Below are 72,089 nucleotides of genomic sequence, written 5' to 3' on the forward strand. Positions count from 1 at the left end.
GGCTTGCTGATACGCCTCCAACGTATCTATAATTTTTGATTGTTCCGTGCTATTATATTACCTGTTTTGGATGTCTATGGGCTTTATTTTACACATTTATATCATTTTTGGGACTAACCTACTAAATGGAGGCCCAGCCTGTATTGCTATTTTTTTTGCCTATTTCAGTATTTCAAAGAAAAGGAATATCAAACGGAGTCCAAACGGAATGAAACCTTCGAGAGCGTGATTTTTGGAACGAACGTGATCCGGAGGACTTGGAGTGCAGGTCAAGAAGCAGCCGAGGCAGCCACGAGGGTGGGGGCGTGCCCACCCCTACAGGGCATGCCCCCTGTCTCATGGGCCCCTCGGGCGGCCATCGATGTACTTCTTCCTCCTATATAAGCCTACATACCCCAAAACCATCCAGGGAGCCACCGAAGAAATATTTCCACCACTGTAACCTTCTGTATCCGCGAGATCCCATCTTGGAGCCGTCGCCGGCGTTCTGCCAGAGGGGGAACCCACCACGGAGGGCTTCTACATCAACACCATAGCCCCTCCGATGAGTTGTGAGTAGTTTACCACAGACCTTCGGGTCCATAGTTATTAGCTAGATGGCTTCTTCTCTCTTTTTGGATCTCAATACAATGTTCTCCCCCTCTCTTGTGGAGATCTATTCGATGTAATCTCTTTTTGCGGTGTGTTTGTCGAGATCCGATGAATTGTGAGTTTATGATCAAGTTTATCTATGAATAATATTTGAATCTTCTTTGAATTCTTTTATGTATGATTGAGTTATCTTTGCAAGTCTCTTCGAATTATCGGTTTGGTTTGGCCTACTAGATTGATCTTTCTTGCCATGGGAGAAGTGCTTAGCTTTGGGTTCAATCTTGCGGTGTTCTTACCCAGTGACAAAAAGGGTTGCAAGACACGTATTGTATTGTTGCCATCGAGGATAAAAAGATGGGGTTTATATCATATTGCTTGAGTTTATCCCTCTACATCATGTCATCTTTCTTAATGTGTTACTCTATTCTTATGAACTTAATACTCTAGATGCATGCTGGATAGCGGTCGATGTGTGGAGTAATAGTAGTAGATGCAGGCAGGAGTCGGTCTACTTGTTACGGACGTGATGCCTATATACATGATCGTGCCTAGATAATCTCATAACTATTCGCTTTTCTATCAATTGCTCGACAGTAATTTGTTCACCCACCGTAATACTTATGCTATCTTGAGAGAAGCCTCTAGTGAAACCTATGGCCCTCGGGTCTATATTTTATCATATAAGCTTTCTATCTACTTTTATTTGCATCTTTATTTCTGCATCTATATTATAAAATACCAAAAATATATTTATCTTATCAAATTATCTCTATCAGATCTCACTTTTGCAAGTGGCCGTGAAGGGATTGACAACCTCTTTATCGCGTTGGTTGCGAGTTCTTTGTTTGTTTGTGTAGGTTCGTGGGACTTGTGAGGAGCCTCCTACTGGATTGATACCTTGGTTCTCAAATACGGAGGGAAATACTTACGCTACCGTGCTGCATCCCCTTTCCTCTTCAAGGAAAACCAACGCAAGCTCAAGACGTAGCAAGAAGGATTTCTGGCGCCATTAATGGGGAGGTCTTCTCTCAAGTCAAGACATACCAAGTACCCATCACAAACTCATCTCCCTCGCATTTACATTATTTGCAATTTATCTCCCGTTTTCCTCTCCCCCACTTCACCCTTGCCGTTTTATTTGCCCTCTCTTTCCCAATCTCCTCTCTTTTCTGCTTGCCTTCTTCTTCCCCTCTCTTTCGCTTGCCTTTTTCTGTTTGCTTGTGTGCTTGTTTGTCCTCATGGCTTTGCCTAAGAGTAACGACCTCCTTCTTAGGAGGTTCGAAGAAATTGAGTCGAATATTTGAAGCTTTATGAATTTGCAATTTGAGCATAATAATTTCTTTACAAAAGAGTTTAAAGAACAAAAAGATTTTTCGGGTCTTATGAATAAGGAGCTTGATGATATGAATAAAGAGTTTTATGGTGTGAACTCTCAAATAACCCGGCTTGAGAAGGCTATAGCCCAAATTTCTAATAAGCAAGCCACCTTAGTCAATAAGATGGCTGCCAAACCAGAAAATTTAGATGAAAATAATGATGAAGATCTTAAAGTTATTGATGTGTCCCCTATTAGATCTTTGTTTTGCAATATGAATCTTGATAATAATGGGACTGGAGATGAGTCAACTTTATTTAGAAGGCATCCCGAAAATTTGGAGTATTTAGATCTTGATGCTAAATTTGGTAAAAGTGGGATTGGAGAGGTCATGACTTTAAATAGTATTGAACCCACTATCTCGGATTACAAGGAATTTGATTATTATAATTGTTCTTTAGAAAGTTGTATTTCCTTGTTACAATCCGTTGTTAATTCTCCTCATGCTTATAGTCAAAATAAAGCTTTTACCAAACATATCGTTGATGCCTTGATGCAATCTTTTGATGAAAAACTTAATTTGGAAGTTTCTATACCTAGAAAACTTAATGATGAGTGGGAACCTACTATAAAGATTAAAATTAAAGAGTATGAGTGTTTTGCCTTGTGTGATTTGGGTGCTAGCGTTTCCACGATTCCGAAAACTTTATGTGATATTCTAGGTTTCCATGATCTTGATGATTGCTCTTTAAATTTGCACCTTGCGGATTCCACCATTAAAAAGCCAATGGGAAGAATCAATGATATTCTCATTGTTGCTAATAGAAATTTGGTGCTCGTTGATTTTATCGTTCTTGATATAGATTGCAATCTTTCTTGCCCTATTATTCTTGGTAGACCTTTCCTTAGAACGATTGGTGCGATTATTGATATGAAGGAAGGGAATATTAGATTCCAATTTCCATTAAAGAAAGGCATGGAGCACTTTCCAAGAAATAAAATCAAATTACCTTATGAATCTATCATGCGAGCTACCTATGAATCAAGTGCCAAAGATGGCACTACTTAGATCTATCTTCGCTTTTATGCCTAGCTAGGGGCGTTAAACGATAGCGCTAGTTGGGAGGCAACCCAATTGTCTTTTTGTTTCTTGTTTTTGTTTCTGTTTAGTAATAAATTTTGTTTCTACTTTCAGTTTTGATGTGTTTTCATGTTTTATTTAGTGTTTGTGCCAAATAGAACCTATAGGATAACCTATGATATGAGTTGATTTGATTCTGCTGAAAAACAAAAACTTTACGCTCGCGAGAAAAAAATCAATAAATCACAGAAACGAGCTTCTGCATTTATTATTTTTGCTGCTGTCCAATAAACAAATTTTCTAGTACGTCCTATTTTGGTAGGAGTTTTAGAGTTCCAGAAGTTTGCGTTAGTTACAGATTGCTACAGACTGTTCTGTTTTTGACAGATTATGTTTTTCGTGTGTTGTTTGTTTGTTTTGATGCATCTATGGCTAGTAAAATAGTTTATGAACCATAGAGAACTTGGAATACAGTAGGTTTAACACCAATATAAATAAAGAATGAGTTCATTACAGTACCTTATGTGGTGGTTTTGTTTTCTTTCACTAACAGGGCTTATGAGATTTCCTGTTGAGTTTTGTGTTGTGAAGTTTTCAAGTTTTGGGTAAAGATTTTATGGACTATGGAATAAAGGGTGGCAAAAGCCTAAGCTTGGGGATGCCCAAGGTGTCAGATTTCGGGTTCCAGCAGACCCTTAAGGTTCGAACTCTAGGGTGCACGCGAAGATCACTCCCCCTACCGGCTCACGTCTCGTCGCCTTGCAAAGGATCTAGGCTACACGAAGAATAACACAAGGGATGCAAGGTTTATACTAGTTCGGGCCACCATTGTGGTGTAATACCCTACTCTAGTTTGTGGTGTGGTGGATTGCCTCAGGGACTGGTGATGAACAATACAAAGGAAGAACGGCCTCGTGAGGGGAGGAGTCCTTGTGTTGGTGGTTCTGGCTAAGGTTCGATTGGTCGACCCTTCGATCCCCCTGCCTTGAGGGCGGCTAGTCCTATTTATAGAGCGAGGCCCTGGTCCTCTTCCCAAATATTGAGTGGGAAGGGCGCCAACAATTGGCCATTTTGAAGGGGAACATTTAGTACACTTATCCTGACTAAAGTTGGTCCTCGCCTGCCAAAGACTCTGACGATGACGCCTTCGTGGGCTCCACGATGACCTCCATCCTGCCGTTCTGCTGGTCTTGGTCTTGTTGCACCGAAATGGTTGCCTTTGCTTGATACCCTTGCCTGCGCTTGCCCCCTTTGCACCAAAGAGGAAACAAGGACTCTGCACAGGCCGGCGCCCGCCTGGCCTCGGTCGTCATGGCTTGCGTCATGGGCACCTCGTGAGGTACCCCGCCTTGATCTCTTCGCCTCCTCGCGAGCCAGCCTGACGAGGCTGCGCCTGAGGAAGCTTCATGTCGTCCGCCCCACGAGGCTTGGCCCCTCGCGAGGGTCTTAAGCATGTGTCGATGAAGATGGGCCGTACTGGGCCACCCCTTGAGCCACGCTGCAGGCCGCAGGTAGGCAAGTCTGGGTACCCTCGTTCCCAGAACACGACAGTAGCCCCCGGGCCCAAGGCGCGCCCGGACTTGGCTTAGCAGAGAAGCGAAGGGGCAAGTGCGAAGCGCCGCGGGCCCCAACAGCCTGCGGCCTTGGGCGATGTGTGGCGGTTGATTGGACGTGGGCGTCCCCGCTTCCCCATGACGCCTCGGCAACTGCACGACTCGACAAGAGAGCGGCACTGGGCCAGGCTTACCCTCTTTGCCTTCTCCAGTCATTGCCCAGATCCCCTTTCTTGCTCTCCTCCTTCTTGCTTCCGAAATCCTCCAGATCTGCTTCAACCCTGCACCTTAGCAAGCCATGGCGCCTCGTCAGACTCCGGTCGGGGCCTAGTACTCGCCCGCTCTGGATCCTCTGAACGTGTCGGAGAAGAACCTCGCCCTCACGCGCCTGATGATGGCGGCGCAGGGCAATGTGGGGGCGGCCGCGTTCAAGGTTGGCTCCGCCCTGCCTGAGGATAAGGGGAGAACCTTCTACCCGCTCTTCGTGAGCGCCATCGCTGCCAGTCTGGTGCCTCCCTTTTCCGAGTTTTTCCTTTCTGTTCTTCGCCAATACAACCTGCAAGCTCTGCATCTCCACCCCAACTCCGTTCTTCTTCTGGCGATTTTCGCCTATTATTGCGAGGCTCATGTCGGGGTAAAGCCCTCTGTGGCCTTGCTGCTCCACTACTTTTACCTCTGGGTTTCTCGTGGCTCCATCACCGCATGCGCGAGCTTTGTCGCATACTCCAGCTCCAATGCCATCTCGAAGCCCGAAAAGAGGATCGAAGGCTTCCGGAGCAAGTGGGTCATGGTGGATGCGGGGCGCATCCGCCCTCGGCTGGTGCTGCCTACGGGGCAGCCTAAGGCTGTCGACACTTGGTCCCGCGCGGAGCTCGTCGATCCTCACGTGAAGCTGTTGCTGGAGAGGATGGACGCGGACCTGTGGCCGGGCAACATGCCGACGCCGAAGCTGACCGGGGTGACGCTCCTGAGGGAGTTCCTGGAGCACCGGGTGGCTCCGCTTCGGGAATATTCGCTCCCGCTGTGGGAGCTTGGGGAAGCCGATGTCGCCCTCCGCCCGAGCTCCGCAGCCCTGGCCGACGAAGATCTGGCCACGGTCCTCCATGCCTTGGTTGGGGGAGACGTGGCGAGATTGGAGGGTGCTCATGTACCCCTGTTCCTTCAGGATGAATGGGAGCAGGTGGTGAATTCCATGCCCGCCTTCAACAGGGAGGGGCCTATGCCTGCGGAGGTTCCCGAAGATCTAGCGGCCCTGGCGACGGTGAACGTGTCTTCTGGCGACTCCGGCAGGGAGGAGGAAGAAGAGGGGGAAGAAGAGGAGTCCAACTCTGAGGCGACCGACGGAGAGTCGGGGAAGTCCCTCCCCCAGCGCAGGTCCCGCACCCTCCGCCTTATGCCGGACGACGACGAGGACGGTGACGAGCGAGGCGGGGAGAGCTCGTCCCCGGTCCCGAAGAAGGGCAGGATGGGGCTGGTTCCCCGCGGGTCTGCTCCGGCTCCAAGGCGGCCTGAAGCTAGCTTCAACTCCTCTGATGTGCCTCCTGCTTCTTAGTCTCCTGAGGCTGACCCCAGCATCTGGCTCTCGGGCTTCAAGTTCGGCCGGAGGCTGCTTGTGTCTGCGAATGATAACCGGTAAGTTCTTGACCTTCGTTTTGCTTCCTGCTTTTTTTGCTGAGGCTTGACGTCCATATTACTTGGCTAGGCCGGTGACTGCAGCGAAAGGGCTGAAGGGGGGCCCTAAGGCTTCGCCTAGGGCAATACTTCCACATGTGGGAGAAGGAGGCGGCAAGGCTCGAGCCTCCCCTGCCCGGTCATCCTCGCGAGGCCAGGTGGGGCGTGTTGGTGTGAGCTCAGCCCTCGTGGCCCAGGCGACTCCCGAGGCGTCCTTGCCTGATGCCACTACTGCAGCCGCCGGGGCTCAAAAGGTCCCGACGCATGGCACTGTGATCACGCTGCCGTCTTCTCCTCCTACTCCACCAACCGCTATTTCTCTGACTCCTTCTACTCTCTTGGATCACGCTGCTCCTGACCTGGACCGGTTGCGAGAAGATCTTCAGGGCGCCGACCCTCGCCTGGTGGCCGGGCGCCTGGAGCTGGCCTCTGGCTGGGTCCGCTTTGACGCTTCAGTTCGAGCGGCGCTGGTCCAGGCTACGACGGCCTGCGACGAGGAGAAGCAGGCCATCCTTCAAGCCAAGTCCGCTCGCGACGCCGCCTTGGGTGAGGTTGCGGATGTCCAGGGCCGCTGCAAGGCACTGGAGAGCAAGCTGCAAGGCCTGCGCGACCAGCTCGCGAAGGAGGTCCGTGACCGCTAGGAGAAGGGGGAGGAGATGAAGACTCGCGAGGCTGCCGCCAAGGACCAGGACGCCGAGCTTGATGAACGTCGCGGTCGACTGGATACACTGGAGCAGGCGTTGGAGGCGAAGAGGATCCAGCTGGACGGCATGGCGAGGGTCCTGGCTGAGGACCATGTGGCCTTCGCGCGGCTGGAGGAGAGGGATCGCGCCTTGCTGAAGACACTTTACGACGGCGGCCTGGAAAATCCGCTAGCTGGTGCGGAGGATGGCCCCGCCAAGTTGCTTCCCTTCCTGGTCCGCACACTTGAAGATGTCGCCATCGGCCTTGGCCCCACGGCTGAGGCCGAGGCGCGTGTCCTTTCTTCTGCAGCGCTAACGCATGTCTTCACCCACGTCTATCTTCGCGACCCCAACGTCGATCTTGACAGTCTGCTGGAGCCTGCAAGCGGCGAGCTTGCCGCTGTAGCTACTGAGGCGGTGAAGGGTCGAGCGGAAGCTCTGCTGGCGAAGTTCCGCGCCTTTAGCACCAAGCCAGGGCGAGATGTTGCCAACCCTGGGGCTCCGCGAGGTGAAGCCGCCCAGTGCAACTCCACCACCAGCGATGGCACCGCCGGAAAGTGACCTCTTCGCAGCTCCTGTCCTGTTTTAGTTCCTACAACATGCATCATGCCTCGTGAAGGCGCTTAAACTTGTGTTTGGCGTTGTGAAAACAACCTATGGACTGTAATATTTGCTTTTGAATTCCTTGAGATTTGCGCTTTTCCTTCCTACTTGCTTGTGTTCTACGTCGACAGAGCCCGGCCCCGCGCATACCTTAGCCGCCGTTAGCCCCGACCGAAAACCAGGACGGGACCAAGGAGTGAGGGGCTACGTGACCAGTTAGGCTCCTGAGTCGCGATGCTCAGGATTCCCCCTTGACGCGCAAACAACAACTAGAGAGGGAAGGTGTATGAGTGGATCTACCATTCTACATCGGCAGGGCCCGGCCCCGCGCATACCTCAACCGCCATTAGCCTTTCGGAACTAAGGGGTGAGGGGCTACATGACCAGTTAGGCTCCTGAGTCGCGATGCTCAGGAGTCCCCCTTGATGTTCAAACGGCCTCCGTACCTTGGCTCCGCTTGGGGAGGGGCACGCAACGAACCAGGCCCGAGGGGCCTGGCTGGGTGGTGTGCGCCCGGGCGTGGCCCGGGCGTAGCCCCCATGCCCAGCCCCCTCGCATGGCACCCCCGAGGGGAGGCATTACGATAGGGTCAGACACTAAGCTCTGGGCTCCCTGAGGTTGATGCGGCCGTGGGCCACCCTCAATTGTTTATCACCAGCGCGGAGCATAGCGCTTCTGTATGTGTACGGGCATAGCCACTCCTCGGCAGTGTCGTCAGCCAACATGGAGCATGGTGCTTCCACTGGTGCGTGGGAGGGGGCTCCCCTCCGGGAGGAGCCCCCGGAGCATGTACAACCCCGCCCTGACACGTGGCTGGCACGGTAGGGCTTGACGAGGTGTGTCTAGGCACCCGTGAGCCAGCGCGGGACTCACGGGGCCCTACCTCAAGGCGGGTTGCGCCTGGTTCTGGGCCTTTGTTTATAGTGTGTTCTTGCAAGTTTGGTTAGATGCCGACGCTCTACGTCCTCAGGTCCCGGCCCTTGAGCGAGCTCAGCCGTCGCTGGTATGCCAGGTCACGATGCCGTGGACAAGGCCAAGAGGTGAGGGCTGGAGAGCCAGTACGAGTCCATGAGTCACGATGCTCAGGTACCCCCCTTTTAACGTGCAAGCGGACGACATGAGGGAAGAAGGGCACCGTCACAGGCATCATGTAATAATCATGGAGGGTCAAATGCACGACCTGAATAAACGCAAGAGAGATACATGCCGCTGGGTCAGGCCCGAGCGGCTTGGGGATAATGCAGCCCGAGGGGCGCCCCCAACAAAGTAACTTAAAGACATGAGCAAAAGGGATACATGCCGCAGGGATGGACCCACGCAACCTGGGAATGATGCAGCCCTGGGGGTGCTCCCAGCTGAAAATGAAACTCGAAGGTTGTCACCTGATGATGTCAGAGATGAAGGAATGCTGAAGTAGCAGACAATGTGCGCTGCGGAAGCCGGCCCTCATGAGCTCCCAGGCCCAGGAGCCTCGGGAGGCTCCGAGGGCGCTGGCGGCTCTTCAAGGGCCAGCTCCATCTCTGCCAGGATTGTGGAATGCCTGACCTCCTGAGCCTCCAGAATGCTCCTCATGAGACGTTGACGACGCGGCAGCCGCGTTCGACAGGCCGAAAGGCATGCAAACATAGCTGTGGGGTGGACCCTCACAACGCCTCACGCGCGAAGGCCAAAGGCGCTCTTGAGATGCGGCTCGGTTGAGCCCTGGTACGTCGATGCAGACACGCAGCCCACCATCCTCACCTAGATGGGGAGCTACGGCGGGTAAGCGGCGGCTGCCACTCATGACTCTTGACTCCTGCAGCTCCTGAATGATCTCGTAGATGAACTCCCGAGGGTTTGGCCCTCCTTGCCTTGTTCCTTCCTGAGGGAAACATGCTTTGAAGCACGCCTCCAAGTGGTGCCCGAGCGCCTCCCTCGTGATCTTGGCAAAGTCAATGGCCCACCAGGAGAGAGCCCCTGAAGCCTTGCCCGAGGAGGGCGCCGGGCGCGCCTTCCTATGCGACATAAGGAGGCGCCCCTTGAACGGGCACGGATCCTGAGGGGCCTGCCTCCCGAGGGTTCAGACCAGGCGATATCTTCTTCTTCTTAGGGACTATCTCGGGAAGTCTTCCACTCCTGTGCTCTGGGTCTTCGATTGCCGCGGCTTGGAAAGCACGCTCAAGGGAGCACACTGCATCCCTCTCCTCGCAAGGCACTGTGATGACTCCACCGCTTCCTGGCATTTTGAGGACATTGTAGCCGTGATGAGTCACTGCCATGAATTTGGCCAGGGCTGGGTACCCGAGGATGGCATTGTATGGCAGGCGAATGTGGGCGACGTCGAAGTCAATGAGCTCGGTGCGGTAGTTGTCGCGCTGCCCAAAGGTGACAGGAAGGCGGACTTGCCCTATCGGAACGGTGGAACCATCAGTGACTCCTGAGAAGGGCTTGGTTGGCTGAAGCTGATTGTATGGCACTTGGAGATTGTTGAATGTCTCGACGGACAGGACATTGAGTCCTGCTCCGCCATCGATGAGGGTCCTGGTGACTTGCACATTGCTGATGATTGGGGAGCAAAGCATCGGGAGGACTCTGGCCATGGCTGCATACTTGAGCTGATCCGCTGAGCTGAACGTGATAGCGCACGCTGACCACCTGAGAGGGCACATGGCCTCAAGCTTGGGAAGGACTGCATTCACCTCGCGAGCAAACTGCTTGAAGATGCATTGAGAGGCTGGGGCCTGAGCGCCGCCCAAGATGCAAGCGATTGCACGCGGCTCTTGGAAGCACCCAGCCCCTTCGTCCTGATGATGGTCTTCATTCTTCCTTGGCTGAGGTGGCAAAGGAGGGAGGCCTGCGTTGCCCTGAGGGCGATCCTCACGAGGCTGATCTCTCCATCCTCCCTCGCGAGGCTGGTCCTGCCAGCGGTCCTCGCGAGGTCGGTCGCGCCACCCTCGGCGAGGGCCACGGTGTTCCCATCGTCCTCCACCTCTTCCTCCTCCTCGGCCATAGCCCCGGTCATTGCGCTCGAGGCGTCGGCCAGCACACACATCTTGCACGGCCCTGAGCTCTTGGCATTCGCTGGTGTTGTGGGTGTGGAGGTCATGGTACACACAGTACCGGCTGCCCTTGGATGACTCGGGCTGATCCCTGCCTCGCTTGGTGTCCGGCTATGCTGCAAGCACAGCAGCCTCCTTGCGCTTCACGTCCTTGACCTTGGGCTTCTCTCCTCTGGATCGGCGGCCGGAAGCTCGAGGAGGGAAAGGCGCCATTCCTCAGCCCTGGCGCACTTGGTCGCCAAGTTGAATAGCTCCAGGGATGTGCACAGGTCTTCATGGATTGCTAGCTCCTCTTTCATCTTGATGTCACGCACGCCGTCAGAGAAGGCTGAGATGATGGCCTCCTCAGTCACCCTGGGGATCTTGAGGCGAGCGTTGTTGAAGCACTGGATGTACTTTTGCAGGGTCTCTCCTGGCTACTGCTTGATGCGGCGCAGGTCGCTCATGGCTGGGGGCTGGTTGCGAGTGCCTTGGAAGTTGGCGATGAAGCGGGTGCGCATCTCGTCCCAGGAGGAAATCGTGCCAGGAGCCAGGTTTAGGAGCTAGGTGCGGGCACCGTCCTTGAGCGCCATGGGAAACCAGTTCACCATGACCTTCTCGTCCCCGTTGGCGGCTTCGATGCCCAGCTCGTAGAGCTGGAGAAACTCCGCGGGGTCCACCGTGCCGTCGTAGCGCGGGGGCAGATCCGGCTTGAACTTGCCCAGCCAAGCTACGCTGCGCAGCTCGGCGGTGAAGGCACGGCAGCCCGCAGTGGCCACAGGAGGCCTTTGGTGACGAAGAGCTTGATCTTGGAGGTCTCCGCGCATTGCCGCTAGGAGCAGCGCAGGGTCTTGGCGTGCTGGAGCAGGAGCGCGGTCATAACGTGCCGGTGCGGGGAGCACACGGGCAGCTTCTTAAGGATGAGGGATCTCTCAGCAGATCTTCTCTTGTTACGCGCTGGACGGAGCGGGTCCCGTCCTGGGGCCGCGCGCCTTGGGGCCAGGGTGCCTTCTTGAGGGGGAGGCGGCGGAGGTGCCTCCGGAGCTGCGTTGCTCGTGCAGGTCGGGGGCGGTGCAGCGAGAGGGATGGTGCAGGGGAGCCCCCAGCGGCGCTGACGAGCTCGGTGATGCGGGTGAGCCACTCGTCGTAGAGGTCGTCCACGGGATGGTAGTGCAGGAGCTCTCGCGCCAGGAGCAGCGCGGCGTGCGCGTCCGCAGGAGCGCGACGGACGTGGGACGACGAACCAGCTGGAGTCTGCGACGAGGTGGCGGTGCGGCCTTCTCGCCGCACCGAAGGATGCAGGGACGACGCCTGCTACTCGTTCCCCACCAGGCCGGTGGCGGCGTTGACAGCAGGCGACGGGGAACGACGGGGGCATCCGCCGACGGGCGCCGTCTGGGCGACGCGGGTGGCGAGAGCAGCCCGGCGCTCGGCGCGGGCTCGACGAGCGTCAGACATGGATGCGACGGACGGCGAAACACAAGACGGCAGAAGGCGGATTCCGGCGCACCCCTACCTGGCGCACCAAATGTCGGATTTTGGGTTCCGGCAGACCCTTAAGGTTCGAACTCTGGGGTGCGCACGGAGATCACTCCCCCTACCGGCTCACGTCTCGTCGCCTTGCAAAGGATTTAGGCTACACGAAGAATAACACAAGGGATGCAAGGTTTATACTAGTTCGGGCCACCATTGTGGTGTAATACCCTACTCTAGTTTGTGGTGTGGTGGATTGCCTCAGGGACTGATGATGAACAATACAAAGGAAGAACGGCATCACGAGGGGAGGAGTCCTTGTGTTGGTGGTTTTGGCTAAGGTTTGATTGGTCAACCCTTCGACCCCCCTGCCTTGAGGGCGGCTAGTCCTATTTATAGAGCGAGGCCCTGGTCCTCTTCCCAAATATTGAGCGGGAAGGGCACCAACAATTGGCCATTTTGAAGGGGAACATCTAGTACACTTATCCTGACTAAAGTTGGTCCTCGCCTGCCAAAGACTCTGACGATGATGCCTTCCTAGGCTCCACGATGACCTCCATCCTGCCGTTCTGCTGGTCTTGGTCTTGTTGCACCGAAATGGTTGCCTTTGCTTGATACCCTTGCCTGCGCTTGCCCCCTTTGCACCAAAGAGGAAACAAGGACTCTGCGCAGGCCGGCGCCCGCCTGGCGCCCGCTTGGCCTCGGTCGTCATGGCTTGCGTCATGGGCACCTCGTGAGGTACCCTGCCTTGATCTCTCCGCCTCCTCGTGAGCCAGCCTAACGAGGTTGTGCCTGAGGAAGCTTCCTGTCATCCGCCCCGCGAGGCTTGACCCCTCGCGAGGGTCTTGAGCATATGTCGATGAAGATGGGTCGTAATGGGCCACTCCTTGAGCCACGCTGCAGGCCGCAGGCAGGCAAGTCTGGGTACCCCCGTTCCCAGAACGCCGACACAAGGCACGCCAATATATTCAAGAATAGCCAAAAGCCTAAGCTTGGGGATGCCCCCGGAAGGCATCCCCTCTTTCGTCTTCGTTCATTGGTAACTTTACTTGGAGCTATATTTTTATTTGCTACATGATATGTGTTTTGCTTGGAGCGTCATGTATTATATTAGTCTTTACTTTTTAGTTTACCACAATCATCCTTGCTGTAACACACCTTTTGGGAGAAGCCTATTCGATTGAAATTTATTAGAATATGCTATGTGCTTCACTTATATCTTTTGAGCTAGATAATTTTTGCTCTAGTGCTTCACTTATATCTTTTAGAGCACGACGGTGGATTAATTTTGAAGAAATTGTTGATATCTCATGCTTCACTTGTATTATTTTGAGAGTCTTTTAGAACAGCATGGTATTTGCTATGGTTATAAATTGGTCCTAGAATGATGAGCATCCAAGTTGGGTATAATAAAAACTATCATAAGAAGTGAATTGGATGCTATGATCAACTTGATACTTGATAATTGTTTTGATATATGGAGGTAGTGATATTAAAGTCATGCTAATTGGGTGATTATGAATTTAAAGAATGCTTGTGTTGAAGTTAGCAAGTCCCGTAGCATGCACGTATGGTTAAAGTTGTGTAACAAATTTGAAGCATGAAGTGTACCTGGCTTGTGCATCCTTATGAGTGGCGGTCGGGGACGAGCGATGGTCTTTTCCTACCAATCTATCCCCCTAGGAGCATGCGCGTAGTGCTTGGTTTTTGATGACTTCTAATTTTTTGCAATAAGTATATGAGTTCTTATGACTAATGTTGAGTCCATGGATTATACGCACTTTTACCTTTCCATCATTGCTAGCCTCTTCGGTACCGTGCATTGCCCTTTCTCACCTTGAGAGTTGGTGCAAACTTTGTCGGTGCATCCAAACCCCGTGATATGATACGCTCTATCACACATAAATCTCCCTATATCTTCCTCAAAACAGCCACCATACCTACCTATTTATGGCATTTCCATATCCATTCTGAGATATATTGCCATGCAACTTTCCACCATTCCGTTCATCATCATCATGACATACATTACTTTTGTCATATTGCCATTGCATGATCATGTAGTTGACATCGTATTTGTGGCAAAGCCACCATGCATAATTTTTTATACATGTCACTCTTGATTCATTGCACCATCCCGGTACACCGCCTGAGGCATTCATATAGAATCATATCTTGTTCTAGTTTCGAGTTGTAATTCATGTGTTGTAATCAATAAAAGTGTGATCATCATCATTATTAGAGCATTGCCCAAAAAGACAAAAAGAAAGAACAAAAGAAAAAAAGGCCAAAGAAAAAAAGAAAAAGAAAAAAAAAGAAAAAAGAAAAAGAAAAAAAAAGAAAATAAGAAAATAAATAAAAAGGGGCAATGCTACTATTTCTTTTTCCACACTTGTGCTTCAAAGTAGCACCTTGTTCTTCATGTAATGAGTCTCATATATTGTGCTTCAAAGTAGCACCATGTTTTTCATGTAGAGAGTCTCATATGTTTGTCACTTTCATTTGCTAGTGGGAATTTTTCATTATAGAACTTGGCTTGTATATTCCTATGATGGGCTTCCTCAAATGCCCTAGGTCTTCATGAGCAAGCAAGTTGGATGCACACTCACCAGTTTTCTTTTGTTGAGCTTTCATTCATTTATAGCTCTAGTGCATCCGTTGCATGGCAATCCCTACTCCTCATGTTGACATCAAATGATGGGCATTCCCATAGCCCGTTGATTATCCTCGTCAATGTGAGACTTTCTCCTTTTTTGTCTTCTCCACACAATCCCCAATCATTATTCTATTCCACCCATAGTGCTATGTCCATGGATCATGCTCATGTATTGCGTGAAGGTTGAAAGAGTTTGAGATTATTTAAGTACGAAACAATTGCTTGGCTTGTCATCGGGGGTATAGAAGTTGGGAACATCTTTGTGTGACGAAAATGAAGCATAGCCTAACTATATGATTTTGTAGGGATGAACTTTCTTTAGCCATGTTATTTTAAGAAGACATGATTGCTTTTATTAGTATGCTTGAAGTATTGCTATTTCTTTTGTCAATATGAACTTTTATTTTGAATCACTTGGATCTGAACATTCATGCCACAATAAAGAGAAATTACATTGAGAATTATGCTAGGTAGCATTCCACATCAAAAATTCTGTTTTTATCATTTACCTACTCGAGGACGAGCAGGAATTAAGCTTGGGGATGCTTGATACATCTCCAACGTATCTATAATTTTTGATTGTTACATGCTATTATATTACCTGTTTTGGATGTCTATGGGCTTTATTTTACACATTTATATCATTTTTGGGACTAACCTACTAACCGGAGGCCCAACCCGTATTGCTGTTTTTTTGCCTATTTCAGTATTTCGAAGAAAAGGAATATCGAATGGAGTCCATTCGGGAGCGTGATTTTTGGAACGAACATGATCCGGAGGACTTGGAGTGCAAGTCAAGAAGCAGCCGAGGCAGCCATGAGGGTGGGGGCGCCCACCCCTACAGGGCACGCCCCTTGTCTCGTGGGCCCCTCGGGCGGCCACCGACGTACTTCTTCCTCCTATATAATCCTACATACCCCAAAAACATCTAGGGAGCCACCGAAGAAATATTTCCACCACCGTAACCTTCTGTATCCGCGAGATCCCATCTTGGAGACATCGTCGGCATTCTGCCGGAGGGGGAATCCACCATGGAGGGCTTCTACATCAACACCATAGCCCCTCCGATGAGTTGTGAGTAGTTTACCACAGACCTTCGGGTCCATAGTTATTAGCTAGATGGCTTCTTCTCTCTTTTTGGATCTCAATACAATGTTCTCCCCCTCTCTTATGGAGATCTATTCGATGCAATCTCTTTTTGCGGTGTGTTTGTCGAGATCCGATGAATTGTGGGTTTATGATCAAGTTTATCTATGAATAATATTTGAATCTTCTCTGAATTCTTTTATGTATGATTGAGTTATCTTTGCAAGTCTCTTCGAATTATCGGTTTGGTTTGGCCTACTAGATTGATCTTTCTTGCCATGGGAGAAGTGCTTAGCTTTGGGTTCAATCTTGCGGTGTTCTTACCCAGTGACAAAAAGGGTTGCAAGACACGTATTGTATTGTTGCCATCGAGGATAAAAAGATGGGGTTTATATCATATTGCTTGAGTTTATCCCTCTACATCATGTCATCTTTCTTAATGCGTTACTCTGTTCTTATGAACTTAATACTCTAGATGCATGCTGGATAGCGGTCGATGTGTGGAGTAATAGTAGTAGATGCAGGCAGGAGTCAGTCTACTTGTTACGGACGTGATGCATATATACATGATCGTGCCTAGATAATCTCATAATTATTCACTTTTCTATCAATTGCTCGACAGTAATTTGTTCACCCACCATAATACTTATGCTATCTTGAGAGAAGCCTCTAGTGAGACCTATGGCCCCCGGGTCTATCTTTTATCATATAAGCTTTCTATCTACTTTTATTTGCATCTTTATTTTCTGCATCTATATTATAAAATACCAAAAATATATTTATCTTATCATATTGTCTCTATCAGAACTCACTTTCGCAAGTGGCCGTGAAGGGATTGACAACCCCTTTATCGCGTTGGTTGCGAGTTCTTTGTTTGTTTGTGTAGGTTCGTGGCACTTGTGAGGAGCCTCCTACTGGATTGATACCTTGGTTCTCAAAAACTAAGGGAAATACTTACGCTACTATGCTGCATCACCCTTTCATCTTCAAGGAAAACCAACGCAAGCTCAAGACGTAGCACTTGCCTGGTTGCTCTTGCAAGGAGGGGTCATCGTCGATGTAGTCGATCATAGGGGCAACATCGGTCTCGGGGTCTACCGGAGAGAAGAGGGGGAAGAAACAGTAAATATAAAGCAAACATAGCATCACAAAGCATAACGTGGCAATATGTTGTGTCGGGTGTGATCTAACGTATGGCTACATGATAAAGGTGAAGGGGGAATTCAACCGGGAATGTATTCCCGGTTCCGGACCTGTGTCGGACAGATGACCGAAGGGGAATGTTCCATGTTCAGATAGTTAGAGGCATCTGATAGGTAAACGAACCGCGCATTCGGATTCGTCCCGTCGTTCTGAGCAACTTTCATGTAGAAAACATTTTCATTCGAGTTACGGTTTATTTTCTATGAATTTTCAAAGTTTAAACAATGTTTTGCAATTGTTATTATTTAACTTAACTAAAAAGAACAGAAATATAACGCCAGCCTGATGTCATCATGATGTCAGCAGTCAACCCAGCCAGACCAGGTCAAACCTGTCGGCTGGGTCCCACCAATCATAGACAGTGGGTTAAACAGAGTTAAAACTGATCTAAACATAGTTAGTTAAACTACTGGGCCCACATGTCAGTGTCTAATTATGTTAACTAAATTAGCTTAGTTAATTTCGTTAATTAGGGGGTTGTGGGCCCCATCTGTCAGTTGCATGAGCCGGTTCAGTCAACATGGTGGACCGGGTCAATAGGCCAATCGGGCCCCACGGGCCCACGGGTCAGCGATCCAGGGGGTGGCCCCAGGCTGGCTGACCTCGGGGAGTTGCTCCGGCGAGCTCCAACGCGGCGTCGAGGCGCGGGTGAGCTTCGAGTTTTGCCCATAGGGCATCTCCGGGGCTATGGTTTGGTCCGTTCGAACGACCAGTCCATACCGTGTCGAATGGAGGTGGTGGCGTGGCCGGGGGCGGCCGGGAACGTCGCTGACGGCGAGTCAGGTGGTGGTGGGTTTCCGGTGAGCGGCGAACAGGGGGCTGTGGGGCATGGCGAGTCGCCTGCGTGTGTGCGTTGGGATCTAGGCAAAGTGGTGAGCGAGTTGGGCATGGGGCCGAGGCCATTTGGTCGCCGGAGCATCGCCGGCGACGAGCTCAGGCAGAGCCGCGTTCGGGCACGACGGGGAGGAGGAGCTACGGCGGCGGAAACACGCGGGGAAGAGAGGGTAAAGTGGCGCCTGCTCAAGTTGGTCCTGTAGGTGTGCACAAGTGGGCTCGGGGAGGGCTCGGTGTGGCAGATTTGGCGACGGCGTGCGGTGGTCGTGGTTGAAGACGGCGATGTAGGGGACAATGCAGAGGCGCTCCTGCTCGGGTGATTCGTCGGGGAGGAAGAGGAGGTCGAGGCGGTCCTTCTTGGCACGGAGGCGAGGCGAGGTGGTGATGGGGGCCGCGTGCGTTACGGCTGCGGTGCCATGGCGGCGCTCGGGCGAGGGGAAAGCAGAGAGGGAGCAAGGGGAGAGTGAGAGGCGGAGAGGGCGAGCCAGGGGGACGGAGAAGCGGGAGTGGCGGTAGGTGAGGGGGAGGACTCGAGGCGTCCGGGGCCTTATCCTCTCGTCGGGCGCCGCCAGCAAGGTGGTTGGACGGCGACAGGCACGCGCTGTCCCGCCCGGTCGGAGGAACAGGAAGCGACCGGGGAGGAGGAGTGGGCCGGCCTGCTGGGATGGGCCGAGGCCCATGGGAAGGCCAGGGGCTCTTTTCTCTCTCTCCCCTCTGCTTTTCCTTTTTAATTTCTTTTCTGTTTTTCCAGCAACTTTTGCATCTTCTTTTTAGACACTAATGACTTTGCAAAATTATGCCACTGGTCAAAACAATTTCAAAGAATAATTGGGCACTGTCACAAAAAGTTTGAGGCCTTCAGGAGTTGTCCAAGCATTTTTATAAAATGAAAAGGACATCTTAAATACTGCTAGACCAGATAATAAATTCTCAGGGGTAATTTGGGAATTCCAAAAATGTTGGCTTCAACATGACAAATATCTAGGGATTATTTGCCATAGGATGAACTATTTTATTTACATGAAAGAAGAAGCAAATATTTGACATGCAATTTGAATTTGAACTAGAAGCTGATTCTGGACAAGTGGCATTTTGGCATGATGATCATGATGACACGACCTTCATTAGGGGGAGATTAATGTAGTGTTGGGATCTACGGTAGGGTGCGTCGACTTCAAATTTAAATTTCCTACGCGTAGAACAACCAAGAACATGCTACGGGAGATGGATCACAGTTTGTTACCACTAGACGCGCAGTGCCGTGCAGCGGGAGAAGAGTTGGGGCAGCGCGTCCGCGTGGATCGTCTCCTCCTCGTCCGAACTCCCTCGAACAGCCGGTCGTCCGATCCCATGTACAAGTTCGCCGGGGCGGCGCAAGTGCACCGCCTCTAACGGTATCCGCGCGTGCAATAGGAACACCGTGTGGCGAACTGCTAGGTCCGATCACACAGTCGGCGGCGAGTGGAGGTGTCTATTCACAACACATGCAAACCCTAGTCGCGGCACCGAAGCGATCAACCACATAAGTGCGCCGCACCTCGACCTTATATAGGCGTCTGTCACGGGCTCAACACTTGGGCCTCGCACGGACCCTAAAGCCCACAAGTCTACTCGGCCACAATCCGAATACAGCTCGGATCACATCCGACCAGTGTCTTCGGATCCGACCTCGTAGGTTCCTTCCCTTAAGCACGCGACCCCTTAGGTTCAAGTCAGCTTGGTCGCAGTTCGGATCACCTCCGACCTGCATGGTTGGTAGCGGCCTCTAGCAAGGCGTGCCGACCACTAAGTAGACTATGAAACTGGTTAGGCGAACCTGTACAACGTGTCACACTTCTGTTCCCTTTGCCTCACAATATATGTTGTCGGGCTCAAGGCGAGACTTTCATCCTTGTGCTAGCCCGACCTCTTTCTCGTTCCAGTGATCCCGACCACTACCCGGATTATCTCATAATCCTTGTCGCATGGCCATGCTTATCCTGGTCGGATCACACGAGGGGCCCAGAGTATATCTCTCCTGATCGGAGGGGCAAATCCCATCTTGCTCGACCATGTCTCGCAGCATGGGACTAGACATACCCGAAACCTACCTTTGTAACTACCCTGTCACAGAGTAGCGTTTGGTCGGCCCAAAGCAAGTCTGTCACCATCCCGAGTACATGCGCCAGCTCAGGTCTTAGGACATGTTGTACTAGAGACTCACAGATGACATATCGCCGCGTCTCATAGTTGGGTATGTCCGACTCGGACCTTATATCGACTCGGATCCGACTACGTCGAATCCGACCAGACCTTTCCAAGTCCATATTATCCGGTTAGCATCCAATGCTTCATGGCTAGTGAGACCAAGCCATCGACCGTGTCATATGCTAGTCTAGTCGGCTGCGCGTCCACACAACCCTTTCGACTAGGGACCTTTTAGGACAGTCATCATACAATGCATAGTCCCACAAACAAGTCACGTACTTGCTGATACATCATTGATAATGTCCAAGGACTATCTTTATTCATAAACACATAGGAAATATCATCATACATGATTGCCTCTAGGGCATATCTCCAACATGTAGTGTGATGTTGGGGATGCTATAGTGTCGTCAGAGGAAGTGTGGAGGTGTGTTGTTGGGGAACGTAGTAATTTCAAAAAAATTCCTACGCACACGCGAGATCATGGTGATGCATAGCAACGAGAGGGGAGAGTGTTGTCTACATACCCTTTTAGACCATAAGCGGAAGCGTTAGCACAACGCGGTTGATGTAGTCGTACGTCTTCATGGCCCGACGGATCAAGCACCGAAACTACGGCACCTCCGAGTTCTAGCACACGTTCAGCTCGATGACGTCCCTCGAACTCCGATCCAGCCAAGTATCGAGGGAGAGTTCCGTCAGCACGACGGCGTGGTGACGATCTTGATGTTCTACCGTCGCAGGGCTTCGCCTAAGCACCGCTACGATATTATCGAGATGGACTATGGTGGAGGGGGGCACCGCACACGGCTAAGGAACGATCACGAAGATCAACTTGTGTCTAGAGGTGCCCCCCTGCCCCCGTATATAAAGGATGGAGGGGGGAGGTGCGGCCGGCCCACTAGTGGTGCACCTGGAGGAGTCCTACTCCCACCGGGAGTAGGACTCCCCCCTCTTGCCTTGGTGGAGAAGGAAAGGGGGGAGGGGAAAGAGGAAAGGGGGGCGCCGCCCCCCCCCTTCCTTGTCCTATTCGGACTAGGGGGGAGGGGGCGCGCGGCCTGCCCTGGCCGACCCTCCTCTTCTCCTTCATGGCCCATGTAGGCCCAATAACCCCCGGGAGGGGGGGGGGTTCCGGTAACGCCCCGGTACTCCGGAAAAATCCTGGTTTCTCCCGGAATGATTCCGATATCCAAATATAGGCTTCCAATATATCAATCTTTATGTCTCGACCATTTCGAGACTCCTCGTCATGTCCGGGATCACATCCGGGACTCCGAACAACCTTCGGTACATCAAAACATATAAACTCATAATAAAATTGTCATCGTAATGTTAAGCGTGCGGACCCTACGGGTTCGAGAACTATGTAGACATGACCTAGAACTATTCTCGGTCAATAACCAATAGCGGAACCTGGATGATCATATTGGCTCCCACATATTCTACGAAGATCTTTATCGGTCAAACCGCATAACAACATACGTTGTTCCCTTTGTCATCGGCATGTTACTTGCCCGAGATTCGATCGTCGGTATCCAATACCTAGTTCAATCTCGTTACCGGCAAGTCTCTTTACTCGTTACGTAATACATCATCTCGCAACTAACTCATTAGTCACATTGCTTGCAAGGCTTATAGTGATGTGCATTACCGAGAGGGCCCAGGGATACCTCTCCGACAATCGGAGTGACAAATCCTAATCTCGAAATACGCCAACCCAACATGTACGTTCGGAGACACCTGTAGAGCTCCTTTATAATCACCCAGTTACGTTGTGACGTTTGGTAGCACACAAAGTGTTCCTCCGGTAAACGGGAGTTGCATAATCTCATAGTCATAGGAACATGTATAAGTCATGAAGAAAGCAATAGCAACATACTAAATGATCAAGTGATAAGCTAACGGAATGGGTCAAGTCAATCACATCATTCTCCCAATGATGTGATCCCGTTAATCAAATGACAACTCTTTTGTCCATGGCTAGGAAACATAACCATCTTTGATAAACGAGCTAGTCAAGTAGAGGCATACTAGTGACACTATGTTTGTCTATGTATTCACACATGTATTATGTTTCCGGTTAATACAGTTCTAGCATGAATAATAAACATTTATCATGATATAAGGAAATAAATAATAACTTTATTATTGCCTCTAGGGCATATTTCCTTCAGTCTCCCACTTGCACTAGAGTCAATAATCTAGTTCACATCATCATGTGATTTAACACCAATATTCATATCTGTATATGATTAACACCCATAGTTCACATCGTCATGTGACCAACACCCAAAGGGTTTACTAGAGTCAACAATCTAGTTCACATTGCTATGTGATTAACACTCAAAGAGTACTAAGGTATGATCATGTTTTGCTCGTGGGAGATGTTTAGTCAACGGGTCTGTCACATACAGAGCCGTATGTATTTTGCAAATATTCTATGTCTACAATGCTCTGCACGGAGCTACTCTAGCTAATTGCTCCCACTTTCAATATGTATCCAGATTGCGACTTAGAGTAATCTGGATCAGTGTAAAAGTTTGCACCGATGTAACTTTTACGACGAGCTCTTTTATCACCTCCATAATCGAGAAACATCTCCTTAGTCCTCACTAAGGATATTCTTGACCGTTGCCCAGTGATCTACTATTAGATCACTATTGTACTCCCTTGCCAAACCAGGGCAGAGTATACAATAGGTCTGGTCCATAGCATGTCATACTTTTATAGAACCTATGACCGAGTGCATAGGGAATGACTTTCATTCTCTTTCTATTTTCTGCCGTGGTCGGGATTTGAGTCTTACTCAATTTCATACCTTTGCAACACAGGCAAGAACTCTTTCTTTGACTGTTCCATTTTGAACTGCTTCAAATCTTGTCAAGGTATGTACTTATTGAAAATCTTATCAAGCGTCTTGATCTATCTCAATAGATCTTGATGCTCAATATGTAAGTAGCCTTACTGAGGTCTTTCTTTGAAAACCCCTTTTCAAACACTCCTTTATGCTTTACAGAAAAATTCTACATCATTTCCGATCAACAATATGTCTTACACATATAATATCAGAAATGCTACAGAGCTCCCACTCACTTTCTTGTAAATACAGGCCTTTCCAAAAGTCTGTATAAAACCACATGCTTTGATCAACTCATCAAAGCATGTATTCCAACTCCGAGATGCTTGCACCAGTCCATTGATGGATCACTGGAGCTTGCACATTTTGTTAGCACCTTTAGGATTGACAAAACCTTCTGGTTGCATCATATACAACTCTTCTTTAAATAATCCATTGAGGAATGCAGTTTTGACATCCATTTGCCAGATTTCATAAAATGTGGCAATTGCTAACATGATTCGGACAGACTTAAGCATCGATACGAGTGAGAAAATCTCATCATATTCAACACCTTGAACTTTTCGAAAACCTTTCGCAACAAGTCGAGCTTAGTAGATAGTAACACTACTATCAGTGTCCGTATTCCTCTTGAAGATCCATTTATTTAACATGGCTTGCTGATCATCGAGCAAGTCAATCAAAGTCCATACTTTGTTCTCATACATGGATCCCATCTCAGATTTTATGGCCACAAGCCATTTCACGGAATCTGGGCTCATCATCGCTTCCTCATAGTCCGTAGGTTCATCATGGTCTAGTAACATGACTTCCAGAACAGGATTACCGTACCACTCTGGTGCGGATCTTTCTCTGGAAGACCTACGAGGTTTTGTAGTAACTTGATCTGAAGTTTCATGATCATCATCATTAGCTTCCTCACTAATTGGTGTAGGAATCACTAGAACTGATTTCTGTGGTGAACTACTTTCCAATTCAGGAGAAGGTACAATTACCTCATCAAGTTCTACTTTCCTCCCACTCACTTCTTTCGAGAGAAACTCCTTCTCTAGAAAGGATCCATCTCAGCAACGAATAACTTGCCTTCGGATCTGTGATAGAAGGTGTACCCAATAGTTACCTTTGGGTATTCTATGAAGACGCATTTCTCCGATTTGGGTTCGAGCTTATCAGGTTGAAACTTTTTCACATAAGCATCGCAGCCCCAAACTTTAAGAAATGACAACTTTGGTTTCTTGCCAAACCATAATTCATAAGGCGTCGTCTCAACGGATTTTGATGGTGCCCTATTTAAAGTGAATGCAGTTGTCTCTAATGCATAACCCCAAAATGATAGTGGTAAATCGATAAGAGACATCATAGATCGCACTATATCCAATAAAGTACGGTTATGACATTCGGACACACCATTAAGCTGTGGTGTTCCAGGTGGCATGAGTTTGTGAAACTGTTCCACATTGTTTTAATTGAAGACCAAACTCATAACTCAAATATTCTTCTCCACGATCAGATCATAGAAACTTTATTTTCTTTTTACGATGATTTTCCACTTCACTCTGAAATTGTTTGAACTTTTCAAATGTTTCAGACTTATGTTTTATCAAGTAGATATACCCATATCTGCTCAAATCATCTGTGAAGGTCAGAAAATAACGATACATGCCGCAAGCCTTAACACTCATTGGATTGCATACATCGGTATGTATTATTTCCAATAAGTCACTAGCTCATTCCATTGTTCCGGAGAACGGAGTTTTAGTCATCTTGCCCAAAAAGCACGGTTCACAAGCATCAAATGATTCATGACCAAGTGATTCCAAAAATCCATCTTTATGAAGTTTCTTCTTGCGCCTTACACCGATATGACCCAAACGGCAGTGCCACAAATAAGTTGAACTATCATTATCAACCTTGCATCTTTTGGCATCAATATTATGAATATGTGTATTACTACGATCGAGATCCAACAAACTTTTTTCATTGGGTGTATGACCATCGAAGGTTTTATTCATGTAAACAGAACAACAATTATTCTTTGACTTTAAATGAATAACCGTATCGCAATAAACATGATCAAATCATATTCATGCTCAACGCAAACGCCAAATAACATTTATTTAAGTTTAACACTAATCCCGAAAGTATAGGGAGTGTGCGATGATGATCATATCAATCTTGGAATCACTTCCAACACTCATCGTCACTTCCCCTTCAACTAGTCTCTGTTTATTCTGTAACTCCTGTTTCGAGTTACTAATATTTAGCAACCGAACAAGTATCAAATACTCAGGAGCTACTATAAACACTAGTAAAGTACACATCAATAACATGTATATCAAATATACCCTTGTTCACTTTGCCATCCTTCTTATCCACCAAATATTCAGGGCATTTCCGCTTCTAGTGATCATTTCCTTTGCAGTATAATCACCCAGTTTCAGGCTTTGGTCCAGCTTTGGGCTTCTTCGCAGGACTGACAACTTGCTTGTCATTCTACTTGAAGTTCCCTTTCTTTCCCTTTGCCCTTTTCTTGAAACTAGTGATCTTGTCAACCATCAACACATGATGCTCTTTCTTGATTTCTACCTTCGTCGATTTCAACATCACGAAGAGCTCGGGAATCATTTTCGTCATCCCTTGCATACTGTAGTTCATCACAAAGTTCTACTAACTTGGTGATGGTGACTAGAGAACTCTATCAATCACTATTTTATCTGGAAGATTAACTCCCACTTGATTGAAGCGATTGTAGTACCCAGACAATCTGAGCACATGCTCACTAGTTGAGCGATTCTCCTCCATCTTTTAGCTATAGAACTTGTTGGAGACTTCATATCTCTCAACTCGGGTATTTGCTGGAAATATTAACTTCAATTCCTGGAACATCTCATATGGTCCATGACGTTCAAAACGTCTTTGAAGTCTCAATTCTAAGCCGTTAAGCATGGTGCACTAAACTATCAAGTAGTCATCATATTGAGCTAGCCAAACGTTCATAACGTCTACATCTACTCCTGCAATATGTCTGTCACCTAGTGGTGCATTAAGGACATAATTCTTCTGTGCAGCAATGAGGATAAACCTCAGATCACGGATCCAATCCGCATCATTGCTACCAACATCTTTCAACACAATTTTCTCTAGGAACATATCAAAACAAACATATGAAAGCAACAACGCGAGCTATTGATCTACAACATAATTTGCAAAATACTACCAGGACCAAGTTCATGATAAATTTAAGTTCAATTAATCATATTACTTAAGAACTCTCACTTAGATAGACATCCCTCTAATCCTCTAAGTGATTACGTGATCCATATCAACTACACCATGTCCGATCATCGCGTGAGATGGAGTAGTTTCAACGGTGAACATCAATATGTTGATCATATCTACTATATGATTCATGCTCGATCTTTTGGTCTCTGTGTTCCGAGGCCATATCTGTTATATGCTAGGCTTGTCAAGTTTAACCTGAGTATTCCGCGTGTGCAACTGTTTTGCACCCCTTGTATTTGAACATAGAGCCTATCACACCCAATCATCACGTGGTGTCTCAGCACGAAGAACTTTCGCAACGGTGCATACTCAGGGAGAACACTTCTTGATAATTTTAGTGAGAGATCATCTTAAAATGCTACTGTCAATCAAAGCAAGATAAGATGCATAAAGGATAAACATCACATGCAATCAATATAAGTGATATGATATGGCCATCATCATCTTGTGCTTGTGATCTCCATCTCCGAAGCACCTCCATGATCACCATCGTCACCGGCGCGACACCTTGATCTCCATCGTAGCATCATTGTCGTTTACGCCGTCTATTGCTTCTACGACTATCGCTACAACTTAGTGATAAAGTAAAGCAATTACAGGGCATTTGCATTTCATACAATAAAGCGACAACCATATGGCTCCTGCCAGTTGCCGATAACTTTGGTTACAAAACATGATCATCTCATACAATAAAATATATCATCACGTCTTGACCATATCACATCACAACATGCCCTGCAAAAACAAGTTAGACATCCTCTACTTTGTTGTTGCAAGTTTTATGTGGCTGCTACGGGCTTAGCAAGAACCGTTCTTACCTACGCATAAAAACCACAACGATAGTTTGTCAAGTTGGTGCTGTTTTAACCTTCGCAAGGACCGGGCGTAGCCACACTCGGTTCAACTAAAGTTGGAGAAACTGACACCCGCCAGCCACCTGTGAGCAAAGCATGTCAGTAGAACCAGTCTCGCGTAAGCGTACGCGTAATGTCGGTCCGGGCCGCTTCATCCAACAATACCGCCGAACCAAAGTATGACATGCTGGTAAGCAGTATGACTTATATCGCCCACAAATCACTTGTGTTCTACTCGTGCATATGCCATCTACGCATAAAACCAGGCTCGGATGCCACTGTTGGGGAACGTAGTAATTTCAAAAAAATTCCTACGCACACGCAAGATCATGGTGATGCATAGCAACGAGAGGGGAGAGTGTTGTCTACATACCCTTGTAGACCATAAGCGGAAGCGTTAGCATAACGCGGTTGATGTAGTCGTACGTCTTCATGGCCCGACCGATCAAGCACCGAAACTACGACACCTCCGAGTTCTAGCACACGTTCAGCTCGATGATGTCCCTCGAACTCTGATCCAGCCAAGTGTCGAGGGAGAGTTCCGTCAGCACGATGGCGTGATGATGATCTTGATGTTCTACCGCCGCAGGGCTTCGCCTAAGCACCGCTACGATATTATCGAGATGGACTATGGTGGAGGGGGGCACCGCACACGGCTAAGGACGATCATGAAGATCAACTTGTGTCTAGAGGTGCCCCCCTGCCCCCGTATATAAAGGAGGGAGGGGGGAGGTGCGGCCGGCCCCTTAGGGGTGCACCTGGAGGAGTCCTACTCCCACCGGGAGTAGGACTCCCCCCTCTTGCCTTGGTGGAGAAGGAAAGGGGGGAGGGAAAAGAGGAAAGGGGGGCGCCGCCCCCCCTTCCTTGTCCTATTCGGACTAGGGGGGAAGGGGGCGCGCGGCCTGCCCTGGCCGGCCCTCCTCTTCTCCTTCATGGCCCATGTAGGCCCAATAACCCCCCCCCCCCCCCCCCCCCCCCCCGGGGGGGGGGTTCCGGTAACCCCCCGGTACTCGGGAAAAATCCCGGTTTCTCCCGGAATGATTCCGATATCCAAATATAGACTTCCAATATATCAATCTTTATGTCTCGACCATTTCGAGACTCCTCGTCATGTCCAGGATCACATCCGGGACTCCGAACAACCTTCGGTACATCAAAACATATAAACTCATAATAAAACTATCATCGTAACGTGAATCGTGTGGACCCTACGGGTTCGAGAACTATGTAGACATGACCTAGAACTATTCTCGGTCAATAACCAATAGCGGAACCTGGATGATCATATTGGCTCCCACATATTCTACGAAGATCTTTATCGGTCAAACCGCATAACAACATACGTTGTTCCCTTTGTCATCGGCATGTTACTTGCCCGAGATTCGATCGTCGGTATCCAATACCTAGTTCAATCTCGTTACCGGCAAGTCTCTTTACTCGTTACGTAATACATCATCTCGCAACTAACTCATTAGTCACATTGCTTGCAAGGCTTATAGTGTTGTGCATTACCGAGAGGGCCCAGGGATACCTCTCCGACAATCGGAGTGACAAATCCTAATCTCGAAATACGCCAACCCAACATGTACGTTCGGAGACACCTGTAGAGCTCCTTTATAATCACCCAGTTACGTTGTGACGTTTGGTAGCACACAAAGTGTTCCTCCGGTAAACGGGAGTTGCATAATCTCATAGTCATAGGAACATGTATAAGTCATGAAGAAAGCAATAGCAACATACTAAATGATCAAGTGATAAGCTAACGGAATGGGTCAAGTCAATCACATCATTCTCCCAATGATGTGATCCCGTTAATCAAATGACAACTCTTTTGTCCATGGCTAGGAAACATAACCATCTTTGATAAACGAGCTAGTCAAGTAGAGGCATACTAGTGACACTATGTTTGTCTATGTATTCACACATGTATTATGTTTCCGGTTAATACAGTTCTAGCATGAATAATAAACATTTATCATGATATAAGGAAATAAATAATAACTTTATTATTGCCTCTAGGGCATATTTCCTTCATGTGTCTCCAGTGCTTGTAGTCGTCGCTAGTTCGTCCATGGACCTGGTTGTAATTTTTTTTACCTCCGGTGTTCTCTGTACCGGCATGATTGATGAATAGATAGAAAATTTCTTAAAAAACATGCAGTTAATATACTATCTAATATCAAGAGCATTGCACATACACATTTATTAGTCACATTAGAAGGATGTTTAATTAAACACACAATTTCCTCTTCAGATTCACCGGTATTTAATTCAGATTGTGAGTAATAATTAATAAAGCTCCCGAACTGAAAAAAAAAACACGCAGCAGGCTCAAACGTACCCCAGCCCGTTTCCGCCTAGAGCCGAGCTCCACTCCCGAGCCAGACTGCAACCAAACCCGACCGACGCGCCGGAACGAGCAAAACGTCCCACCCCCCACCGCACCGCTCCTCACTGGTGGGTGGTCCCGTCACTTGAAAAGCAGGGGCGCAACTGCAAGTGCGCAACGACTCCCCCTCCCCTCCCCTCCCCGGTGCGCGTGTCAAATCCCATTCCCGTTCCCAGCCCCCCTCTACACCCCCCGGCGGATTCCAACTGTTTGCAGGAGTCCGCCTCCAATTTCCTCGCAACAGCAGCAGCTCCCCACCCCACCCCACCTCCCGAGATCTCCCCGACCAGCCCCTCGAGATCCCTGCGCCCATGTCGTCGTCGGCCATGGACGCCATCGTCGAGCTCGTCGAGCTCTCCGAGTCCATGCGCCAGGCCGCCTCGCTCCTCGCCGACGACGACCCCTCCGACGACGCCGCCCCGCGCCGCCCCTCCACCTTCCTCAACGCCGTCGCCCTCGGCAACGTCGTAAGTGCCGCCGCCCCAGAGCCCTCTCTCCCGCCCGCGCCCCGATCTGACGCGATCCGGTTTTGTTCCGTGCAGGGGTCCGGCAAGTCGGCCGTGCTCAACTCCCTCATCGGCCACCCCGTGCTGGTGAGTGCCTCGTCTCTAGCTCTCGCTGTCCTCCGCCGCTTCAGGCGTTCGTTTGTGCTGAGTAGTGGTGGCTGGTGTGCTGCAGCCGACGGGGGAGAACGGGGCCACGCGGGCGCCCATAGTTGTCGACCTGCAGAGGGATCCGGGGCTCAGCACCAAGTCCATAGTCCTGCAGATCGACAGCAAGTCGCAGCAGGTTTCTTCGAGTGAGTGAGATCTCCCCCTGGCAAGCCAGATCTGGCAATGTACGCGGTTGGTCGGTGCACTCAGTTTGGTGACATTGTGGTTGCGTTGGCCTGCAGGTGCGCTCCGGCATTCGCTGCAGGATAGGCTTAGCAAGGCCACCGGACCCGGGAGGAGCAGGACTGATGAGATTTACCTCAAGCTGCGGACAAGCACAGGTTTGTTGCTGGATCGCACATGTTTACTCTAGTAGTTTGCCAGTTTGGGCAATGTTGCTAATCTAGTAGTAGCAAGCTGTATAGTCAGGCATTCCTGAGGGTATGGTATGTTTGAGCAAGTTTCCAAACTGTTTCCATAGTTTGGTATTGATAGCTTAAGTTGTATGTGCCATTTAAAGCTGAAGTGGTAAGACCTTAAGATTGTGGAAGGTGCCAATTAGTACTCAAATCTAGCGTGTTCTAGTGTGGTTATTACTAGTTACTCAAAAGTGGACTCTCTTAATTTTCCAATGATGCAATTAGTCCGATTCGGAATACCAGCTCAATGTAATTAATCTGATTCGGAAATACCAGCTCAATATCTGAGAGTTTTGCTACATGCTAGACATTAATTCATTATCTTTCCTTTGCAAATGATTTCTCACTGTACCTCTCTTTGTTTTTCCAGCTCCTCCACTAAAGTTGATTGATTTACCTGGCATAGACCAACGAGTTATCGATGATTCAACAGTGAGTACTGCTCACACAATATTTTTATCTTACCCCTCAAGTAGTAAGCAACGCCTGACCAAACTTTTGAATATTCATAATCCTTGTGGTTAAAATATGATTGTGTCATTGTACATCAACTTAACCAATATAAACTGGAATAATATTTAACGTATAGGAATGGCTGGAACATCAGATCAGTGACAGCATGTTATGCATTTGAACTGAGAATCACTTACTGCCTGGCGTAACTATGCTACCCATTCCCCCTCCCCATCCGCTTACAGCGTGGAAGAGACGCAGTAAAACTGCAATGTTGTGTATCATGTTTCTATAATCTCATGTTAACATACTGTTGTTAACATTTCAGATTAATGAGTTTGCTGGCCACAATGATGCAATATTGATTGTTGTGATACCAGCAATGCAAGCCCCTGAGGTTGCATCATCCCGGGCTCTTAAACTGGCGAGGGATATTGATCCAGAGGGTCTGGCATTTGAATCTGATCATACATCCTCCAGAAAAGCACAGTCACTCTCTTCATAGCAACTGATGTTTTTTCTTGTCCTTGTAGGAACCAGAACAATAGGTGTCTTGAGTAAAATCGATCAAGCCGCATCAGATGCAAAAACAGTTGCATGTGTTCAGGCCATTTTGTCTAATAAAGGCCCACACACAGCAGCTGAAATTGAATGGGTTGCTTTAATAGGGCAATCTGTTGCAATTGCGTCAGCTCAATCAGGGTCAGTTGGGTCTGAGAATTCACTGGAAACAGCCTGGCGAGCTGAGGCGGAAAGCCTTAAATCAATCTTAACCACTGCTCCTCAGAATAAGCTGGGAAGAATTGCTCTTGTTGATACCATTGCTAAGCAGATACGTAAGCGGATGAAAGTGCGGCTACCTAACTTGTTGTCTGGGTAAGCATCATGATCTATATGTTGAAGCTGAAATGTTAAAGTATACCATCTTTCAAACTCCTTACAGAAATTTGCTATGATCACTAAACTATTCTGATCAACTAACCATCCATTCTATTTATGAATCTAATTGATCATCAGTGCACCATGAAACATGGATATTTCTTGTCTTTTGTCTTTTATATATAAAAAATAACCTGATTGTGATTTCTGGTGTTTAATTTTGCAAATACCTGTACCCTTGCTCTATTTCTCAGGCTTCAGGGCAAGTCTCAGGTAGTGAAAGATGAACTTGCAAGGCTTGGGGAATCGATGGTACAAAGTCCGGAAGGAACCAGGGCTGTTGCTTTGGAGCTGTGCCGAGAATTTGAAGATAAGTTTCTCGCTCATGTTACTTCTGGTGAGGTTAGTAATAAGCTTGAGTTATGGTCGTTGTCTATACCTAATCCAGCACTCCCTCCGCCCAGAATTACTTGACGCTCAAGCGGATGTATCTACATCCGTTTAAGCGTCACGTAATTCCGGACGGAGGAAATACTTGTCAAGTAAAGTACTGATTACAATATCATTATACGTTTCTCAATCAATAGGGGTCTGGTTGGAAAATTGTTGCAAGTTTCGAGGGCAAGTTTCCAGATAGGATCAAACAGCTTCCATTGGACAGGCATTTTGATCTGAACAACGTCAAAAGGGTAAATCTAAAAGCTCTTTTATATTAATACTAGAGTGGAATACTATATTGGCCAACAATGGACATCATTCTCTTCATATTCTAGATTGTCTTGGAAGCTGATGGTTATCAACCATATTTGATATCCCCGGAGAAAGGTTTAAAATCCTTGATTAAAGGAGTGCTTGAAATGGCAAAGGAGCCATCACGACTATGTGTTGAAGAGGTATGTCTTGGCTTAGACATATGTTACACCTTTGGATGAAGAACAATATAGTTTTCTTGATGAACTATTTGTACCCTGCTAATATTCAGTATTATGTTTTATCTGTAAAATGCTCCTTGCTCAAATATGCAACTGTTTGTGTACAGTTATTATGTTTGTCACTACACTAGTATTAAAACTATCCAAATAGCAAAACACTTGGGCTCAGACATTTGTAATTACCTTAAGCAGTTAAGATTATAGAATGGGGTCGAGCTAGGCTCAAATGGACACTATATATATTCAAGCCTTATCAAGCGGAGCTCAAGCCCATAATGTACCCATGTGTTTGTGTGTTTAGAGTCACGTTAAGGAGGCAAGCTCCAAGCTTGAATACAAACATAGGCTTGCTCAGCCTAATAGGTATATTTTGCATTGGTAGGTACTGCCTATGTAGCTTCTGATATGTCAGTTTTCTTAAACTAGGTACACCGTGTATTGTTAGACATAGTAAATGCCACTGCAAATGGCACGCCAGGGCTCGGAAGATATCCTCCGTTCAAACGCGAGGTATCAACTTACTCCCTCTTTTACTGTTTGAATACATAAATCTTACTCATTATTAGTTCTGATCACAACATTCCACCATTTCTTTTGGCAAGATCATTACAATTGCATCTAATGCGTTGGATACATTCAAAAGTGATGCAAAAAAGATGGTGGTTGCGCTTGTTGATATGGAGCGTGCCTTTGTCCCCCCACAACATTTCATCCGTTTAGTACAAAGAAGGTAAGGTTAACTGGGGCCTTAACAAATACTCCCTCCGTTCTTAAATTTAAGACACTTTAGAGATTTCATTACGGACTACATATGGAGCAAAATCAATGAATCTATGCTCTAGAATGTGTCGATATACATCCGTATGTAGTTTCTATTGAAATCTCTAGAAAGCCTTATATTTAGAAACGGAGGGAGTATGTTGGTAATTGGTTTCATTTTATTTGATCAACCTAAATATAACTTTGGCAAGTAATCTGTTTCTCCTACTTCTGTTTTCCTGTTATTGGTAAATTGGTAAGGGAAGTTTTTAAGATTCTTAGCTCAATTTTTTAAACCAGAGAAAGCTAACGTTAGACTTAGATCATATTAGTGACAAATAGAGATAGCACTAGCAACCTAAATTAGACTGCAAAAATGCTGAATCTTTTTCCTTACAAAGCGACACAATAAAGTGTACCATTTCATTTTTTAACTTCTACATTAAAAAGATTGATCTCACTTGTAATGATCTGTCGTACTATAACTCTATAAGCAGTCTATAAGTTTAGCTGCCCTTTCAGAGCTTTCATGATCATATTCACATAGTTAAGTTTTAATCTTTTTGCTTGGCATGATATTCACAGAATGGAAAGGCAGCGCCGTGAGGATGAGGTGAAAACTAAATCATCTAAGAAAGCACAAGATGCTGAGCAAGCCATGATGAACAAGGTATACTTCTGTGTCTTTGCTTGCATGAATCTGCATACCTACAAAACTGTATGCAGATTGATCACCCTATATTTGTGTTGGTCTGGCTGTTTATAACTTTACATTGGTTGTATTTCATATTAGGGTTCTGAGCAAGCTAAGTCGTCAAAAGACAAATCCAATCAGCAAGATAAAGATACCAAAGAGGGACCTAATCTGCAGGTTGCTGGTCCTGGTGGTGAAATAACTGCAGGTATAATACTGCACCGTAGTTTGGCTCAACTTCAGCTTTTCTCATAACAATTTGCTTATATGTGACTATGATTAAAACTGGAAGTCACAGATATTTATCTGACGTAGCTCCCATGCCATTTTTTATCTAGTAAAATGAAATAAGCCTTCTGATAAGAATCAACCTTTTTGGCTGCTTGTTAATTCCATGCTTACTCTGACATAATTTTCCATTGTCTTGTATACAATGCATGCATAAGGATGCAACAAATTACATGGTTTTGATGATTTCTTTCCCAGTAATCTGGGCTTGATTTATTGATACACAAGCATATGTTTTCTTTTCCCTTTAGGTTACCTATTGAAAAAGAGTGCAAAAAACAATGAATGGAGCAAAAGGTGGTTTGTCCTAAATGAGAAGAGTGGAAAGGTAAATAAATCTGTTCTGATGCCCACTAGTCTCAACTGTTCTGAATGCAATCTTTTGATACTATACTTGACATTTTCTGCTGATTTTTTAATATTTGAGGTGGTTGGTGTCATTTACTTTGAACTTTCCCTGTCCAGCTTGGCTACACCAAGAAACAAGAGGAGAGACATTTTCGAGGCGTCATTGTCTTAGAGGTGTGCTTGATTATATATTTTACCATGTTCATTTTGTTCTACTTGACATTGAGTAATCTGTGATGCATTACTTTACCATTCTTGGTTGTAATAGACACAGTAAATGTTTTCCGAGTCATCGTGGATAGTTCCAGTTTTTTAAACTTTTATTAAAAAGATATTTGAACTTACAAATATCATGTCTACAACTATGGAAGCTCTCATATAAACTTTGTAGTAACATTATGTCGTGTGATTCAGGAATGTAACCTGGAAGAGATAGAGGAGGAAGAGCTTTCTAAAACTTCTAAGGATTCAAAGAAGGCGAATGGGCCAGAGAAAGGCCCAAGTCTCGTATTTAAGATTACTAACAGGGTTGCCTACAAAACTGTGCTGAAAGGTTGCTGCCTCTAAACCTACTATGTCAAGGTTTACTCTGACTCTACCGCATTAATGTTTATTTCATGTTGCAGCTCATAGTGCCGTTGTATTGAAGGCTGAGAGTATGGCTGACAAGATTGAATGGGTGAAGAAGATAAAAGGTATTATTCAGAGCAAAGGTGGGTCTGTCAAGAGTTCAAATACTCCCGAGGGCGGTTCCATGAGACAAAGCCATTCAGATGGATCTCTTGTAAGCTCCACACTATGTTTGAGTTGTGTCCTTTTCCAGTATCCACTGTTAAGCTTTATAACTTACTTTCAAGAGTTAGTTGCCTTAGCTTATTTTCTGTGAACTCTGTCTTGTGCTCATGCTTATTTTGAGTTAGCATGTTTCTCGTTTCAATGTGTGATCTTATCAAACAAAAGCTCACCTCTTGCTGTTGCTTTGTTCTACAATTCAATGACACGTGATTACACCTTTTCTCTCAAGGATACGATGGCCCGGAGGCCTGCTGATCCTGAAGAAGAACTCCGATGGATGTCTCAAGAAGTTCGCGGTTATGTTGAGGCTGTGTTGAACAGCCTGGCAGCAAATGTTCCAAAGGTATATTTGTCCCTGTCATTTATTTTAACATTGTCAAATGTGGCATTCATTATCTTATGCATGATCAATTGATCAGGCTATTGTGCTTTGCCAAGTGGAGAAAGCAAAGGAAGATATGCTAAACCAGCTGTACAGCTCAATAAGGTTGGATTCTCTCTTTGTTCTGAAACAAATTTGATACCCTGGTCCCGTGTCCACTTGTCCCTTCATCAGTATCCTCTTTCTTTTACCCAATTGACTGAAAAATGGACCACCCAGTTGGAAGAACCACAATGTTTTTGTGTACTTGTACCTAAACCCTAGTTTAACTCGTAGTTATGGCCTTATGGGTCCTTGCTACTAATGTGCAGGTTCATTTTGAATAGCTTAATAATATTTATTTTCCTTCTAATTATGTTACTTTTATGAGGTGTATTTTATACTGGGAAATGCTTCACGACTAAAATGTTGCATCCTATTTACAAAGTGATATGCCCCGATCCAATTGATTCACACAGTTCTGGCTCCGATCACTTTACACAGTCGCACGCCTACACCTAATATTCACCAACCCAAGTATAGCTCATCTGGTTTTTGCTATTCATTTCTTAACTTTTTAGAAATGTTGAAAAAGTGTGTGCCTGTTCCATGGTCACTCTATTTAAGTATCTTTGTATAATGCGTTGCAGTGTTGTTAACTTTGTCTCAATTTTCGGTTTCAGTTCACAAAGCAATGCAAGGATTGAAGAACTTCTCCAAGAGGACCACAATGCTAAACGCAGACGGGAAAAGGCCCAAAAACAGTCGACTCTTCTGTCAAAACTTACTCGTCAGCTCAGTGTCCATGATAACAGAGCTGCAGTTGCATCATATTCTGATGATACTTCTGGTCCGGGTAAGCGTGCTATTTCAATTATCTGTTTCATACTCAGTATCAGCAGCCAGCCGAAACCTCAATATCGGTTGATGCAAATGATATCTAGAACTTACTAACAATTTTGTAGAAGTTAAGCATTAAAATTTCCCTCAAAGTAATTCCTCCGCATTGGTTACTTGTTCCAAGCAAAAATCAATTATGTTCTTAATTTCTTTATACTGTATGCCAATTTTCTGATTAGCTGATGGTTGTTCATATCACTGCCACCTGGACAAGCACTTCTTGAAGGCTACTTACAATGATCAATGATGTTTGAATTTTTGGTACCAACTTGGCAGAAATGAGTTTCTTTGGTGTGTGTGTGTGTGCACCTTTCACTTGTTTCGCGTAGCGTCTGCAAAAAATTTCAGACCTGTTCTATTTGCAAACAAACCTGGAACACTACAGTATAGCGTTTCACACTAGGTGAAGTACTTGCTTGCGTTAGGTTCAGGAGCTTGTGGTCACCACTTGTGAGCACCCTAGTTTGAGTTGCTAAACATTCTTTCCTTGGTTTAAAAATACTCGGTACTTGATTGTATTTTATTTTGTATTAGTAGCTATCAACGACCGAGCAAGATAAAATATGCATCTAAAGGGATATAACCATACTACCCATGATATTAATTATCTTGGGCACTAGAGATAAAATAAAGGAGATAGAATATGTAGGAGAGGGTGAAAATAAATGAAGGCAAAGGAGAGAATATGTCATTGAATTTACATGCACCTTTTATTCTGAAATATGGCTACAGATATTAGTAATACCCCTGCGATCTAATGGTGGGTGGTGTAATCTTTTCCATTTTATTCTGCTTTCCTGGTGCACAAATCAAACCTTAACCCTGACGAGTGAAACATCACTTGCAGAGAGTGGCCCACAGAGCCCTAGCCAGTCCGGTGAGGACTGGAGGTCTGCCTTCAGTGCTGCAGCAAATGGCTCTGCCGCCCGATCCAGTTCACAGAACGAGTCAAGATCGAGAAGTGCTGACAGTCGTGGTCGGCGGTATGAAAATGGGGATGCCAACGGTGCCAATTCAGGCAGCCGACGCACACCCAACCGGTTGCCACCTGCACCACCGAAATACTAAGCATGTTGATTGGCATATGTGAGAATCATATTTTTCATGGAATGCTCTCACTCCCTCCTGATAGTGATTGGGAAACAAATTGGAATGAAGAATAGAGAGCTGGCGAGAGATCGCATGAATGGTGTGTATCCAGAGGACCTCAGTTGTTTATAGAAATATGTAGGTTATCTACGGTGGTTGTTTCGCGATCATTTTGCTATATTGATCAGTCTGATGCTCTCTGGGCCCGTGAGATTTTGTTGCCACAGATCAGTTGATCTTGGTTCTGAACTCTGTTGTTGTAACTTGTAAGTCTTCCATCAAACTGGCAATGTATCATTTTCACCCATTGGTGTATTATATTTCTTCCATTCTTTTTGACCTCATGAGACCCATGTTTTTAATTAGAGGTGATTTGTTGGTGTTGTATGCAAGGGATCTGGATCGTGATTCTTCGATTAGCCACGAGAAATCTTGAGCATTCTTGTTCATATCGTTTGTGTTCTTCTGGCCACCTTGTGTAATTGCTTCATCGTTGGATTTCAATTTCCTAGGTTTTCTCTTGCTGTCCTATGGGCATCAGTTAATGTGTTCCCTGATTCAAATTTTAGTGATTAAAGATAGCAGACCCTGACTAGAATCTCGAATGATTGTATAGGGAACTATGAAAAAAACTGGTCAATTTGTGAAGGGGATGTATCGTTGGAAATTCAATTCTGCTCTTGAGCTCACATGCATTCGGGTGAACAATAAAACAAAATTTAGAACATTTCTTAATAGAAACTCTTTATTTTGCAATGGCCATGTTTGAGTGCTCTACCTACATGTAGATTTTCAGAAAAAAAAAAGGGAATTATATCGCGGTGCTATGGGCCTTCTTTCGTGCTTTGCTGTTGATCGGTCTACCCTTTGCCATTGAAATTGGCAAACACTTGTTGACGAGTGATCATCCAAGCATAGACAATTAAGCAACCTACAACCACCGATATGTAACTTGAATTCTCATTTTTCTTTTCTCGTACGTACAGGCAGCGAATTTACATTTGCACGTCAATGCCTCCAGTCTTTTTTCCCCCTCATATACTACACCCATCTCCATCCTTCCTGTGTATCAAGAAACCTCCAAAGAAGGAGAAGAAATGAACAAAAGAATGGGGAAAATTGTACAGCCCCCCTCGAGACCTATAACCTATCTAATCCATTTACATCTCGGCCGCCGTGGCAGCTCTCTGCTCCCTCTCCTCCCTCGCCATCCGGTTGAGCTTGGCGAACATCCCCACCATGGGCGCGGTGTTGTAGGTGCACGCCTCCGTCTGCATGTAGTTCTCCCGGTTGTCCCGGAACCTGTCACTCCGGTCGGGCCCGCCGACGATGGCGCCGACGAGCACGTTGGGATTGGAGCTGCGGCGGCCGTACCAGTGGTCGAACCCCTGCGAGCACCCGATGAACTGCTTGCTGTGCTTGTACGGCACGATAGAGGCGGCGCGGTGGTGCACCCTGGCGGGGTACTTGGCGCCGTAGCCCACGAGGTAGCTCACGCCCCTGGGGTTGGTGCCCAGCACGTAGTCCACCTGCGCCCTGGCCAGCGCCGCCACCTCGCCGGCGCCCGCCGTCTCGCCGCCCGCGCAGGTCACCGTCTCCACGCCGGCCTCGGCCAGGTAGTCGGCGTAGGTGGACAGCAGGAACGCCGCGTTGGTCACGTACTGCATGTTGTTCCACTGCCGGATGTAGAGCATCCCGCCCGGGCTCCGCTCCACGTTGGCGTCCTCGCCGCCGGCCGCGTTCCGGCCCAGGCACGCGCACACGTAGTGCTCCGCCTTGGCCTGGTACCGCTCCAGCGTCCTCTTCTGCTCCGCCGTGTGCTCTCCCCTCAGAAGCAGCTGAAATTAATAAGAGAGCCATTTTCGTCAGTGATCGTTCACCTGATGACTACTGTCTGCCAGTGCCAACCATAGTGCGTAGTAGATGCTGGCTTACTCTTGCGGCGAGGATCTGGACACCGGCGTACTTGACGTCCCAGCTGAACTCGGTGATGGCCCAGCCGGTGCCGCCGAAGTCGTGGGCGTTGTGGACGACGTAGTCGAGGTAGGCGGCCTTGCCGGTGGCGCGGTGGAGCCAGAGGGCGGCCCACAGCAGCTCGTCCTTGTACCCGCTCACCGACGCGTAGTAGCTCTTCACCTCCGCGATGCTGCTGTCGTACTGGCCCCTGTACCCGTCCGCGAACTCGAACAGCTGCACGCACGTTCGCAAAAGCGAAAGCAAACATCAGCCAACGTGCACGTACGAACACCCAACAACCAGTAAGATTGCATACACTATCATCAGTTTAAAAATAAAAAAATAAAAAGCCCTAAGAATAATTAAGGTTGCATATGTATCTATCATTCATTGATGCATTTTTATAGTTGACACTTGAAAAGCAGCAGGTAGGTAGCGAGGCCAGTGAGTGTGAATACGGACCGGTTCAATTAGCACATGATGACACGACGACCGACCGCTTCCTAATAATTTCCCAGTTAAGCCGCTGGTTCAACATGGGATTGAACTGGCCACCTAATCATGCCCGGAGGCAGCAAATGGAAAGTTCCCCGTCCACCAGATAGAGGTTGCACGCCGGCCCCACACGGCAGCCAGACAGCCCCTACGAAACGAGCCGAGCCGACAGAAGAGAAAAATCTCCATTTTCCCGCCCGATCGATCGACGTCGATGGCGTCGAGCTGTTGGCAACTTGGCATGTGCGGCACAGGGCACAAGAAAAGAACACACCTCACACCACCCATGAAAAGACCGGCGCCCCTTGACCAACGCCACCAACACTCGTACGCTATGTTCCAAAATCCGGTACGCAGACAGACTGGTACTACGCTGTGCTCCAAACTTGCACCGATATTTTTCTTGCATTTTTCCACGCCAGACCTCGCATGCACTACGTCAACGTGTACGCTGTCTGTATCTAGAGTGTGTACCTGCTGGGCGTGGTGCAGGAGGAGGTGGGCGTAGTGCGGGTTCGACTTGCGGAAGACCATGGAGGCGGCGGCCATGGCGGCCGCCGTCTCGCCGGCGACGTCGGAGCCGGGGTGGTCGCGGTCGACCTTGTACGCCTGCCGCGACGTCGTCATGTCCTCCGGCCGCTGCCAGCAGTAGTGGTCCGTGTCGCCGTCTCCCACCTGTTCAAGAAAAAGCTAGGAGATTAATCCGACGGCTCTGGTGCATCATGGACGACGACCGACGAAGCTTTGAAACATATGCACGCCATGTGTGGATGGAAGAAAATAGTTTAGTGCTGCCGTTCGTTGGTACGTACGTTCATCAAATCAAACTGGCCGCCTACCTAACACGCTTGTTGTTATTCACCAGAAAGAACCTTTTTCTTTTCTCCCCTAACCAGAAAATACCACATATAATCGATATTTCTAAAGAAAAGATGTACGTATAATTGATCAAAGTGCAACAAGGTAGCTAGGTGTGCATAATTGAATTGAATTGGTCTCTCTCTTTCTTTCTTGGAACGATCACTGGCTTGCTTGCGCAACAGCTAGCTTGGAGCCGGTCGGTCTCATCTCATGCATGTCATGATCGATCGTATCTGAACACAGCTACTCCCTCCGTCCGAAAATACTTGTCATCAAAATGAACACAAAAGGATGTATCTAGAACTAGGATGTATCTAGAACTATAGTTCTAGATACATCCTTTTGTGTCCATTTTGATGACAAGTATTTTCGGACGGAGGGAGTATGAGCTAGCTATAGCTAGGGGATGGATGGAGGTGACGCATGATCGCCGTCGTCGGTCGGCTCGTGGAGTGCTACGTACCTCGGCCCATAGCTCGTCGGGCTGTGTGTGCGCCTTGATGAAGTAGTCGGTGCCCCACTTGATGGCCTCGAGCGCGTGCGCGAGCTCGCCGGCCGCCGCGACGTCGTCGCCGTACTCGATCATGCTCCATGACAGCATGGTGACGGTGAAGGCCATGGGCAGGCCGAACTTGACGTGGTCGCCGGCGTCGTAGTAGCCGCCCACCAGGTCCACCCCCTGCTCCAGGCCGTCGGTGAGGCCCGAGTGGTCGCGCCACGGTACCCGCTGCCCGTGCGGCAGCCGCCCCGACCGCTGCGCCTCGAAGTAGAGCAGGCTCTTCCGCAGCGCCTCCTCGTAGTTGTGCGCCTTGCCGTCGCCGCTCCCGCTCTTGCTCCCCTCCGCCGCCGCCGCGATCAGAAGCAGCACCAGCAGCGACACGGCCCCGAGACGGCGAGACAAGATTACGGCGGTGGCGCCCCCTGATCTCATTGCGCAAGAAGGTGCTCCTCGGATTGTTGGTGTGCCTTCCTCGCTTGTGCGTGCCCCGGGCGCGCCCTGTGATCACCGCTGCGCCGCCCTCTGCCGGCTCTGCTAGCTTTGCCTGTGTGCGAGCGTAGGTGTTTGTGTTATCTCTCTCCCGCCGTTGTGCGTTGTGTGCTGTGTGGCGAGCAGGGCGGGGCAGTGTCCTCCGACCTGAGGCCGTGGCCTGGCGCGCTTATATTCGCGGCCGGCGTCCGGGTCCAGCACACGCACGCGCACCGCGTTGAACCGGTTCGGCGGCCGGGCCGCGCCGGGGGAATATAAAACTCTAGAGATAGGAGTAGATAGCAGGAGAGGAGCAGGCAGGCAGGAAAGAAACGATGCAAATATGAGGGAGCGAAGCTGCGTTTTGGAGTTGGAGGGGGTGGACTCGTTCGGGTTTTGTATCGTTTGTTTGGTGAGGCAGGGGAGATTGAAACAGATGGTTGGGTTGGGTTTTGGGTTAGCGACGACGCACGCAAGCGGAGCAGATTTTGACCGGGACGCGCGTATACGTGTAGCGCGGCCGGGGCTTTTCAGAGCGCGCGTACACGTGAGTCGGTTGGGGCCAGCCGGGCACGTACCGCCAGGTACCAACACATGGCCGAAACACGCGTGCGACCGGCGTAGTTCCTTCGGGCCAAGTCGCCGGTCGATCGACTGGCCGGCCGGTGGCCTGTAACAGGCTTTCATTTCGCCGTGAAATCTTAGCAGGCAAGCTATCTAGGTCAGGCGGCCGGTCTGGTAAGAGCAAGTACAATAGAGCCGAGTCGGCGGGCTATAAAAAATAAACTAGTATATTTCTGCTTAGTTGGAGGAAAGAGAAGGTAAGCGGGCTCTTCGTGAAGAGTCAGCTCTAGCACGTGCTCTTAGGCACTTTGTGAGAATGAAAGATGGGTCACATAATAAAAAAATAGTACAATCTTTTAATCTATTATTGTACATGTTGGCTATAAGATAAGCTGTATATGACATGACACTGGCTTATAGCCAGCAGCTGGCTATACTATTAACCATGCTCTAAAAAGACTCGTATTTTTCTCTCTCTCTCTCGCTACCTCCCGTGGAAAAACATACTCGGTAGTTATAAGTGGTTGGCTGAAGTACGTTTAACTATAGGCAAATTATAAGCTTTGTGTGTGCCGTGAGATTATTGTTCCGGCCGGGCGCCGGGGCAGGGCATGTTTTGTCGGGGGCGAGCATGTTTCTCCACGATCGGTTGGTCAATCGTGTAGTCAGCTGACGGTTGCACCATGTTTCGCGATGATAATACAGCACTACATGCATCCACCACTAGATCGATTGCTAATTCTAGCAAGATGATTATTAGGTTGGGCTAGCCAGGTACTACTATCAATGATCAACAAACTGTATAGTACGAGCTGATTAAGCTGCACCATATATTCTGCAAAACGAATATATGTACATGCAAGTATACAGGGCTAGCTTCTTCTACAGGCATACGTCCTTTCCCCATCTGCTCTCGTGCGTGTACGTGAAAGCGAAAGGTGACCCCCTTTTCCCCGTGGTGAAAGTGAAAATAGCGATTCGTTTCCCCGTGGCCGGACAGGGACTCCCCGGCGGCAACGATTTGATGCCTCCCTTTTCTTCCACCGGCTGCGCAATCCTATTGCCAGCCTAGACCCTAGATACATGCATGGGTACATCTATCTGGTACTGGTAGGCAGGTTCATGGATAGATGCACGGTTTATACAACGATATGTGCTTTGCCAAACCGTAAACTACTGCTAGACTAGTACCCGATCCCTTGGAAACTTCTCCGGTAGCTCTCTCCGTCTCTCCCATGTGGCGTAGTCAACCATTGTTCCTCGGAGAGGGCCAACTGAACCACCGCATTTTGACCGTGCTCTGGCACCGCACGCACTCGTCTAATAAGTCTTCGTCGTTTTCTATTGCTCGTCGAAGAAAATTAAAGATCTAGACGTATGTATCGATTACGATGTGCTTAATGTATGTGTGTGTGAGATGCTATGGTCACTAGTTTCCTCTCTACTAGCTAGCTCAACCGGTTCCGTTTTCTAGGTGCTTCTTCTTCTCCTCGTAGCTCAACCAGACGTCTGGTTTGTCCAATTTTCTCGTGCGGTTGGGAAGTCCTACTCCCTCCGTAAACTGTTCTGTCAAGCAAAGGCGGGAAAATTGAAGGAGGCTACTAAGCTAACACCACCTCATCGCCCTCCTTTTGTACGTGGTTAGATCACTAATTAATGGCTGCCTTTTGGTGGCCGATGATGACGTTGATATGTATTTGTGCCACGGATTTTTCGTGCCCTTGAGATTACTTTTTTTCAATTTGCTAGCTAGTAGTAGTTCTCATATATTTTTCTTTCTAGACTAAGATCCAGTGACGGAGGTTGATTGAACCAATGACCTACCTCTTGTTGGGGTGATAAAGACTTTCTTGCTTCCGAAATCCTTTTTGAGAGGGTACCCTTTTTCCTTCGTCGTTTTCAAATTCCAGTGCGATGCCACTAGCCAGGTGTACGCAACTACACAAGCAAGGTCCACCTCACGTATGCAAGGGCAGTATAGTTTCTTTCATGGTTTATGATTTATATATGTTTTCTTTGAAATCATGAACACACACATATAAAGGTATGATGACGTTGATGGGAAATTTAGTCGCACCGCTTCACCAGACCATAGTTTGCCTATCTTAATCGTAACCAGGTTTATTTATTTATGTATTTCTTTTTGTGACAATATTTATTTATATATTTCAACGATTTGTTGGACAAGTACTTGCATAATTACATATCAGAAACCTGTTGGTTAGGTCCTCCTCAGGTATGCAGGGACACTATAGTTTCTTTCATGGTTTGTGATTAATGTTTTCTTTATCGTGAACGCACATATAAATACGATGACATTGATCAGGAATTTTGTCGCACTGCTTCACCAACCATACACTTGTTTGCTTATCTTAATCGTGACCATGCTCATTTATTTTTATATTTATTTTTGCCAAAATATTTATTTATACATTTCGACAAAAAATCTGATCAATGTCTTTTGGTTTCTCTTGTTGATTTGTGGCCTGCATAAAAAAAGAGAGCTAAAGTAACTTTTTTTTTCTGATTGTGAAAAGAAGGGTTTGATTTGATTTTTCCACAGCTCACAACTCGGTAGTGATTTTCATGAACCATTTGTATCTAGATACAATGATGAGTCATCTAAATGTTTTTTTTAACCGGGCTTTTCGACCCCTTTCCATTGCATAGAACGGAAATACATCAGTCCCAGAAACATGTTCAGAAAGAAGGGAAAGGGGAAAAGCGAGTTCAAGCACTACCAGGAAACCCACCACACTCGCCCGACATCGTGACGAGTGCTATGGGGCGAAAACCTGAGCAGCACCAATATTCATAAAGTCTGACTAGTTATTACAAAACCGATCTGCTGGGGACCAAATTGACACTACCAGACCAAAATATCATGCTACTCGAAGCAACGAGGTGCAGCAGGCTTCAGACTTCGGAGTGGATCGCCCAGAAGGTCACTCTCCGGTGATCGGCTGCCTGGCCGCCTCGCACAGCTTCATCATCTGCATGGTCCCTGCCCTGATCTGCTCCGCGCCTGTGCGTAGCCTCTTAGCATCCTCTCCGTGCTGCAGACCTGTCCAATAGAGCAAGAAAGAGCACATGGAAAAGACTATCTCAAAAGGAGTTTTGATCATTTTCTTCTCAAAGGTGGCTCGATTTCGGGCCAGCCAGATAGCCCAGCAGGCAGCTGCCAGGCCCACCGTATAAAATTTCTCTCCCCCAGGAAGAAAAGCATGGCACCTCGCATAGTACTGCCAGTAATTACTGGGGCATCTATCAGTACCCAGCACAATCCCAACGGATCTCCACAGACATTTCGCCACAGGGCAGGTAAAAAACAAATGTCTCGAACTCTCAATCTCGTTACAAAAGGAACAACAAGGATTACCAGGCCATCTCCTACCACGCATAACCTGTCTAGTCAGCACAGCATCTTGCGACATCTGCCAGAGGAAGATTTTTATTTTAAGGGGAAGTTTGGCTCTCCAGATCCATCTATAGTGGCATCCGCTAATCGATCTCTCCAGCCACTTGTAGACCGACTTAGTCGAGAACTTACCGTTTTGGTTGAGCCCCCAGGACACCCAATCGCTAGTAGCGGTTAGCGTAAGGCCATCCACCGTAGCTTGGATCGTCTTCCATTGCTTAGACAGTTCGGCACTAAGCCCCCGTCTGAAGAAAGTGTTAGTATCCACTAGCCGCACCCTACTCACCGTGCATTCAGGAGCAGTGCAAATAGAGAAGAGTTGTGGGAATTGCTCCCTAAAGGGGGGCAGCCCTTTGATAGGATCCATCCACACCCAGGCAATATTACCAGATTCGATGTTAATCTTCCTCCCCACCAGGTAAACTTCCTTTACCTTCAGAAGAGCTTTCCAGCATGGTGAATCAGAAAACCTCGCACCCACCTCAGTAACAGTTTTGTTTCTAAGATATCTAGCACGCACAATATCCTGCCACAACCCGTTTTGGGTCTCCAGCTTCCACCACCATTTGACCATTAGACTAATATTTTGCTTTCTGAGGTCTTTAACCCCCAGCCCCCCTTTGTCTCTGGATCTACAGATCCTATTCCACCTGACAAGATGATATCTACGCTTTTTATTACACCCTTGCCAGAAAAATCTACGTCTATGCTTATCCAGCTTTTCAATGAAAGTTTTATTCATGAGCCACATAGACATGTGAAAGATGGATAGCTGAGTAAGCACCGAGTCAAGTAGAGTGAGTCTACCGCCCATGGATGCGGCGTTGCCAATCCAGGCCTCAAATCTTTTAAGATATTTGACAACAATGAATTCCCAGTCAGAGTTTCGGAGATTGGTGTAGCTCACAGGCATCCCTAAGTACTTAATAGGGAAACTCCCTATGTCACAGTTAAATAACTCAGCATATTGCTTAACCACATTGTCATCTCCACCCACTGTGAGGATTTCACTTTTTTGAAAGTTCACCTTGAGACCGGACATCATTTCAAAGGTGTAAAGCAGCAACTTCAGGTTAACTGCTTTATCAACATCATGCTCTAAACAGATGATAGTATCGTCTGCATACTGCAGCACCGCGACCCCATCCTGAATCAGATCAGAGGCTAATCCCGTGATTAGCTTATTCTTCTGGGCATTTTTAATCATTTTGGTCAGACACTCCACTGCAAGATTAAACAAGAATGGAGAGTGTGGGTCACCCTGCCTCACACCCTTTGCACTCTGGAAGTAGGGGCCCACACTATTATTGAGATTAATGCTAACTGTGCCCTTATGGAGAATTTGTTTTACCCAACCGCACCAGGTTTCATTGAAACCATGCAACTTATGACATTCCAGGAGGAAATCCCAGTTAACTTTGTCATATGCCTTCTCAAAATCAAGCTTAAGCACTATGCCAACTCTTTTTTTAACATGAGTGTAATTCAAAATTTCATCCAAAGAGAGCACCCCATCCATAATGTTTCTACCCTTAACAAACGCATTCTGGGTGGGGCTAATCAGCTTATCAGCATACACCTCCACCCTGCGGTCCATTACCTTAGTAATGAGTTTATATGGGCACCTCAAGAGACAAATTGGCCTAAACTGCTGAATCTTGTCAGCTCCCGACACTTCGGGTAGTAAAGTGATCACTCCATAATTAAGACGTTGAACATCAAGCGTCCAATTATGAAAGTGTCTAAAAAGGGACATGATATCATCCTTTACTATATCCCAACATATTTGATAAAATTCGACAGAAATGTTATCTGGTCCAGGTGCCCTGTTGGTGGCCATAGAGAAGAGGGCATCTTTAACTTCAGTTTCTGTGAATTCGCGACAAAGATCTCTATTGTCATCCTCACTCAGCTTTTCACTCTCGGACCAAGTATTAGGATCCAAGTGAAACTGATTGCCCTGAGCTGGGCCGAAGAGGTCCTTATAGAAATCAGTAGCATGGTCAATCAGGTTATCTGTACCCTCTATTTCCACCTCGCCGGCTTTAAGAGAGTGGATAGTATTTTTACGCTTACGCCCGTTGGCAATTTTATGGAAATAATCAGTGTTCAGGTCACCTTTGAGTAGCCAGCGTTCGTGGGATTGCTGGAGCCAGTAAATTTCCTCATTAACCAAAATCTCATGGAGTTCAAAACACACATCGATTTTCCTGCTATACAGCTCTGGGGTAAGGGGGCCATCCTCCTCTAGTTCTTCTAGCGTGGCTAACTCGAGCCTAAGTTCCTCCTTCAACCTTTTATTGTGACCAAATTTGTCTGAGCCCCACCCCTTAAAAAAGGTCTTGAAACACTTCAACTTAATATTCAGGATATCGATGGGATCTTTAGAGAAGACCCCTCGAGCCCAGATTTTACTGACCAAAGGAAGGAAGCGATCGTCCTTGATCCAAGAAAGGTCAAAGCGAAATTCGCGAGGTTTGGGAGCCTCTCGTCCCTCTTCCTCAGAGTTAATCAGCAAAGGGTTATGGTCCGAGATCTCTCGAACCAATTTCCTAACAGAAACCAGGGGAAATAATTCCTCCCACTCCTCAGACATCAGGACACGATCAAGCTTCTCCAAGGTAGGGTGAGCTTGATTGTTCGTCCAAGTATATTTATCCCCACTAATATGAATCTCTCTAAGGGCCATGGTGTTAATAATAGAATTGAACAGGTTAGTGGATTTATGGCTTGCCATTTTTTTGTTTTTCTCCCCAGGGTGCGTGAGAATATTGAAGTCCCCACCCACTATATAAGGGACTTGCATATTATGACACATAGTAGCAAGCTCAAGCAAGAATGCCTCCTTATGTTCTTCGTGAGCAGAGCCATACACTATCAACAGACCCCAGTTGGTTTTTTTCCTTTTTGTCCCCAACCACTAACTGCAAGATATACTTGCCTTTGTCACATGTAACCACTTCCAGGGTGTCCTGTCTAACTCTACATAGGATACCTCCAGATTTGCCAACAGAAGGGATCCAGTACCAATTGAACGAGTTAAAGGGATCAATTCTCCTCAAACATTTGGGAGAAATTTTTTCTTTCATGGTCTCTTGCAGACCCAGGAAATCTAGGGAATGGTCACTGATAAGGTCAGAGAGGTAGGTGGCCATCCCTTTCTTGCCCACCCCTCTGCAATTCCAGATGAGCCCTCTCATCTAGAACGTTTTTTATGGAATTTGGACTTAGTAGCCCCACCAGGAGGCATGGCAGGGCTACAATTTTCACTCCCCTCTGAAACCTTTCTTTGGCTTCTAGTCACAGGCCTAGAAAGCTTGACAACAGGTTTCTTCGGTGTTTTCTTCTTAGGTTTACCAGGGGCCATCCTGTCATGGATGACCTCATCCTGGTCCAGCCAGGTGAGGTTCACTGGGGCTTTTTTACCCAACCCATTAGTAACGAAAATATCATCCTCACCACTTTGATATAGCTTGCCTAAATTCTCTTTCTCCTCTAGATTTTTCCTGACATTTTCAAGCTCTCTCAGCACATCAATGCATGCAAAGTTATGATCAGGAATGGCAACTCCCATATTGGACACTCTACTAATTAATTCAGCATCAGACATAATGGCAAAAGAACTTTTACGAGCATTATGAAAGTTACCTTCCAGATTTTTCTTGCTTGCCATCTTCTCAGCTTTGGCCATTACATGTTCCTGCATCCCCTGAGCATTATGTTTGCTGAGTCTGGGTAGATCTTCAGGGACTAGTGGAGGAGTGAGAATCATTTCGTCGTCGCAATCAGAAGTAGGAAACTGTACCACATAATCCTTCGAAATCTTCATCCCAGGATCCACCTCCCCTTCCAGCTCCATGACTTGTGAGGAGTTCATTACCACCTTTGCATAGGATAAAATGTGTTGCTTAACAGGAAACTTAGTCACCTGCACGCTCTGTCCTGGGGTGTCACGCTCAACAGGAGTATGTCTCATAGTAGTGACCACAGGGACCAGCCAGCCTGACGTATTTTGTTGCCCTTTTCGAGCATCTTCTTCATGATCCCTGGCCATGGATTCAATCAACAGAGAGTTGTCGTCGCTCTCAGACGACGATGAGCTTTCATTTTCCTGTGATAGCAAACGACAGGTTTTGCCACCACGGAAGGAAGTGCCAGGATTTTCAGAAACAGGGGCTTCTAGCTGTTCAGCAGCCAGATCGTGATCAACCCTTTTGCGTTTGGGTGTTTGATCAGTTTTGTTAACATTGTCATTTTGCACAGCAATCCCTTTGCCTTCCTCCACAGGGTTCCTCACCAAGATCTCTTCAACCTCGTAAGTGAACTTGTAAAAACGTCCCCCTAACATCCCCTCGGCCGTGGCAGGCAGCTGATCCACAAATCTACAACCGATTTTGGCCCTAACGGAGGTGGGACGGTTTAAAGTGGACATGTCAACTTCCAGAGTGACCCCAACAAGACCTCCAACATAAGCCACAGTTTTATCATTGCGTTTGTTAGGTGGGATTCCCAATTCTGACCCAGGCCACCTCAAGTAGCCCCTCAGCATCCACATCTTCCGACCAGGGAGAGAATTTGACACTCACACAACACTTTTTGAGCTTAATAAATTCTACAAACAAAGCACGATCCACTTCCCTGGGATTGGGCATTCTCATGACAGTTTTTTGTGGGGCAAAGAACCTAGCAGAGCAGCGCCAGCCTTGCCCTACATAAACACTAAGCTCATGTTCAATGTCTTTGGTGGGAGCAGAACCCTCTATGATGGTAACGATAATATTGTATATACGCTCTCTGGCCTGTCTCTCAATGTTCGTGTCAGGAATGAAATGGAACCCTTGCCCCTTAGATTGGAAAGCACACATAACAGGAAGACACTCCCAGGGAATGAATTCTTTGCAGATGATGTACAAATGCCCATTTTTCTTGCATCTCTCACAAACAGCTTGGGGGCAACTCACAGTAAAATGACCGGCCAGATGACAGATCTGGCAAGCCTCAAGATGAGGAATGATGTTACTAGTGGTTGCAGGAGGATCATCAGATCGGGGGGGCACATTGTTGTGGGCGACCTGGTCCATCTTGTTGATGTTGATACGAGGAGGAGCCGCAAGCGCTCCCCTCGGCGGAGGCTCTCCCCTGTGATCAGCCGCGCCGCACTCCTCGTCCCCCCATCGATCTCGACGGACGGGGTCCCTGCCCTCCGCTGCCTCATCCCACTTCTCGAAGCCCGAATCGCCAGATCCGGACGCCTTCGTCGAGGACGACTCCCCCACGCCCGTCCCCGTCTTGCGCTTCCAAACGTTGGAGTCACGGCCCCGGCCGCGGCCGCCGCCGCGGTTGAAACGACCAGCCCCTCGGCCATGGCGACCAGCACCGAAGCCTTCCTCCCTCATCTCTGGTCTCTGGCTGGTGTGGATTGGCTTGGGTTTGGAAGGATGAGGTGTGGATCCAGCTACCTGCGCATACGATCTGCTATCCCCACGGATCTTCCCCTCCCACCACGGAAAAGTTTGAGGAATCCTAAATCTGGCTTCTCGCGGTGCGTCCCAGAAGTGGGCGAGGCACTCGTCAAGATCCAAAATGGGGGAAGGGGGCTCGGGTTCACGATTTATACCAGCAACGCCCACCGAAACCCTAGGTTCGCTCGATCCATGGCGGTCGGATCCCGCCTCCACCACGTGGCGAGCATCAACCGCGTGCTGAGTCGGCCCACGCCCCAGCAGGCCTGCCCCATCGGTCAGGGGCGGCGGACGTGGCCGTGCACCGCGCTGCACCACATCTACGTTACCGTGAATCGCACCGATCGACTCATGCGACCGAAAGGAAGGGACCCGCCGGGGATCGGCTGCCGCGGCGATCACCGGAGCCCTATCACAAACCCTAGCAAAGTGGCAAGGAAAGGAGACGAACCCGCCGATGTCGATCGAATCCCCGACACGAAGAAATCTCGCATCGATCGTGACGCCGAACTCATCGAGAAGCACGAGTCGGAGCGCGTCCTTCCTGAGCCAGACCGCGCCATCGGATAAGGAGATCCGTCGCGCAGTCGCAAAATCTGCCGCATATAGAACCGACTATTGCTCGTCGGCGTCGTCCTCCGGGGCGGCGTCGTCCTTCGCTCCCGACCCACTAGCACCGTCCTGTCTCATGACCCGCTACCCAGTCTTCTTTTACTTGAATACCCGCCGAGAGGAGCCCGAGGTCGCCGGCGACGCCCACTCCTGGCTGCTCATCGGAGGGGAAGGAAGAAAGGTTGCCGACAGTGCCCAGGCGGGCTCTGCTCTGAGCCGGAGGAGAGCACCGGAGAGATGAGTCAATGAGAAGCAATTCAACCACACGATCACGCACCCGACGAACGCCGGATGTCGGAGAACGAAGGAGTCTCCGTCATCTAAATGTGAGATTTTTTTTTGAACATTCTGGAAAATATATTTGTGAAAAGGGAGCAGGTGCTCGCGAGCACCATCAATTCAGGATTATCAGTATGGCACCACACATATTCGATATTGAGGAAGGCAATTGCAACAAGACCACGCCTGTTCGGCAAATTGGCACTGGTGAAGCTGGCAACGCGGTTTCCATGCTTGATCGATCGCCAGCACAAGCTAGTATTCCCCCATGATTTGGGAGCATTTTGTTGGTATCCAATGCATCATCAATCAGCAAGCGATCGATCGGGCGACAGGACGGGAGATGACAAACGAACAAGAATGGGTCTCAGTTTAGGATCGTGATTTTTGCATCTAATAATTGCTTATCCATGTATCCATGTGTCCGTACGTCCACATATTATGTTCCATAAACTTCTACTCCTACCTAGTCGCGAGTGGTGTCCAACCAATGGCCTGGCTGGTCGAGACGTGACGCGGATAGATGTTTGGATGCATGCACCCCATGCGTATGAACACGACGACGGCAACTTCCACTAGTATAAGCGTATGAACCCTCCCCATACCGATGAAAACGAGAAGGATTCCTGCTCAAACCGCGTCAGGAGGAGCACATATGTATGGTCAGTTATTTTTTTGTATATATAAAAAAGAATCTTCTAAGATAGTACAATATGTTATACGTACAATGCATGCATGTATGGTCAGATCTTAAAAGAAAAGCACAAAATCTTCTTACATATGCATATGCATGGCCTTATGCGATCTGTTCGGCGAGAGGCGCCTTTTCCAGTTCGTCCGCATGCGCGCGTACGTTGGTTCGGCCGCGCGCGTCCCGCCATGCACATATCCTGGCTCTGGCTGCATGCTCTGCCTTGCGGCGACGTTGTCAACGGATGGGACGGTGCGTGCGTGGCCGAACGGAATGGTTTGTCTTCGCGCGCGTGCTAGCTGCATGGGGTCAAAACGGGCGATGCGATGACGCACCCGTGTACGAACGTACGTACGCGCTAGTGCAAGTTAGGCGATTGATTGCACAGTGTTATACTCCACTCACCGGTGCACTGCGTTCTAGGGTTGACGAGTCGAGCAAATGACCCAGGCGAGCCTTCTTCTACGGTGCTTCCAACCCTACTTTTTTGAGGGGAATTTTAGGCGCACAGCTTGTCTTGGAGCTGCTGGTGTAAGTAACAGCAGCCACGCACACAAACGGAGCTTGTCAAGAGCCGCCGGAAATGTGCTTGTTCCTTCCCAACGGATTCACGGCGACGTGCGTTTTGTTTGGTTCTAGGGTTAGGGTAGGAACTTTCCTTGTGGACCGGCCTGGCCTTGCTGGCTGCTACCGAATGAGCATCGGCATCGGTCGCTCGACCGGGCCGGTGTGCCTGTCGTTGAACGTCTGTGGAGTATCACAGTCAAAAGAACTGTTTGGGTTGGGGACCTCGCACAGTCGTTCTAGACGAAGTTAGAGATTCTTGGTCTGCTTCTACAGTACCATTATGATCAAGGCAAACAGCATATCGCGATTAGTTACGCGTTCATAAGACATGACATCACCGGAAACACTGCTCATTTTGCCACTTGAACTAACTGTGCATGCATGTTTGCTAGAGTACGTATCTAAGGAAACGGCCTCATTAGACAGGTTAGGAGGGTCCACCAGTCAGTCGGGACATCCCCGTGCGCCATGTTTCCATGGCTCCACGTACCACAAGGTCCATCCTGTCCACGCCCGGAGAATGAGATGAGACGCGTGAACAGGTTGATGGCGTCTTGCTGGCCTCACGGTGACGTCTCAAATGGCCAGCTCCACTTGCCAGTCAGATTCCATGCTGTCGATCGCCAGCCAGGCTGCCACGGCGACTCGTCCATGGAAGACAGATGGTTCCGCACAAAGTTTCACGCAGGTCACTAGCTTCTACAGCTACTACTACACGCCAACATGCAGTTACTACCACATTGTCGTTAACGGCTCTTCCTTTCTCACGTCGGACGACGACGCGGCAAAATTGACACGAGTAGACTGCAAGAGCTAATTTCTAGTCATTTGGAGCTTAGGATCCATTATTTATTTACAATTGGGTACTACTAACCCCATGCAAATCAAAACCATGTCTCACGAAAAGGTTCAGTTCATATATAAAGTAGGAAATTTCGCGTGAGATTTAGTAGGAGGATCTAAAAATGTTGTACTACCACGGTCACTCGTCTTATTTATTTTTTACAAACGATGGATTTTATTGACTCAAGCTGACGCATCAAGTGTGAAAATGCACATGGGCATGCGAGTGCAGGGCACTCACCTGCCAAGTCCGGTTGCCCGCTCATTTTGCCGCGCTATTCACGCAGTAGTTCAATCCCGCACGAGGCACAGTGAAAAAGACTCAAAAAAAGTATCAACAATGAAATTTACAATTTTTGCATCTAAACCTGCCAAGTTTCAACCAGTTTAAGAGATATAATTTCTCGTAGACACAAAATAATTGTTTTTATCTGTCGCTCATACTAAGTTTCATATTTCTTTAAAGTCACCAAAATATATTCAACATGGATCTTGTTTGAAGCGCTGGCCACGAGAAACGAATATGAATACATAACTTGATTTGAATTTTTTGTTTAAAAGATATAAAACTTTGAAAATCGAAAGCCAAAATAAAAAGCGGGCATCATGGACATGCGCACCCCCGCACATGATTGCCACAAATCCTCTCCCGCATCAAGTGGACACAAGCATAATGAACCACACCCGACTTCTGCATAATTAAGATATACAACAAACATCAACACACATACGCACAAATTATAAACAATTCGGCAACTAGCAAAATCATACAAGATCAAAAACTATGCCTAGGCAATGAGAAAACCATGAAGCGATAGAAACATCGATTGTCAAACTACGGCAACGACCATATCCATGCCAGCCATTTCTTGACACCACAAGAACAATGAGATTATTCAATAACAACGCCTTCAAGAAGAGGACTACACTCAAGCGTTGTCGTCACTGGATCAAACCATCAAAATTTAGATTCTAGGTTTTCACCCTGAAGAGCAAGATCGAGCATATCCGAGCAATGCCTTCAATAAGGTAACAACGCAAAAATACCACCATTGATAGGTATAACCAACTCAGGTCAGACCTAGGGTTTTCACTCTAGAGCACGAGGTCTTGTACTCGTGAAGCACCACCAAGTTGGAATCAATCATGTGTTATCTCCACAAATTTTCCGTGATCTCAGCAACTACACGTGTTAGGCTAAAAATCAGAGCACCGCTCCTGCACCGCCATATTCTTGGCGTCAAGTCGTTGTCCATAGATTGCATCTCATCGTCGAAAACAAACGGGCCAGAGTGAGAGTCGCCAAAATCAACAACGAAGCTTTCTGGATGCATTCCACAACCTCACCAATACGAGCCACTACTAGTAGCCATCAGATCTGGAGAGAGAAACCCCACAAAGACCCCTCGGTGGCCATTGCATTCCACAATTCGAGAGGATGCCGAACGCCATCATAGGAGGTGTTTATGCCCCCAGATTGTCATGAAGGCAGCCTCCACCATCGTAGAGCCCACGTCGCGTTAGCCTCGCGTAACCTCAACGAGGGGATCCACGTGAGTTAGACCACGCCGGCACTACGACCTTAGATGCCCATATGCAACCCTCGTGGCAATTCAACGACGGAGGACGGGTCCCTTCCGTCCGCCTCATGTGACACTGCAACCCTCCATGGGCTCCTTCATTGCGGAGATGAGGAATGCTGATGATTTGTCACTCTTGTACGCGTCCATTGTTTCTGCTGAAGGGATCGAGGAGGATAAAATGGGGAAAAAGATTTGCCACTAAGGAACCATGGAGGATGCAGGGACTGTTGGGAAACGTAGCATGCAATTTCAAAAAAATTCCTACGCCCACGTAAGATCTATCTAGGAAATGCATAGAAACGAGAGGGGGATAGTGTGTCCACGTACCCTCATAGACCGAAAGCGGAAGCGCTTGCTAACGTGGTTGATGTAGTCGAACTTCTTCTCATTCCGACCGATCAAGCACCGAACGTACGACACCTCTGAGTTCTACACACGTTCAACTCGATGACGTCCCTCGAACTATTGATCCAGCAAAGTGTCGAGGGAGAGTTGCGTCAGCACGACAGCGTGGTGACGATGATGGTGAAGTGATTCACGCAGGGCTTCGCTTAAGCACTATGTGAATATGACCGGAGACATAAACTGTGGAGGGGGGCGCCGCACACGGCTAGGAATCAATGATGTCTGTTCTAGCGGTGCCCCCCCACATATATATAGGTGGGAGAGGGAGAGGGGCAGCAAGTGGCGCCCCAAGTAGGAGTAATCCTACTTGGGTGCCTCCCACAAGTCGGCCTTCCCCCTTCCATAAGTGTCGGAGGGGGAAGGAAAGAGAGGGGGGAGAGAAGGAAAGGGGGAGGCCGAATCCTCCCTTTCCCTTTTCCCTTCCCCTCCTTCCTTCGCCTCCTATTTCGGCCTATATGGGGGCGCACCAGCCCACCAGGGGCTGGTCTATCCTTCTCTTGGCCCATAAGGCCCATATCTTTGCCGGGGGTGCCCGGAACCCCTTTCCGGTGACCCGATACGTACCCGGTACCCCCGAAACACTTCCGGTGTCCGAATACGATCGTCCTATATATGAATCTTTACCTCTCGACCATTTCGAGACTCCTCGTCATGTCCGTGATCTCATCGGGGACTCCGAACAATATTCGTTGACCAAATCACATAACTCATACAATACAAATCATCATCGAATGTTAAGCGTGCGGACCCTATGGGTTCGAGAACTATGTGGACATGACCGATACACCTCTCCGGTCAATAACCAATACCAGAACCTGGATGGTCATATTGTCTCCCACATATTCTACGAAGATCTTTATCGGTCGAACCGTTATGACAACATACGTTATTCCATTTGTCATCGGTATGTTACTTGCCCGAGATTCGATCGTTGGTATCTTCATACCTAGTTCAATCTCGTTACCGGCAAGTCTCTTTACTTGTGCTGTAATGCATCATCCCGCAACTAACTCATTAGTCACATTGCTTGCAAGGCTTCTTATGATGTGCATTATTGAGAGGCCCCAGAGATACCTCTCCGATACTCGGAGTGACAAATCCTAATCTCGATCAATGCCAACCCAACAAACACCTTCGAAGATACCTGTAGAGCATCTTTATAATCACCCAGTTATGTTGTGACCTTTGATAGCACACAAGGCATTCCTCCAATATCCGAGAGTTGCATAATCTCATAGTCGAAGGAATATGTATTTGACATGAAGAAAGCAATATCAATAAAACTGAACGATCATAATGCTAAGCTAACGAATGAGTCTTGTACATCACATCATTCTACTAATGATGTGATCCCGTTCATGAAATGACAACACATGTCTATAATTAGGAAACTTAACCATCTTTGATTAACGAGCTAGTCTAGTAGAGGCTTACTAGCGACACAATATTTTGTCTATGCATTCACACATGTATCAAGTTTCCGGTTAATACAATTCTAGAATGAATAATAAAAATTTATCATGAAATAAGGAAATATAAAATAACAACTTTATTATTGTTTCTAGGGCATATTTTCTTTAGGGACAAAGGGAAGAACGCCCGCTGCCAATGTCGGTTGCCCGAGGCGCCGACCAGCAGCGCATGGCGCCGAGGAGGGAAGGGATGGGGAAGGTGAGGGAGTCCTGGATTAGGGGGTATCCGGACAGCTGGACTATATACATCGTCCGGACTATCGAAGCGTGAAGATACAAGACTCAAGACTTCGGCCCGTGTCCGGATGGGACTCTCCTTTGCGTGGAAGACAAGCTTGGCGATCCGGATATTGTGTTTACTTCCTTGTAACCGACTCGATGAAAACCCTAGCCCTCTCCGGAATCTATATAAACCGGAGAGGATGGTCCTTAGATGGCCGATCACAATTACAAACGTACCATCATAGGCTAGCTCTTAGGGTTTAGCCTCTATGATCTCGTGGTAGATCTACTCTTGTACTACTCATATCTTCAATATTAATCAAGCATGAAGTAGGGTTTTACCTCCATCGAGAGGGCCCGAACCTGGGTAAACATTGTGTCCCTTGCTTCCTATTACCATCAGCCTGAGACGCACAGATCGGGACCCCCTACCCGAGATCTGCCGGTTTTGACACCGACATTGGTGCTTTCATTGAGAGTTCCTCTGTGTCATCGCTGTAAGGCTCGATGGCTCGTCTCGTTGTCAAGGACGACATCACCTCGGGAGGAACGCTGGCTGTAGGCCAGATCCTTCGACTTGGCGGCTTCATTATGGCCGCCCCACTGGCTGTCACGCCAACGGTGGCCTCTCGGGTCATCACGCATGACCTTCGCATCAATTCGGAGCTTGCCGAACAGATGGATTCGGTAGAACTCTCCTCTCTTAACGAGCTCCTGGATCGCATCACCGCTTTGGGAGTCGCTACAGACTATGACCGGATTGGGCTTAAACTCGACCAGAGGGACATTAAATCCCCGCCGGCCACCCATGAGATAGCGGTAGTGGAGGAACCACACATGGGTCACCCCTCAACTTTGAGGACGAATTATGTCCGGATCACTGAACTCAGTAAACCGAACACCCATCCAAAGGAAGACATGACCCGAGTCCCGGACTTAGAGCCGGGCATTGGGCCGAAGAGATCGGGTGACACTCCGGACCTCAAACTGTCGGGCTCAGAACCTTCCGCGCCCCCGGGTGTCAGATCGGATCAAGACCTGGATTCGGCCAATGACACTCGCTCGGACTTAAACTGTCTCTCCCGCGTCAGGCAAGAGTCCCTGGAGACGGTGCACCATTATTGGGCCAGATTCCTCCTTGTGCTTAACAAGGTCAAGGACTGCCACGAGGAGGACGCGGTCTCACTTTTCTGCAAAAACTGCGCAAACAAAGGACTCCTTAATGCTATAAGCCGCCGTGACATAGCACACTTTGCGGACTTAGCGACCATAGTACAGAAGTACTGTGTGATGGAAAGCGCCTGGAAAACCCAAACATAATTTTGGATAGTACGGCCCTCACCAGAACCTTGGTCCGAACTAAACGGCCGAACTCTCGTAAGTCGACCAATTCAATTCCCAAGAAACCAAAACCCGCCCCAGGGCGTGGAACCGTATTGGAAGGATGTCTCAATGGGCCATGCAAGCTTCACAGTACGCCGGATGCAACACCATACCATAGCCTTAGGGCATGTTGGATACTCTAGCAGGTAGCTAAGAGTGGCGAGGATCTCCTCGAGAGCCATAAAGCCGAACAGCATCCCGCCCAGGAACACAATACGGTACTAACAGTCTTCGAGACTTTCGCCTCAAACAATAGGCGCAAGCGAGCCCATCGAAGCTCTGCTGAAATCTGCCGTGTGGCAAAAGTAAATCCGTGGAACGACACTGCTATAACTTTCAATGCCAGTGACGAGCCCCAATTCCGGATCGCCGGGCACCAGCCGCTTTGGTCCTTAGTCCAATTGTAGATGGCTTTCGGCTCACACTACAAAAAAAATACACTTCCGTGATGATACGTGTTTGTCACAGTAGGTCGCATTTTTTGTCATGCATGTACATCCATGACAAATTTATGACAGAATCAAGATAGTCATACCTGTGCTGTCGTAGAAGTGTTCCATGACATTACCAAAATTATCTTCACGGAAGTGTCCACTTCCATGACGATAAATCGCGCATCATAGAAGTGCTTTCGTCAAGGGTGACCGACACGTGGCATCCACCGTAACGGAACGCCGTTAAGCTATCGGGTCGGGTTTTGGATCCGATAACCCGTTAACAGCCCCAACCAATGGGGATTTTCCATGTGTAAAATCATCATTGGCTGGAGGAGACACGTGTCAGGTCCGCGCTGGCACAGGTGTCACTCATCCAATGGGCGAGACGCGCCTATGATATGTTGACACGTGGACCGACCCATCAAGTTTAAATGGGCCGGCCCAACTAAAGGCACACAAGATTTTGCGGACCATAATGGGCCAGCCCAGCTAAAGGCCCATGAGATTTTGCGGACCATAATGGGCTGGCCCAGCTAACGGCCCACAAGATTTTGCGGGCCATAATGGGCTGGCCCAGGTAAAGGCTAACAAGATTTTTGTTTGCCATAATGGGCCGGCCCAGGTAAAGGCCCACAAGATTATTGCGGATCATAATGGGCCGGCCCGGCTAAAGGCCCACGAGATTTCGCCGACATTAACAGGCCGACCCAGCTGTAGGCCCACAAGAATTTGAGGGCCCTAGTAGGCCGGCCCATTAACTGGCTGCCATGTTTTGGGCCAAATGCCGGCCCATATTTGACCCGGTCCATTAATGGCCTGCCACGTTCCGGGCCTAATAGTGGCCCATATGAGATACGGCCCGTTAAAAGCCTACCACGTTCTGGGCCAAATTACGGCCCAGATCAGGTACGACCCTTTAAGAGGCTATGGGCTCAATTATGGTCCATATCAGATTCGGCCCGTCAACTGGACACTATGCTTTTAGGCCCACTTGCTAGAGGCCCACTTAGTAATTCGGCCTGACATTAGTTTTGGCCTCTTAAGGACCCGTTTAACATTTCGGCCCTATATTAATTTCGGCCTGTTAAATGCCCATCATATAGTTGGGCCTAACTACAGCCCGGTTTGCATCCGGCCTGCTCGCAGCCGATATCTGATTGGGCCAAACAAGGACCGAGATAATTTTGGCCTGTTAAAAGCCCGTGATTTGATTCGCACAATCATGGGCCGGGGTTCATTTCGGGCTGCTGCCGGCCCGTTAGCTGTTCCGCATGTTTCAGGCCCAACCTACTTCGTGATTGCATGACGGCCCGATTATGTACCGTAAAAATTTTACGGTTTGGCCGGTTTACTATGAAGACAGGATAAATATACAGTAAAGTAACTGCAACATCGTGAATAAGAAAAAACCTAGACTATCCAATAAAGAAATTACAACATATTACATCCACCGGGCATCAAAGTTCGCCAGTATGATAATAAATCACAAGTAGACAGCAGATTACATACACTGGGCATCAAAGATTGCCACCAGTGCAAATAAACACGCCGACAAAATAATATACAAAACTGACAGCACTTCAATAGAGTTCAAGAAAAGTTAGCCCTGTTGGGGAGCTGCAGCGCAAGCAGCTGAGCAAGATGATGAGATTGTGCTTGTTCAACACTTAAATCTTCCTCACTCTGAAAGATAAACAAGCAGACAGATGACAGGTTTTGCACATAAAAGTATCAGTGCTGACAATTCATCACATTTCTTACTAACGAATAAAGTGACACAGTTTAAAATTGCATTAACACAATATGGTATTGTTCAGGTCAAGACATGGCAGGAAATGACATTGTGAAGGAGTTGACAGCTTCACGACACCACTGGATTACAGATCAAGAACTCATAAGTATCAATGGTTAGTGTGCTGTCAATTTATCCCATTTCAGATTGGCAAATAAAGAGACGGTTTAAATAATACTCCCTCCATCCGGAATTACTTGTCATCAAAATGGATGTGTCTAGAACTAAAATACATCTAGATACATCCATTTCAATGACAAGTATTTTTGGACGGAGGGAGTAGTAAAATGATATGACATTGTTCATAGTTAAGTCATTGTAGAATATGACATTGTGCTGTAGTGGGTAGGTTCACCACACCACTGGATTACGGATGAAGAACAGAAGCATACATGCAGTGCAAAAGAAGATCACTTGCTCTGTATACTTTAATTTACATGGTATGAATAAGGAACTTGGTTGTACAACTGAAAACTTAAATTGAGAAAGGACAAACTTTTGTTTATGAACTACATAATAAACTTTAAACATGCAATTTGATGCAAACACCAAAAATAAACAGCTGTTGCAGTCATGCCTAACCAAATATATACAACAAAGTTTGAAGGCTTGAGATGAACAAACTTACATTATTGGTGAAGACAGGCTCTATAAAGGCCTTGTCCATGCTGATGGGGGGGGGGAAATTCAAGAAGTTTACCATAGAATCTTCTTCATAAGCATTGCCTTTATTCTACATTTTGTTAAGAGTAAATATAGATGTGATAATATACGAAAAAATGGAGAATATTTAAGATAAGATGAAGAGTGATGCTACATAATCAAGTAGCTATAAATGTAAGTGCAGCGATATAGGCAAAAGGTACAGCCAAGAACAATGCACAGCTAAACTTCTTCAGTACCAACCTTATGGTAAGAGTAAATATAGATCTGATGTGTAGAAAATGGAGGGCAAAGAAAAATAAGCTGCAGAGTATGGTACATGAACAACTGCCTGTCATTATAAGTACACTGATAAAGGACATCATGTACTTATAAGAACAATGCAGAGCGAAAAGAAACATTGCCATTCGATATATTCTACACTAATGTAACCATTCATACAGATCAGATAATTTGGAGCGAACAATTGATAAGCAAGCTATCATGCATACTGCTGTCACATAATGAACCAGGTATGTACGCAAGTACAGTGATACAGGACAACAGGTAGTAACAAGAGCAAAGCAACGGGCAGCATATTTGCGATATCCTGTCGTTCTTTTCAAACCGGAATTCTTCTTCGAGCAGATTTCCTGCAAACAAGATCCGTAAGGCAGATGCGGAAAAGTAGAAGTTCAAATTGTCATGTGATTTCATAGACAGTACCTCATCCTGGGAATGAGACCAGTGCATAACAATGTTTTTCCATTCAATGTCTTCTAAATTTAGCACATGAGACTTCACCGGAAATTCGTTTATAGATTTGCCACCAAAGTGTGATTTCCTCAGGTAACACCGATACTGCTGCAATGCTTCCTTGAAAAGCACAAGCAAGCTTTGCTCGTCATGACTATCCAGATTGACCCTCGCCTAGTTACAACAATGTAATGTAAATCATTGATGTGTTCAATCATCAGAAAACAGGAAAATAATAACCATGAATAATGGCACTTACACGTAAGTTGGACAGGAAGATGTGAAAATGGTGGTTGTCTTCACAATAATCTTCCCATGATGGGAATATATGCACGTAGTCCCTAACAACATTGAAAGCATTGTCTTTTAAACTGGGAATAAATGGAATGGGGTTCCAATCTGCAAGAATTGGCCGTCTCTGCAGTTGGGATAGGTCTTCGGCCGGTGGACTTGCTGTACTTTTTGCTGGAGTGGGATTTTTCTGTGGTACAGCTGGTGCTATGGCAAATGAAATCGGTATACATTTTGCTGGAGTGCAGGTCCTGTGTGGTGGGGCTAGTGGTGTGGCCAGTGAAGTATGGGTACAGTCTGCTGGAGTCGGTCCTACGTTTTGTGTCACAACTCTATAACATGGTAAAGAAGAGCAAGCAGATTTTGGATAATAAAATGTTGGTTGCGCAGTGCCTACACATGATGAACCAGAGCGCATTAAGAATGCAACTCTCAGTTGTCTCTCGACCATTTTAGGCGGTTGGATGAAGATCCTACGTCTCCTAACCCTTCTTCTTCCTCGTCTCTGATTCTTCCCATACAGAACACCGCACAGGCCGCCGGCCGGACCACCGGCCCCCACCACCTGTGTTCCTCCACCACCCCCACCCCCACCCGCGTCGAGTTTTCTTCGTTCGGCGAGGCCCCACAACCACCCGAGCCCCTTGGATCACACCGGCGAACTCCGGCGAGCTCTGAAAAATCGACTGACCCAATTTTGAAATTTAGTCTACTGTGATTTAACTAGTGTGGAATATAAAAGGGGAAAACCATAAGCATTGGGAGTATAGTGTTGAGCATGCCATGGCGGATCTGAAGGTGCAAACCGGACAAAGGCAACTTCGCAACCAAGACAAGAAATCAGAGTAAAGCAGTGGCGATCTATTTTCTTGCTACGATAAATAAGTTGAGCAGATACGAAAGAGTACCGCCTCTTGTGCGGCGCCGTGTATGCATCTGGTGAGAATTTGACGGTGCTGCAGTAGCGATGGCTGTCGGTGGCGTGGAAGAAGATCTAGGAGGGTAGACGATGGAGGCGGGGCGCGGTGGACAAGACGGTTGTAGGAGCGGCGCCGACAAGGTGGACGACGGCGGGGATGAAGCGAGAGGATGGGATGCAAGGATCCCGGTCCGAAGGCATGGATGAGAGAGGTCGATCTCTTGTAATGGACGACGGCGTCGGGGTATCAGCTCCGGCATGGTGGAGGAGGACGGCGGTGGATGGGGTGGCGGACGACGGTGGACGGAGGAGGGTGGGGTGGAGAGGGTGTTTTGGCGCCCACGGAGTATGAATGGGGAAAAGGGAGGTAGATAGGAAGGGGGGAACCATGTATTCAGGGCGCGCTTGTCTCAAATGCGAGGAAATTTACAAACTTAGCCCCCATTTCAAATTTCTACTACATCACAACAACATTAGTCGGTTGGGGATATGAAAGTGCAACTATCCCTAGGTTGTTTTGGTAATTCATAACAACATATAGCTCATTGAGCTAATGCTATTCCAAGACTATTATTTCAAGAAAGCTCAATGAATGGCATGGCATGGATGATGAAAGTGGATCCCTCAAAATACTAAGGACAAAGGATTGGCTCAAGCTCAAAAGCTCAAGACTCTTCATTTTACATTTTAGTGATCCAAGATCACATTGAGTCTATAGGAAAAGCCAATACTATCAAGAAGGGATGAGGTGTTGCTTAATGAGCCTCTTGCTTCATGTGCTTAGTGATATGCTCCAAAACCCTCAACTACTTTCCCACATCCACAAATGACCTAAACCTAAAGCCAAAATCAGTCACACCAATTCTTTCTATCCGGCGCCACCGATTCCAAAAGTCATAGCCACTGCCACAAACCCTAAGAAAATCGGTCTTACCGATAGGGATCTCGGTCTCACCGAGATGGGGTTGCAATCTCTCTGTTTCCCTTCGTAACGTTTCGGTCTAACCGAAGTGAGCGATCGGTCCCACCGAGATTGCAATGTAAACTCTCTGTTTCCTTTTTGTAACATTTCGGTCTCACCGAAAAGAGCAAAATCGGTCCCATCAAGTTTACCTGACCAACTCTCTGGAAAGCTTATTACCAAATCGGTCTCACCGAGTTTGTGTAATCGGTCTCACCGAGATTACGTTATGCCCTAACCCTAACCGAATCGGCCTCACCGAGATGCATGTCAGTCCCACCGAAAATCACTAACGGTCACTAGCTTTACTAAATCGGTCCGACCGAGTTTAACGATTCGGTCCCACCGAGTTTGGTAAATTGTGTGTAACGGTTAGATTTTGTGTGGAGGCTATATATACCCCTCCACCTCCTCTTCATTCGTGGAGAGAGCCATCAGAACAAACGTACACTTCCAACTTACCATTTCTGAGAGAGAACCACCTACTCATGTGTTGAGGCCAAGATATTCCATTCCTACCATATGAATCTTGATCTCTAGCCTTCCCCAAGTTGCTTTCCACTCAAATCTTCTTTCCACCAGATCCAAAACCTATGAGAGAGAGTTGAGTGTTGGGGAGACTATCATTTGAAGCACAAGAGCAAGGAGTTCATCATCAACGCACCATTTGTTACTTCTTGGAGAGTGGTGTCTCCTAGATTGGCTAGGTGTCACTTGGGAGCCTCCGACAAGATTGTGGAGTTGAACCAAGGAGTTTGTAAGGGCAAGGAGATCACCTACTTCATGAAGATCTACCTCTAGTGAGGCAAGTCCTTCGTGGGAGACGACCATGGTGGGATAGACAAGGTTGCTTCTTTGTGGACCCTTCGTGGGTGGAGCCCTCCATGGACTCGCGCAGCCGTTGCCCTTCGTGGGTTGAAGTCTCCATCAACGTGGATGTACGATAGCACCACCTATCGGAACCACGCCAAAAACATCCGTGTCTCCAATTGCGTTTGAATCCTCCAAACCCTTCCCTTTACTTTATTGCAAGTTGCATGCTTTAATTTCCGCTGCCTATACACTCTTTGCATTCTTGCTTGAATTGTGTGATGATTGCTTGACATGTCCTAAAATAGCTAAAATCTGCCAAACTCTAAAATTGGGAAAAAGTTAAGTTTTTATTGGTCTAGTAGTCTAATCACCCCCCTCTAGACATACTTCAAGGTCCTACAGGATAGGACGGTAATCTCGCATACACCGAATATTTGCCGACGAGAGTTTGTTTTTGGCGCCCACCGTGTATGAATATGAATCGGGGAGGGAGTCGATTTCGGCTGAGGGCACACTGTGTTTTGGCGCCCACCGTGTATGAATCCGGGTGAGAGGCGGTTACGTCACGTTTGGATGAAATTACAAACCTACCCCTATCGAAACGTATAGAACTCCAGCAGATAGGCTTTGCGCGGCAGGGATAGGCAGTAGTGATTTCCATCTCGCAGATTTTGGTTTCGGGCGGTTACTGCGACTTTCCCCGCTTCGTTCAAATTTTGCACAGTGCATGTTTACCGTGCCAACTCAATTCGAATCCCGTTTGTATTCTACTATTTTTTTCGGGTGGGATCCATTTTCAATTGGAATTACATTTTATATACATTTTTTTACATATATACTTTCAAAAGCACAATAAAGAATTTTGCTCCTTTATATGTATAATATCATTTACAAATACAACGATCTCGAAATCTTAAGGTTGAATTCGAAAAAATTTAACCAAATTATGTTCTACTAAAATGTATGGATCAGTAATATCTACATATTAAATAACATAGATGTTCTTGAATTCATATGAGTATGCATGTTTGATAGATCAATTTTGGTTCGAGTATGGATTGCATGTATCATCATCTCGAATTCAAATATTTGAATCCCTTTTTTGTTCACTCCTTTCACGCCCATCTCTCTCGCATGCATGCTCCTTCAGGTAGCCATCACTCTCTTTTCTCCAGCTCACCCGCACGCTCACTTTATGTTTCTCCTATCCTCGCAAACATGGTCTCTCGACGTCTCCCTTGAGAAGTGTCACACTCTCCTTATCATTATACATTACACGGTTTTCATTATCTCTCACGTCTCTACTGTTCCCTGGTATCACTCGGTACCTAAGCTTTCTTTTTCACCGCCACACACACAGTCTCCACTCGTCTTTCACTTTGTCTTTCTCTCTATGGGATTCTCTCACACACCCTATATGTCTCTACATATGACTCATACCACTAAAATTACTCTCTCTCTCCTGTAGGCACAACATTTGTTGCGGTCTCCTTTTCGTCTCCATCTCAGACTAACACCGATCAGACAACCCCGACTACCATCTCCTCTCTCTCTCACACAAACACACACACACAACTCCTGCTTCCACTCCCCTTCCCAACTACCATCTCTCTCTCTCTCACACAAAACTCTCGCTTTCGCATCCCGACTCGTATTTCTCTCACAAGCATTTATCGACTAGCTAGCCTCTGGATAGGTTTATACACCCGCACACTCATGCTTCCACCATTGCATACATGTCTCTCTCCCGCTCCTTGTATCTATGTAGCTTTTTCTTCCCTTCTTGAGACACACCCTCTCGATCGTGCACACACACACTATCGCCTCATTTTAAGCTGATACCTATCGCACACACACTACTTGTGTCTTTGTCACACATGCACTCCGTCCTCCTCCACTCTCCCTCTCTCTCACACACACATGGGCTTTTTACAACAACTAGCAAGATGCCATGCGTTGCATGGAACATCAAGATGCATTTGTATGAGTAGTTTATCTTGTGGGGGAAAAGGATGAACGAGGGAAGACCTTATTTGAAAATGTGGAGAGGGGTGTGGGTATCTTTTTGCAAAATTGCCATAGTTTCCTTCCTATCCGTCAGATATAGATCGGACGACCTATATTGCAGGATGGCAGGCACACAATCATCACCGACAATGCTTTTTATAAGAGTAGGGATAAAAAATAGAGTTGGTGATGATGGTGGGCCCGCCATCCTACAATGTAGGTCGTCCGATTTATATCTGACAGATAGGAAGGAAAATATGGCAATTTACCCACACTCTTCACCACATTTGCAGATAAGGCCTTCCCTCGTTCATCCTTTTCTCCCACAAGATTTTGATGTTCCGTGCAACGCACGGGCATCTTGCTAGTAAGAGTAGAAATTAGACATATACCACTTCTCGAATCTTGAAACCAACAACATGCCTCCCTTATCTCATCAAAACCGCCAAAGGAATATATTTTGAGTGAAACATAACATATTTTTAGTGATATACGCATTTCAAAACTAGACTTTTTTTCTATCAAATCGGTGAATATGTATTAATCTACTTTGATCGTGTGGCAACCCATTGGCACATTGCTAGTAGTTATTATAATTTTTTGGACACCAGACATACGGTGGAGTACATATACGAAGAGAAGAGGCGCACGCATGCCGTCGGCCTCTCGTTGTCTCACACACATGAGTGTTACATAAAGGCGATGTTAACAAATAAACCTTAAAACCCTAGGTGCACGATTGCTGCATTCGCGGGTACCGGGTACGTGGTGGAGCACCTTTGTAGGAGTTGATGGTCGGGACCATAGGTGAACGACTTGGAGCGCGGTGGCTCGCCAGTTGCCACAGGCCGAGTAGCCACGTTTAAAATATTGTTTTTTAGCGGGGTTAAGAGTTCCGATTTTAAATGGCACGTTATAAGTAGTAAGTAGTTTTTAGAACAATTGGTATGGAGCGAAAATGGAATTCATAGTACTACGTACCTCCTTGGCGTATGGTTGTATGGGTTTATGTTACGAGATGTTGAACCTGGTAGTTCTAGGGCAAATACTATGGTTTAGATTTAGATGCTGGTTTTTAGTAATCGGAAGGGGAAACCCTTCTTTGATTAAAAAAAACTACTACCTCCATTCTGGTTTACTAGTCCCCGTCGTACTTTGGGTCAAAGTTTGTCCACGAATTTTACTTGTAAAATGTGAATGGAAAACGAGATTTTGTTATACCCAAACAAAAAAGGACTGGAGGGAGTGATTGCTCTAACACGGACACGACCTCTCATAGCGCAGGCATTGAACCGGCGCGCCGGCTAAGAGGGCCGCACTCGTTGCAGGCCCGGTTGAGCACGCCTCCTCGCCGCGTGCAACCAGCTTAAGACTGCCCCGCCTGCCTTCATTGAATCCGTGCGTGTGCTGGCAACACGTCCTTTCGCGAGCCCGCAGGCATTTTAGAACACAAAAAATGACTAAAATATAATTAATTTATGCATGGTCTTGACTTGTTGTGCTCGCACTGGTAGCAGGAACTAGTAGAGGTTTTTCTTTATTTATAACTCTCCTCACATTTTTTTGGCTTTGAAGTGAATCATGGTTGTGGACATTATGTATGAATGTGCAGATATCTGTGAACATGAGTTTGATGTGGAAGTTGGACTTGGAATGTCGAGATTGCGCGTGAACTATACCATGTCCAATGCTTTGTCTGTTATTGTTTGGAAAGTAATTGTTGTTATTACACGACCTGAAAAAAACATTTTGTGCCACATCAGTAGATGCACAGACATCACAACAGGCATGCTGACTGGATAAACATTTGAACCTAGCTATTATGAAGGAAATTTTGTATTGACAACAGTTTTAAATAGCAAGAGACGCCTAGCCTGCTCTGCCTCTACTAGCTTATTTCTGGCTTCTTCCATCTCTTCTTTGGCTTGGGTGAAGAGAGCATCTGATTGCTCTTTTCACTTCTTCAGGAACTCAGCTAGATTCTCAAGGGCTGCTGCACGCTTTCTTTCAGCCTTTACTAATGCCACGAGGACACGAACAACTGATGACTCCACCTGGCTTGTGTGTAATCCAGCATCATCTGGGAATTTGCACCTTGTGTCTAATCCAGCATCATTAGGGAACTGACACCTTGTGTGTAATCCAGCCTCATTTTGGAAACATGATCTCGAGGTTGACCATACTTCCCTCCTCCCAGGAACTGCATCCTGACATGAAGTTACTTCTTTTTTAGATCAATACTCAGAGAAACCTAGATCCATTTAGTAGAAGCCAGATAAACAGAACTCGGAGAAGTGAATTCAAAAGGAAAAGAAATATAAAAACAGACTACACGGTGAGAACACCCACTTCCTACATCAAGTTAAAAACGAAAGCATTAGGACGATTAAGACTCTTCTTATTACACATCGAAGAACACCACGCTTAAGAGAAACAGAAACTACAACATATACACATCGAACAACACGAGGCTAAACGAAAGTAATTGAAAGGCTGTTACTTACCAAAGCTCGTTTTACAGGTTCGGTGCAGCTCCTCTTTAACTTGCCATGCTCCTTGAAGATGTCACGAATATCCCGTGTTTGGTCTTCATTGCTCCTCTACATGTTCACACTTGTGGTTTCAAAATCTCAACATGGCAAGAAAAATACTACTAGTAATACTCGCGCATCTTGTGGGCAACATTAAAGCACTCATCTGCCATGTTAGAGCATCTCCAACAGAATCGCAACGCGCGGCGCTTTAAAAAAGCGTTTACAGTGTTGAGATCGAGAAGTAGATACTAGAGAGTAGAGGATAGTTCTCAGCATAGATAGATAAAAAAGATAATTCAACTACGCCTCGTTGTCCGACTGCTCCTCGATGATGTCCTCCTCCGATGTCTGACTGTAGGTGTGAAGATACCGATCGTCGTCGGATTCCCAGGGCGACGCTGCTCCTAGCCTCATGTTGAATTGAGCGTCCGCTTTTCGCCTACGCTTGTCCTCGCGATAGGCGGCTCGCTCCGCCCTCCTCTTATCCCTCTCCGCCCTCCTTTGCGCCTAGAACTCACGCTCGTTGATGATGTCCTGCGGGAAGTGTTGGTGCCACAGCGCAATGGCTTCCTCGTCCATCTCGGTGATGCCAAGACGGTGCTCCCGCCTCCAGTTGTCGTGACGATCCTCGTTGGTGCTAAGCCGCGGCAGAGGCATGAGCTCCTGCGCCCGCTCCCGCGTCGGCACGTTGGGGAAGTTCAATGTTCTATGATGCCACCGGAGGCGCCACGCCGCCGTGTTGTACGCGCGGGCGGCCTTGGTGGCGGTGTCGAAATTACCGAGGCCGAGGCGCATCCCGTGGAACCGAATCTCGGCGGAGAAGCCGCTGAAGGGGCGCGCGTGGATGCCGCGGTATCTCCAAGTTTCGCGGCGACGCGGCGACATGGTGGCGCGGCGGTGGCGAGGCAAAAAAGAGCGAGGAGAGAGCGGTGGCGAGGCACAGAGCGGTGGCGAGGCACAGAGCGGTGGCAAGGCACAGAGCGGTGGGAGGGCATTGGATTTTATAAAGCGCGCCGGATGCCGCGCGCCAAAACTAGCACACGCCCGACCGCTTTTTCCCGTGCGCGCAATCCTTTCCCGACGTCTCTGCTATCTCTACTCTCTTCTCTATGGTTACTAGTATGTATGCACGCGCAATGCGCGTCTTAACATTGTGGGTTGATTTGGGCCGAAGAAAACACTACATGGAATGCTTTGAGAAATCCTAAAAAATGATTCTTGGCAAATGACAATTGTGTGCATACAGAAGCAA

At 47.5% G+C, this 72,089-nt stretch overlaps 2 protein-coding genes across 2 annotated transcripts; one reads left to right on the top strand and one right to left on the bottom strand.

Annotated features, from left to right (window-relative positions):
- The first annotated feature begins 29,508 nt into the window (after nucleotides 1–29,508).
- LOC123138291 (dynamin-2B) lies at nucleotides 29,509–38,249 on the top strand. The gene is made up of 22 exons (XM_044558240.1): nucleotides 29,509–29,802; nucleotides 29,878–29,928; nucleotides 30,014–30,134; nucleotides 30,231–30,329; nucleotides 30,778–30,839; nucleotides 31,189–31,306; nucleotides 31,394–31,736; nucleotides 31,994–32,141; nucleotides 32,327–32,428; nucleotides 32,513–32,632; nucleotides 33,098–33,181; nucleotides 33,274–33,401; nucleotides 34,016–34,100; nucleotides 34,224–34,332; nucleotides 34,664–34,740; nucleotides 34,878–34,934; nucleotides 35,175–35,313; nucleotides 35,387–35,544; nucleotides 35,785–35,898; nucleotides 35,975–36,042; nucleotides 36,600–36,772; nucleotides 37,664–38,249. The coding sequence occupies exons 1-22, from the start codon at nucleotides 29,647–29,649 to the stop codon at nucleotides 37,882–37,884; spliced, it is 2,733 nt and encodes a 910-aa protein (XP_044414175.1). The 5' UTR covers nucleotides 29,509–29,646; the 3' UTR covers nucleotides 37,885–38,249.
- A 600-nt stretch (nucleotides 38,250–38,849) lies between these two features.
- Nucleotides 38,850–42,553, bottom strand: LOC123138292 (endoglucanase 7). Its single transcript, XM_044558241.1, has 4 exons — nucleotides 41,681–42,553; nucleotides 40,831–41,031; nucleotides 39,841–40,095; nucleotides 38,850–39,743 (listed from the first exon to the last, which is right to left on the bottom strand). The coding sequence occupies exons 1-4, from the start codon at nucleotides 42,146–42,148 to the stop codon at nucleotides 39,066–39,068; spliced, it is 1,602 nt and encodes a 533-aa protein (XP_044414176.1). The 5' UTR covers nucleotides 42,149–42,553; the 3' UTR covers nucleotides 38,850–39,065.
- Between the last annotated feature and the right edge of the window lie 29,536 nt (nucleotides 42,554–72,089).

This window comes from Triticum aestivum, chromosome 6B (genome assembly GCF_018294505.1).
Source record: "Triticum aestivum cultivar Chinese Spring chromosome 6B, IWGSC CS RefSeq v2.1, whole genome shotgun sequence".
NCBI classification, from domain to species: Eukaryota; Viridiplantae; Streptophyta; class Magnoliopsida; order Poales; family Poaceae; genus Triticum; species Triticum aestivum.

What these genes read in the sequence shown, in the direction of transcription:
- LOC123138291 (XM_044558240.1), top strand. Translation starts at nt 29,647, where the DNA reads ATGTCGTCGTCGGCCATGGACGCCATCGTCGAGCTCGTCGAGCTCTCC. An exon ending in ATCTGAACAACGTCAAAAGG is followed by an intron (nt 32,429 to 32,512) that starts GTAAATCTAAAA and finishes TTCATATTCTAG; the next exon opens with ATTGTCTTGGAAGCTGATGG. An exon ending in CACGACTATGTGTTGAAGAG is followed by an intron (nt 32,633 to 33,097) that starts GTATGTCTTGGC and finishes TTCTTAAACTAG; the next exon opens with GTACACCGTGTATTGTTAGA.
- LOC123138292 (XM_044558241.1), bottom strand. Translation starts at nt 42,148, where the DNA reads ATGAGATCAGGGGGCGCCACCGCCGTAATCTTGTCTCGCCGTCTCGGG. An exon ending in CCGACGAGCTATGGGCCGAG is followed by an intron (nt 41,032 to 41,680) that starts GTACGTAGCACT and finishes TTTCTTGAACAG; the next exon opens with GTGGGAGACGGCGACACGGA. An exon ending in TCCAGATCCTCGCCGCAAGA is followed by an intron (nt 39,744 to 39,840) that starts GTAAGCCAGCAT and finishes TATTAATTTCAG; the next exon opens with CTGCTTCTGAGGGGAGAGCA.